General features: G+C 40.0%; 3 protein-coding genes and 1 long non-coding RNA gene across 6 annotated transcripts; 3 read left to right on the top strand and 1 right to left on the bottom strand.

Annotated features, from left to right (window-relative positions):
• The first annotated feature begins 12,491 nt into the window (after positions 1–12,491).
• PYURF (PIGY upstream open reading frame) lies at positions 12,492–15,739 on the top strand. The gene is made up of 2 exons (XM_072810804.1): positions 12,492–12,764; positions 14,723–15,739. Exons 1-2 carry the CDS (start codon positions 12,562–12,564, stop codon positions 14,862–14,864), a joined length of 345 nt encoding a protein of 114 aa, XP_072666905.1. The 5' UTR covers positions 12,492–12,561; the 3' UTR covers positions 14,865–15,739.
• PIGY (phosphatidylinositol glycan anchor biosynthesis class Y) lies at positions 14,958–15,739 on the top strand. The gene has a single exon (XM_072810805.1). The coding sequence runs from the start codon at positions 14,958–14,960 to the stop codon at positions 15,171–15,173; it is 216 nt and encodes a 71-aa protein (XP_072666906.1). The 3' UTR covers positions 15,174–15,739.
• Positions 15,740–23,918: 8,179 nt separating this feature from the next.
• On the bottom strand, positions 23,919–67,258 carry HERC5 (HECT and RLD domain containing E3 ubiquitin protein ligase 5). Of its 3 annotated transcripts, none has more exons than XM_072810668.1 (23): positions 66,979–67,258; positions 64,224–64,344; positions 63,875–63,951; positions 60,842–61,063; positions 59,372–59,463; positions 58,786–58,916; positions 56,232–56,377; positions 55,055–55,131; positions 53,864–53,967; positions 52,025–52,084; positions 49,408–49,501; positions 48,029–48,218; positions 46,369–46,523; positions 40,407–40,529; positions 39,007–39,117; positions 37,361–37,531; positions 33,641–33,784; positions 32,471–32,637; positions 28,570–28,636; positions 27,641–27,711; positions 25,567–25,750; positions 25,377–25,479; positions 23,919–24,334 (listed from the first exon to the last, which is right to left on the bottom strand). In XM_072810668.1, exons 1-23 carry the CDS (start codon positions 67,241–67,243, stop codon positions 24,129–24,131), a joined length of 3,081 nt encoding a protein of 1,026 aa, XP_072666769.1. In that variant the 5' UTR covers positions 67,244–67,258; the 3' UTR covers positions 23,919–24,128. The 3 variants fall into 3 exon arrangements, with proteins under 3 accessions (XP_072666769.1, XP_072666770.1, XP_072666771.1); XM_072810669.1 differs by having other exon boundaries at positions 40,416–40,529; XM_072810670.1 differs by lacking the exon at positions 66,979–67,258.
• Positions 67,251–68,340, top strand: LOC140623923 (uncharacterized). Its single transcript, XR_012023447.1, has 2 exons — positions 67,251–67,903; positions 68,065–68,340. It is a non-coding gene; the product is annotated as an uncharacterized lncRNA (long non-coding RNA).
• The last annotated feature ends 3,749 nt before the right edge of the window (positions 68,341–72,089 follow it).

The raw sequence follows: 72,089 nt of genomic DNA, 5'->3' as shown, positions 1-72,089 counted from the left end.
TCTGACTCTTGATCTCAGCTCAGATCTCAATCTTAGGGGCCTGAGTTCAAGCTTCATGTTGGGCTCCATGCTTGGCATGGAGCCTACTTAAAAAATAAAATAAAATAAAAAAAAAATCTCAAATAAACAACCTAACTTTATACCTCAAGGAACTAGACAAAGTACAAACTAAGCCCAAAGGTAGCAGAAGGAAGAAAATAATAAAGATCAAAGCAGAAATAATGAAACAGAAACACAACGGAAAAGATCAATTAGGGGCAGCTGGGTAGCTCAGTCAGTCAGATGCCAGCTCTTGGTTTTGGCTCATACCATGATCTCAGGGTCGTGGAACAGAGCTGAGCCCCATGTCGGACTCCATGCTCAGCCCAGAGTCTGCATATCCCTTTCTTTCTGCTTCTCCTCACACTGACTCATTCTTTCTCCCAAAGAAATAAAGATCTCTAAAAAAGAAAGAAAAAGAAAGAAAGAAAGAAAGAAAGAAAGAAAGAAAGAAAGAAAGAAAGAATCAATGAAACTAGAATTGGCATAAATAAATAAAATCTTTAAGAAAAAAAAGGCGGGGGGGGGCAGCCCTGGTGGCCCAGTGGTTTAGCACTGCCTTCAGCCCAAGGTGTGATCCTGGAGACACCCCCCCCCCCCCCATTGAGTCCCACGTCGGGCTCCCTGCATGCAGCCTGCTTCTCCCTCTGCCTGTGTCTCTGGCTGTTTCTTTCTCTCTCTCTCTCTCTGTCTCTTATAAATAAGTAAAATCTTTAGAAAAAAAAAAAAAGAAACTAGAGTTGGTTTTTTTGAAAAGATAAACAAAACTGACAAAACTTTAGCTAGATTAACTAATAAAAAAAGAGAGAAGTTCATATAAATAAAATTGTAAATGAAAGAAGAGCCATTACAACTAGTACCACAGAAATACAAAAGTTCATAAGAGACTACTATGAATAATTATATGCCAACAAAGTAGATAAGCTACAAGAAAAAAAATAAATTCATAGAAACACAACCTACCAACATTGAATTATAAAAAAGTTTTTAAAATATGAATAGACTAATAATGAGTAAGATTTAATCAGTAATCAATGTCCCCTCCCCGCCCCTAATAAAAGTCCAGAACCTAATGGTTTCACTGGTGAATTCTATAAGTATTTAGAGAAATTTAATGTCAATCCTTCTCAAACTCTTCCAAAATATTGAAGAGTAAAAAACACTTCAAAATTCATGTAATAGGGATGCCTGGGTGGCTCAGCGGTTGAGTGTCTGCCTTCAGCTCATGGCGTGATCCCTGGATCCAGGATCGGGTCCAGCATTGGGCTCCTTGAGGCAAGCCTGCTTTTCCCTCTGCCTGTGACTCTGCCCCCTCTCTTTGTCTCTCATGAATAAATAAATAAATAAAATCTTTTTTAAAAATTAATGTAATAAGGCCAACATTACCCTGAGATTAAAGCCAGACAAGGACACCACAAAAAAGGAAATTATAAGCCAATATCCCTGATGAATATAGATGCGAAAATCTTCAACAAAATGGTACCAAACTGAATTCAAGAGCACATTAAGAGGATCATACACCATGATCAAGTGGGATTTATCCTTTGGATACAAGAATGATTCAACATACGCAAATCAATAAATGTGAGATATGATGTTAATAGAATGAAGGATAAGAATCATATGATCATTTCAATAGATGTAGGAAAAGCATTTGACAAAGTACAACATCCACTCATGATAAAAACCCTAAACAAAGTAGATTTAGAGGGAGCCTATCTCATGTGAGACACAGAGAGGTAGAGAGAGAAGTAGGCTCCATTCAGCGAGCCCGATGTGGGACTCGATCCGGGGTCTCCGGGGTCTCCGGGGTCTCCGGGGTCTCCCGGGTCTCCAGGGTTACACCAGGGTCACACCCTGGGCTGAAGGCGGCGCTAAACCGCTGAGCCACCCGGGCTGCCGGTTAGAGGGAGCCTATCTCAATATAACAAAGCTATATATGTAAAACCCACAGCTAACGTCTACTCAATGGTGAAAAGCTGAAAGCTTTTCCTCTAAGGTGAGAAACAAGACAAGGATGTCCACTCTCACCACTTCTATTCAATCAACATGGTACTGGAAATCCTAGCCAGAGAAGGAAGGAAGGAAGGAAGGAAGGAAGGAAGGAAGGAAGGAAGGAAGGAAGGAGGGAGGGAGGGAGGGAGGGAGGGAGGGAGGGAGGGAGGGAGGGAGGAAGGAAAGAAAGAAAGAAAGAAAGAAAGAAAGAAAGAAAGAAAGAAAGAAAGAAAGAAAGAAAAAAAGAAAATAAAAGAAAGATCAAAGGCATCCAGATCTGAAAGGAAGAAGTGAAATGGTTTCTGTCAATGACATGAAACCAATGACACAATCTTATACACAGAAAACCCTAAAGACTCCATCAAAAAACTGTTAGCACAGATAAACAAATTTACTAAGGTTGCAGGATACAAAATCAGTATACAAAAATCAGTTGCATTTCTATGCACTAATAACAAACTATTCAAAAAAGAAATTAAGCAGGGTGCCTGGGTGACTCAGTCTGTTAAGCATTTGCCTTTGGCTCAGGTTATGATCTCAGGGTCCTGAGAGCAAGCCCTACATTGTGCTCCCTGCTCAGCAGGGAGTCTGCTGCTACCTCTGCCATTTCCCCTGCTCATGTTCTCTCTCTCTTTCACATGTTCTCAGTCTCTCTCAAATAAACAAACAAACAAACAAATAAAATCTTTAAAAAACAAAAGAAATTAAGAAAACAATCTCATTTATAATAGGACCCCCAAAAATTAAATACTTGAGAATAAATTTAATCAAAAAGATGAAAGATCAGTACACTGAAAGCTATGAGACACTGGTGAAAGAAATCAAAGAAGACAGAAATAAATGGAAAGACATCCCATGTTCACAGATTGAAAGAATTAATATTGTTAAAATGCCCATTACTATCCAAAGAGATCTATAGATTCAATGCAATTCCTATTAAAATTGCAGGACTGTGTTTCACAAATAAAAAATAATAATCCTAAAATGCACATAGAAAAGACCTCAAGTAATCTAAGCCTTCTTGTTCAACAAGAATAAACCTGAAGGGATCACATCTTGATTTCAAGCTATGTTACAAAGCTATAGTAATCAATACAGTATGATACCAGCATAAAAATAGACATATAGATCAATGAAACAGAATAGAGAGCCCAGAATAAATCTACACACTTATGGTCAATTGATCTTCCATAAAGGTTTCAAAACACTCAAAGGGGAAAGGTCATCTCTTCAATAAATGGTGCTGGGAAAACGGGTTATCCACATGCAGAAGAATTAAACTGGACCCTATCTCACAACATACACAAAAACTGACTCAGGATGGATTAAAGATGTGAATGTTTACCTGAAACTGTAAAATCACTAGAAGAAAACAGGGAAAATATATCTTGACATTAGTTTGGGCAATATTTTTTTTGAATATGACCCCAAAGGCATTGGTAACAAAAATGAAAACACACAAAGAAATTGCATCACTAAAAAGCTTGTGCACAGCAAAGAAAACAATCAACAAGTGAAAAAAAAAACCTATGGAATAGAGAAAATACTTGCAAACTATACATCTGATAAGAGGCTGCTGTCCAAAATATAAAAGAAACTCAAACAACTAAAAAGCAAGAAAATAAATAACCCAATCTTAAAATGGGCAAACGACTCAAATAGACAATATTCAAAAGAAGACATACAAATGGTCACAGGTATATGAAATGGTCAACATCACTAATAATCAGTGAAATTGCAAATCAAAACCAGGAGATATCACCTCACATATGTTAGAATGGGTATTATGGCTAGACGATAATAAGCATTGGTGAAGATTTGCAAAAAAAGAGAACCCTTCTGTACACTTAGTGGGAATGCAAATTTGGTGCAACTATTTTGGAAAACAGTATGGAGGTTAGTCAAAAAAATGAAAACTAGAACTACCATATGATCCAGAAATCCCATTTCTAGATATGTATTCAAAGGAAATGAAATCAGTATCTTGAAGAGATATCAGCCCTCCCATGTTCATTGCAGCATAATTCACAATAGCCAAGACATGGAATCAATCTAAGTGTCCATCAATAGGTGAATGAATAAAGAGAATGTGAGATACATACATACACATATATAATGAAATATTATTCAGCCTTTTAAAAATAAGGAAATCCTGTCATTTGTGACATGAATGAACCTGGAAGAGACATTATGCTAAGTGAAATAAGCTAGACAAAGAAAACCAAGTACTGCATGATCTCACTTATATGTGGAATCTAAAACCATCAACTTATGGAAACAGAGTAGAGTGGTAGTTCCCGGGTCTGGAGAGTGGGAGAAATGAAGAGATGTTGGTCAAAAGATACAATGTTTCAATTACGCAAGATGAATAAGTTTTGTAGATCTAATATATAGCCTGGTGACAATAGTCAATAATACTGTATTGTGTATTTGCAATTTGCTAAGAGACTAGATCTTAAATGCTCTCATTGCACACACACACAAAATGGTAACTATGTGAGGAGATGGATACTTTAATTAGCTTGATAGTAGTAATTATTTCTCAATGATATGTATATCAAAACATCACATTATATATTTTAAATATATGCAATTTGTAAAATTTGTAAAAATTTTACCTCAAAGCAGAAAATAATGAACAATTAGGGATTTAAAAGAACTCCATAAAAATAAAATTAAAAAAAATAAAAGAACTCCATGATTCCTTCACAATGATATAGATGCATTTGAGAGAATAGTTTGAAACATCCTATTGATTGTGTTAGATATATAACTCCAGAAAACAAGTAAACATGCATCAAATCACCTGTATGATTTCAGCATAGTTCTCTTTGTAAGAATATGTGGGTGAACAAACAGACTAGAACTCAGGATTCATCAACACCAACATAAGCCTGTTCTTTTGATTATAAAGTATGACTAATAACATGGGACATTATCTTCCTGTCAGGGTTTTGGAAGAGCCAAATGCATAGACATCATAGAAACACAAATTCTGCTGCTATTCAAGTGTAACCCCTCTCCATCCTCCCACCCCCCAGGAGCTGCTGAACGCAAAACTCTCATTTACTTAAGGTTTTAATATTCAGCCTGATGGAATACAGAGCCACATCTTGTTTTTGTAAATAATTTTGAGGCTGAGCCTTCCAAAATATCAGAAAAATTGCCATTTTAAAGTCTTCCAATTTTTAAAAAAAGATTTTTATTTATTTATTTTTTTTGAGACAGAACCAGAGAGCATGTGCAAGTGAGCAGGGGAAGGGGCAGAGGGAGAGAGAGAATCTCCAGCAGACTCCTCACGGAAGGCAGAGTTGGAGGCACAACTCGATCCCAAGATCATGACCTAAGCCGAAATGGAGAGCCAGTCACTCAACCAACTAAGCCACTCAGGTCCCCCTGGTCTTCTAATTTTTATATGCAATCTCTAGGAAGGTCTAATAAGAGAACTAAACAATTTCCCATTAGGTCACTTAGCAAACTTGCTCTGTTTTGTTTAGCCTTAAATATAACTTCATCTCCATAAGATACTTATGTAATTCCCATATGATATTTAATTACATAGAGAAAAACAGTAATTTACAGCAGAGACAATTCAACTTGCAGGCACCACCTTAGTAAAATGTGTAGTATTAGCATCACAAGTAATGCTTCTCATTATGAAGAACTGCAAAGGACACAACATGACTCTTTGGTATTCCTGGCAAAAATGCATAATCTGAATCAAATCGCGAGGAAATATCACACAATCCAAATCAAGGAATGAATTTGCTGAGAAGTAACTGGCCTGTATGCTTCAATATGTCAAGATCATGGGAGACACAAACAAAACAAAACAAAGAGAAAACCTATTTCATGTTAAAAGAGACAAGACACAGGAACTAAGTACACTGATTGTGGATTGGATGCTGGACCAGAAAAATTTTTTCTTTTGCTATAAAAGTACATTAATGAGACAACTGGTAACATCTTAATCTGTAGATTTTATAATAACATTGTATCAATATTAATTTCCTGATTTAGATCATTGTACCAAGGGAATATAAGAAAATACCTTCTATTTTGTTTTGAAGTGATTAAACCTCCTGTCTGCAAGTTACTCTTAAAGAGCCTTTTTAAAAACTAGCTATAGGGGCTCCTGGGGGGCTCAGTCAGTGGGCAACTGCCTTAAGCTCAGGTCATGATCCCAGGGTCCTGGGATTGAGTCCCACATTGAGGGAGACTCAATGTAGGAGAGGGAGTCTCCCTGCTAAGCAGGGAGTCGGCTTCTCCCTCTCCCTCTGCCTCTGCCCCCTGCTTGTGCTCTCTCTCGCTCAAATAAATAAATAAAATCTTTAAAAAGTAAAATAAATAAAAACTAGCTATAGAGTTAACTTAGGGAATGTCAATGAGGGTATATAAGAATTCTTTGTTTTATCTTTGTAACTTTCATGTAAATTTTTTTAAATGTTAACTCAAAAAAATTAAGAAGACAGATCTAATATAGTATTCTTTCTAGTACCTCCATCCTAACTTCTGTTGCTCAAAATTATGACCGGGGTGGAAAAGGGTTTTTGTTAAAATTTCTCTATATTGAAAGTTTGTTGTGCTATTCTTTTAACTGGTATGTTCCTAGGATGTTCTATAACTGCATAATAATCTTTTTTCTGCTGACAATAGGAACAACTAAACATTTGGTCCTGACATATTATATTCATTTCATAGGCTTTTTTTTTTTTTTTTTTTTTAAACCTACTATGTCCCAGTCACTGTGCTGGATGCAGGGATAAAGAAATCAAACATACACGGTATGTGACCTAAAGGAACTTATAGATTAGTAGGAAAGACAGACATATAAATGAATAATTGCAGTGATGTAGTATAGGTGTTTCACATGTGTGCATGTGTGTGTATGTGCATTGTACACGATGAATTGACTAATGCCCAGGGTACAGGGAAAAGGAGGGAGTTAGAAAAATCTTCATAAGAGAAGTATTGTTAAAATTGGGTCTTAAAGATGAGTAAGTGCTTTGGATGGACAAATGGAGAGAAGGATATTTGGGGCAGGTGTCATGACATGAGCAAAGGACATGGAGCTATACAATAGCCTAGAGTATTAGTGAGACAGCAAATAATTCAGAATGGCTGAATACAAGATGGGAAGTGGCCACAGTGAGAAAAGATGCTGGAGAGGCAGAGGTTATTTTTTTGATGGTTTCATAAGCCATTGTGCCAAGAACTTTTGCAATATCCTGTGAAGTGAGGTTGGGAGTTCTTGGCCATTTGTCTGGATCTATGAATATCTAACGTGTTAAACTATCACGTACAAAGCAAGATACATCAAAGTAGGTCACTCCATTCCCACAAGATGGTTTGTGTTAATTATAACAAGGGAATGGAACAGAGAATGGAATGTTCTGCCATTTTTATATCTTATGGTATGACATGAGAAATATTTGCATTCTTTCTACTTTGTAATATCACTGGATTGGAGGAGACTTGACTTTCAGTGTGCCAAATGAGAGAGATCAAGTTGTAAATGAACGTTGTCGTTGTCGATTATCTTCTCCAGGGAGAGAAACAGGGGCTCAGTTAGGATCACAACACTTGACCATGGGTTCACCTCTTTTTTGTTTGCCTCTCATAAGGGGGGGTACATGGGGTCAAAAATCTGTGCTTACATCTTTGAAAGAGTTCAGCAGCAAAGGAAAGAAACCCTGCAATCAGAAGGTTAAAGAATGTGTGGAGGAAATAGATGTTGGTTACTTAAGATTATCTAAAGTAGGGCAGCCCCGGTGGCTCAGAGGTTTAGTGCCGCCTTCGGCCTGGGGCTTAATCCTGGAGACCCGGGATCAAGATCGAGTCCTGCGTGGGCCTCCCTGCATGGAGCCTGCTTCTCCCTCTGCCTGCTTCTCCCTCTGCCTGCGTCTCTGCCTCTCATGAATAAATAAATAAAATTAAAAGAAAAAACTGGAAGATTATCTTAAGTAAAAATAAAAGATCCTCAGGGAAAAAACATTTCTGATTTATATCTGTCTCAGCATCCTGAACTTTGATATAGTCTTGTATAATAAACACATATAAAGAAAATGAAAAGACAAGCCACAGACTACGGAAAATATTTCAAAAGACATATCTGACAAAGGATAGTTATTCAAAATGTTGAAAGAACTCTGAAATCTCAACAGTAAGAAAATGAACAATCTAATTTTTAAAATGTGCAAAAGATTTGAATAGACACCTCACCAAAGGTAATATACAGATAGCAAATAAACATACAAAAAGATGCTCAACTTCATACATCATTAGGGACTTACAAGTTTTCACCTACTACAGTGGGGTAAAAATCCAAAAGGCAGACACCACCAAATGCTGGCAAGGATGTAGAACAACAGGAATTATTCATTGCTGCTAGAACCACAAAATGGTACAGTCACTTTAGAAGACAGTTTGGCAGTTTCTTACAAAACTAAATACACTCTTACCATATGATCTGCAACCACATTCCTTGGTATTTACCCACATAAGTTAAAAATGTATGTCCACATAAAAACCTGCATATGAATGTTTATAGCAGTTTTTTTCATAGTTGCCAAAACTTGGAAACAACCAAGATGTCATTCAATTGGTAAATGGAAAAATAAACTATGGTATATCCAGGAAATAAAATATTATTCAACGGTAAAAAGAAATGAGCTAGCAAATAATGAAAAGACACAGAGAAACCTTAAATGCATATTGCTAAGGAAAAAGAGCCAATCTGAAAAGGCTACGGACTGTATGATTCCAACTATTTGACATTAGTTGCAAAACTATGGCAACAGTAAAAATGTCTGTGGTTTCCAAGGGTTTGGGGAGAGGAAGGGATGCAAGTAAAGCACAGGGGATTTCTAGGGCAGTGAAACTATTCTGTATGACACCATAATGATAGATACATATCATTACACATTTGTCTCATCCCATAGAACACCAACCAGATGGCAGATTGTGGGACTTCTCAGCCTCTGTAACCACACAAGCTGACTCCTCATAGTAAATGCAGTATTTACTGTTTCTGTTTCTCTGGAGAACCCCAGCTAATTCAGACAGTACCTGCCACATACATAGTGGGACTTCTGTAAATAAAGAATAAATGACCAATATTAAGAATTATGTTTTTAAAATATTTGTCATTTTTATAAAAATGGAAACTTCTTGGATGTTTGAAACTTGCATTACTTTACTATTGATATTTTCTGTTTACTAATCAACTGCATTTTCTCCTTTATGAATTTCTTTTATATTTTTTGTCCATTTATCTATTAGACCCTTTATTTCAATGAACTCATTATAACTGTAAGCTATTAATAAAATTTTTGTGGTTTTTTTCCCCCTAAAATAGATGTCCTCAAATGAAGGAAACCACTGGCAAAATAAAAGCAAATCTTTGTAATCACAGAAAGAAAAGTATGAGCAGGAATAAATATTAGCTCAAATACTGGATGATGCCATCTAGTGGAAAATTGATTTTAACTTCTTTCCCTGGATCAGAAATTCCCAAATTCCAATCCCCCTAAATTTGGTATTTATGGGACTTTATTTAGATATATATTTTAGCCCCTAATTTGCCAAGATTTCTAACTCACTTAATGTGTATGATAGCCAAAGAGTTGTATGTCAGTATCATCCACAATGGAACCCATAAAAATGCCATGCCAGCTAAAATTAAGGTGCGCAGTGGTACATTGTGCTTTTCCCTTTTCAACCAGAATTTTCACCAACTTCACAACAGTCATTTTGCAGCAGCTAGCATTTTTAAATGTGCATTCCGTGCCAGTCCCCTGAAGCGAAATACTTCACTTGTATTATTTTATTTAATCCTCTTAACTCTAGTAAGATAGGTACTATTATTATACTATTTTACAGACGACAAGATTGGAGCAGAGAGTTTAAGTAACTTCTCCAAGGTCACACAGCTATACAGTATCTGAGCCCAAAGCCCATTACATCATTATAATGTGCACAGGTCTCTGCACTGGGAAAGATCACAGTCATGCCCATAGAAAATGACTTTACAATTCTATATTGTCATCTACATTCAGCTTTAGTATACCCCATATAGAAATGAGTTATGTTCCTTAATTACTAAGGGCTACTTAAGGACATTTTGTAGCTTAATATTTACATGGTTTAGAATTAATATATCAAACACTCGGATGTTCCTAAGTAATATTGATTGTTGATTTTGGGCTTTAGGAATTTGAAGATGTTTTCAATGCTTTGCTATTCCTCTACATCTCCCTCAAATACTAACATAAATGAAAGTAAACTGACCTGCTTTGAACCTTCTACATGGAGGCAAACTGGCACTAATTTATTTATGACTGGTTAGAAAACTCAGGTGATAGAGATCGGTCAGCCAGGCAAGCCAAACTGAGGCTCATGAACCTGGTCTCAAGCATAGGCACCTGCCTCTACCCCACAAAGGCTAAGACCCTAAATCTGCCCAGCCTGGCCTGGGTCCACTCAGTGCTGGCAGAAATCAAGCTCTGCTCTCCATAGCTCACTGAAACACAGTTGAAGTATATTTTTCTTATAGTCCACTCCTTCTGTAGGACCTAAAGTATCAACTAACTACAACTGAAAAATTAATTCCTGCTACTGCCCTAGTAGGAAACGAGGTGAAAGTAAACATAGGAACTTTATAATAGTCCCTCTTGAGGCTCCATCGCTGAAAATTGTCTGATGCTGACATCTTCTGAGCATTAGTGAACAAAGAGCATCAAATAATGTAGTGGAGTTTTTTTTTAAAGAAAAAGAGTAAACTATAGAAGTTTCTCAATTTATTTTTACATTCCGAGTGGAAGAGAAACCTGCAAATATCTTGTCATCTGTATCTGCGTATCCCTCACTCCCACCCCTGTCTCCCAAGAGCTCAAGGTGTAAAATGGTAAAGTCCAATGAAACAAAAAAGGCTCAAGTCCATATTCAGCAAAACAAAGGGAAAAAAACTGATGACTAACAAAGAATCTTCTAGCACAATGTACTGGAAAGAACAGAGGACGTAAAAATAACAATAGAGAACATTAATTGAGCATTAACTCAATTGTTAATTGTCCGGATCACTCTTCTAAATATTCTTTGCCTGCAAGATCCTATTTGAATGCCCACAAGGAGATTTCATGAGGTAGGTGCCATTATCTTATCATACAATAAAGAAACTGAGTGGGGGGGATCCCTGGGTGGCGCAGCGGTTTAGCGCCTGCCTTTGACCCAGGGCGCGATCCTGGAGACCCGGGATCGCATCCCACGTCGGGCTCCCGGTGCATGGAGCCTGCTTCTCCCTCTGCCTGTGTCTCTGCCCCCCCCCCCCTCTCTCTCTCTCTCTCTCTCTCTCGCTGATGACTATCATAAATAAATTAATTTAAAAAAATTAAAAAAAAAAAAAAGAAAGAAACTGAGTGGGTAAGTCGTTGGCTGGACTTACACAGCTAGTAAAGCACGGACCAGAAACCGAGCTGCCAGGCCCCAGAGCCCAACCCTCCCGCATGGTAAGAAAGAGATCAAGCCTGAGACCACTTCCCTAGAGCACCAGAGGCAAACCTGGCGCGGAAAATCCATTGAGCGGATTTGCCATCCAACTAAGGTACATCCACCCGCTTGGTTGCACAGTTGCTCAGATTCCTTGCTGTCACCAGCTCATTTATAAACTGGCTGCGCTTTATGATGCAGTTGAATTCACAGTAGAAGCTGGACTTCTGGGAGGTTAAGAGGCCTATGCTATTCTTTTCAGGCTCTAAAGTTTCTTTGTGTGTGTGTGTGTGTGTGTGTGTTTTAAGATTTTATGTATTTATTCATGAGAGACACACAGAGAGAGAGAGAGGCCGAGACACGGGCAGAGGGAGAAGCAGGCGCCCCGCGCGGAGCCTGATGCGGGACTCGATCCCAGGACCCGGGGTCAGGCCTGAGCTAGACTCTACCCCCTGACCTTGGGATCACGACCTCAGCCGAAGGCAGACGCTCATCCACTGAGCCACCCAGGGGCCCCTCAAGTTTTCATTTAATAAGAAAAGGGCGGGGAGGGGGGGGAAGGTTACAGGTGCTATGGTAATTTACATAAAACAAATCCATGCTTTTAAGATACCCAATACGTGTTCGAAACCTCATTCTGGAGATGACCACGTAGGTGCAAGCTTAACCCTGTGGGACTCAGATCCGGCCACCGGCTTCCTGGCTCCCCTGCGATGAGCCCTGGTGAAAACCCAAAATGCCCCCAATTCAAGCCCTGGCTTTGTCAGTCATCGGTAAACGCGGCGAACAGCCACTGGAGCCCCGCGGCTACGGGCCCCGCCGTAACTACCGAGCGGTGGGGCGGGAAGAAGCAGTCGCGTCAGGAGCGCCCCCGGAACCCAAGGGCTGCCTCCTGCCCGCCCGCCCGGGGACCGCATTCCCGCAGCACCGGGGGCGGGGCCTGGCGGGCGGCGGGGCCGGCTGCGCGGGGAGCGGCTGAAGCGGCTGAAGCGGCTGAAGCGGCCGGGCGCTGGCAGGGCGGCGGGTGCGGGCTGCCAGGCCATGCTGAGCGGAGCGTGCGGCCGGCTCGCCTCAGCACTGCGGGGGCCGCGCGGGCCGTCGTTCGCGGTCGCCCGCAGGCGCCTTCACGCGTCGGGGTCGCGGCGGCCCTCAGACAAGAGCGAGAGGACGGGAGGCCCGCCCCGCGCCTTCGACCCGGCGCTGCTCGAGTTCCTGGTGTGCCCGCTCTCCAAGAAGCCGCTCAGGTGAGATTCCCGGCGGCCGGCCTCGGTTCGCGCGGCCGCTCACGGCCCTGGGGAGCCCTTCGGCTCGGGCCGGGCTTGCCCGCAGCCATTTTGTGGCCCCGGGCCCGGCGGCTACCAGGCTCCGCCCACTGCGGCGGGAAGGGCGGGGGAGGGGGGAGGCGGGCGCGAGCCGATCCCGGGCCGCTCGGATCGCACCGCCGAGGCGCGGCTGGAAGCCTTGGAAGGTTCCGCGCTGGCCGCGCGGTCGCCTCGCCGGGGGAACTTTTTTTTTTTTTTTTTTTAAATGCCGATTCGGGTGCGCCGGCGCCGACCGACCCAGTCAGCCGGGCTGGGGGCCGGACTAGCGCGAGGCGTTTTCTTAAAAGGACCTAAGTGGTTCTCGCGCGCCGCCAGGTTTAGGAACTGTTGGGAGTCGGGACTGGCCCGTGGGTGTGAGGTTTTTAAGCCAAGATGGTGAAAAATGACTAAAAATTCTTATGGAAATCTACAGCTGATGCGTGACGGCCTTAAACACTTTTAAGCTGCGTGCGCTGCTGCGCCTTTGGCTCTTAGTTCTGGACGGGCTGGGTTTTGCAGAGTCGTAGGGTCTGTCTCCCTGGAGTCCTTAGGGAAAACAGCTCAGGGAGGGGAAAATAGAAGGAGACGGAATCAGAGAGGGAGACCAACTAGGAGACCGACGGAGGGTTGCTGGGGGTGGGGGGATGGGTGACCGGTGTCGGGCATTAAGGAGGGCACTTGATGTCATGGGCACTGGGTGTTAGGTTCCAATGATGAAGCACTAAACTCTATCTCTGAACTAATTATACACTGTATGTTAATCAAATGAGGAAAGACTTTATTTATTCATGAGAGACACACACAGAGAGAGAGGCAGAGACACAGGCAGAGGGAGAAGCAGGCTCCATGCACTGGGAGCCCGACGTGGGACTCGATCCCGGGTCTCCAGGATCACGCCCTGGGCCGAAGGCGGCGCTAAACCGCTGCGCCACCGGGGCTGCCCGAGTTTAAATTTTTTTTTTTTTAAAAGAACTCTACACCCCCAGGCTACTAAAACTGAACATTGACAACACTAGTTTTGCACCAGACTGTTATCAGTGGTTATTTTGGGTGGTGGATTGCTAGTCATTTTTTTTTTTCAATCTTTCTACGTTTCTCTTAACGAGATGTTTTCCCATAATGAAGACACTCAATTTTCTTATACCTTGAAATGACCATTTGATCTACCGTTTAGTTGTGTAACTAGCTGCAGATGCACTGTTTTCAGTTTCCTCGTTTCTGCTCTCTCCTCCTCAAACTTTTATTTTGTATATCTTGATTTTCAGTGGTTTCCTTCCAGTGGTTCAATTAGGTTGCTGTGTTAAGCGTGCATTCTAAAATAGTGGGGAATTTTAATTTTCCTCTAGTGGCTGTTTCAGTAGTAAATTAACTGGGATGGTTTTGGGGTTGACCAGAGTTAGGAAGGAATATTTTGATGAAAAGGGAAGATCTTCTAACTGGATTTTAAAAATACATATTAAGGTGTAGCTCGAGAATAAAATGAAAAAATACAAGAGAAACTGACCAAAATGCAAACAATTAGAGATTCATTTTCTAAGAGAAATGTTTCAGTTGGCTAATACTGTTTTTAGAATTAGAAGCAGTTTTTTATTTTTTTAAAGATCTTATTTATTCATGAGAGACATACAGAGTGCCAGAGACACAGGCAGAGGTTGAGAAGCAGGCTCCATGCAGGGAGCCCGATGTGGGACTGGATCCCCGGACCCCAGAATCATGCCCTGGGCTGAAGACGGCACCAAACTGCTGAGCCACCCAGGCAACCCTAGAAGCAGTTTAATTCTACTTTTTTGGAATTTAACTCTCTGTCAAGAATTGGATAAATGGTGGTGTTTATTGAAGACCACGCACTTCTAAGCATTTTATTTTCCACAATTCATTTTGTTTTTCTTTTCCCCCCTCAGATATGAAGCATCGACAAATGAATTGATTAATGAAGAGTTGGGAATAGCCTATCCAATTATTGATGGGATTCCTAATATGATACCACAGGCAGCTAGGATGACACATCAGAATAAGAAGCAAGAAGAAACGGAGCAGCACTAGATCACAATTAAAAGCAACGCCTACAACTGCATTTTCTTAATACTACTTAATTTTTTAAAAGTCAGAGTGGCAGGTAATAAGCGGGGGAGAAGAATGTTTCTGTCTCTTCCTACGTTGACTGTCCTTATTCCATTGGTCTCTTTAGCAGGACTGTTCTACTCAGCTTCTGTGGAGGAAAACTTTCCACAGGGCTGCACTAGCACAACCAGCCTGTGCTTTTACAGTCTCCTCCTGCCAGTTACCATACCAGTTTATGTGTTCTTCCACCTTTGGACCTGGATGGGTATTAAACTCTTCAGGCATAATTAATACAACCAGAGCCAAGATGATACACATATTAATGATATGTCATGTCTGTCTCTGAAAGCTCAGTGACATGGAAATACTGGAAACCCACTTAATTTGCAGGAAAGGTGCTTTGCCTTGCTTCTCTCAGAGGTTTTGGACTATGGGAGGCTTAAGCTGCAGAAATTTCTTTTGTACTTTTGTTCTGCCCTTATTTTTTGAAAATTCTAACATATGACTGCTGTATCAGAAGAAACATTTCAGGAAAGTTTCCTATTGGAAATTAACAGTCCTGACCATCAGCTGATGACTTTATTACCCCATTCATCTAAAGTTAATAATTAAAAATTTTTATGTTTATTTTAGATTCAAAGTATCTGGTACTGATATGTTAAGGATGACTGAAATAACTCCAAAGGAGTTATGCTGGAGTAGTTGTAGAGAAATACATTTGAGCTAGTGTACTAGAAAACTACAATACAGTGGAAATTTCATGTACTTGCAAACATTGACTTTGTAAAATTACCTTCATTTCTTTGGCATCAAAGGCTTACATTAATAATAAAATGACAGCTTCCATTTAAAAAAAAGTGTGCAGTTTTTTTGTTTGATCACAAGAGTGTGGTTTCAAAAGAGGGCAGATGTAAAAATATTGTAAACTTTTAAATGTAGGCATTGTGTAGATAGGCACTCAAAACCCCACATAGAATACTATCCCAGGAAAATATGTATCTTTGGGGATAGAGGTAGGGTTGGAAGACTTGTAAAGAGCTTTTGTGTCCTAGTGAGCTTAAGGCTATGTTTTGAATCCCATCTCAGTTTATTTTCCTATTTAGCACTGCATTGGTTGAGTATATTCTGTAGTACAAATCATGTTTTTAAAAATCATCCTATGGTACTCAACACCATAAAAACGGGACATGACAGATTTTTCCAAAGAAGACATACAGATAGCCAACACACATGAAAAGATGTTCAACATCACTAAACAAGGAAATGAGAATCAAAACCGCACCGAACTATCATTTTACACCTGTCAGAATGGCTAAAATAGACCAAGAAATAACAATGTTGGTAAGGATATATAGAATAAACAACCCTTGGGACGCCTGGGTCGCTCAGCATCTGCCTTTGGCTCAGGGCATGATCCCGGATTCCCAGGTTTGCGTCCCACATGCATGGAGCCTGCTTCTCCCTATGCCTGTGTCTCTGCCTCTCTCTCTGTCTCTCATGAATAAATAAATACAATCTTTAAAAAAGAAAAAGGAATCCTTGTATGCTGTTGCTGGGAATGTAGATTGGTGTAGCCACTGTGGAACAGTATATAGAGATTCCTCAAAAAATTAGAAATACTGTACAATCCAGTAATTCCAGTACTGGGTATTTACCCAAAGAAAAACCCTAATTTGAAAAAAATATATATGTCCTCCTATGTTTTTTTTTTATGTTTATTTTTTTATTTTTTATTTATTTATTTATTTATTTTTTTGTTTTTTGTTTTTTGTTTTTTTTTTTTTTGTCCTCCTATGTTTATTCAGCATTATTTACACTACCAAGATAAGGAAGCAGTCTTAAGTAGAATGAATGAAGATGCATATAAATGAGGCTGGAGGGAAGAGAGGCTTGGAAGACAAGTTGATCAAAGGAAAGCCATTGGTTTTAGGCTGACCTCTTAACTGAAATGTTAGGTCAAAAAAGAAAAGATCCAGTGAGCTTGGGTGGCTCAGTGGTTGAGCTTCTGCCTTTGGCTCAGGTTGGGATCCCTGGGGTTTAGTCCCACATAGGGCTGGCTCCGAGCCTGCTTCTCCCTCTCCCTGTGTCCCTGCCTCTGTCTCATGAATAAATAAAATCTTAAAAAAAAAAAAAAATCACAAGATTCAACTCGTGTAAGACCGCAAGCTCATTCTCAATGGCAGTAGAAGCCACATAGACGACATTCTTAAAATTGTTCCCTGTGGGTAATCCCACAATCCTAAAACAATGGAAAAACTAATGCCTAAGGTGAATGAGAAACCCAAAAGAGTAAGCCCCACCCTATACAGTTAGCTAGTTAAAAAAGATTTATAGGGGCACCTGCAAGGCTCAGTTGGTTGAGTAGCTAGCTCTTGATTTCAGCTCAGGGCATGATCTCAGAGTCCTGGAATTGAGTGTCTGATTGGGTTCTGCACTCAGTGGGGAGTCTGCTCAAGGATTCTTTCCCTTCTCTGCCCCTTCCCCTGTTCTCACATGCAGGTATACTCCTCAAATCTTTCTCAAATCTTTAAATAATTTATAAAACCCTTAGAGGCAAGGAAGGATCCTCTTCGTCTCCTAGGAGGAGAGACTGCTACTTTGTCTATGAAGTAGCTTCTTCCTTGTAAACTTAATCTTTCTCTCTTTCTCTAAATGGCTTGCTCTTGAATTCTTTCTCACACAAAGCCCAAAACCCCTTGGTGAGGGACCTGAGGCCCTCTTTCCTGGGGCCTCAGCCTGTCCAGCATCACATATACAATGGAATATTACTCATATGTAAAGAATGAGATCTTGCCATTTGTGATAAAATAGGTGGAACTTGAGGGTATTAATGCGAAGTGAAATAAGTCCAAAACAAATGCCATATAATTTCACTTATATGTGGAATCTAAAAACCAAAAAGCAGAAACAGACACACAAATACAGAGAACTGATGGTTGCCCAGAGGGGAGTGTGGGCAAGATAGGTGAAGGGGAGTGGGAGGTGTACAGGCTTCCAGTTATGGAATGGCTAAATCACAGGAATAAAAGATTCAGTATAGGGAATAGAGTCAGTGGTACTGTAATAGCATTGTAAAGTGACAGATGGTAGCTACATTTGTGGTGAACATAGCGTAATGTAGAGTTGTCCCATCACTGTATACACTTGAAACCAATGTAACATTATGTGCCAGCTATACTTCAATAAAAAAATTAAAATCACCATATATATATTTTATACATTTTTATTTATAACCTGGAAGAATATAAAAGTTCCCATTATTTCCTGAAATGGAGTTATTGCTCTTTTTTTTTTTTAAGGGGTTATTTATTTATTTGAGAGAGAGAGGAAGAGCAGGGAGAGGGGCAGAGAAAGAGGGAGAAAGAATCTCCAGCAGACTCCCTGCTAAGTGCTGAGCCTGATGCAGAGCTCAATCTCATGATCCCAAGATCATGACCCAAGCTGAAACCAAGAGATGGAAACCAACTGAGCCACCCAGGTGCCCCTAAAGATTTTATTTTTAAGTAATTCTACACCCAATATGGGGCTTGAACTCACAGCCCTGAGATCAAGAGTCACATACTCCATCAACCGAGCCAGCTGGAGCCCCTTGTTCTTTTTAAATTACCCTAAATCTCATTGTGGTCAGTATAATGAAACAATTTTGCTGATAAAACAAGCACCATACTCTGAAAAGTCAACTTTTGCAAGCCAAGCATTTTATCATTTTTGAGGAAACTGATAAGCATACCTTGGGGGAGTTCAGTATTGACTCCCATCTTTTTATTAATAGAATTTATTTGACAATCACTTGTATAGTGCAAACGGTACACTAGCTCCAGTTCTAAGCATATTACATATAATCTTTTATAACCTAAGAGGCCAAGTGGGCAATATTGGCACCATTTTACAGATGAGGAAAGTGGAGCACGAGAGACTGAAGTGATTTACTAAAGGTAACAGCAATCAATAACTGAACCAAAGTTGAAACTGCCACTGTGGCTTCAGTCTGTCTTCTTAACCATTGTACAGTGTCTCTTTAAGAAAACTTGTCCTTTCTATTTATAAGAAAAATAGAATTCAGAATCAAAATGCTTAGATTCAAATTCTTGCTCAAGCCTGATGCCTTTCTTCTCGTTTCCTAAAGCACCATGTATTTTATCTCTATTTTGGCATTTGAACTTGTAGCATAATTGCCTGTTTTTGGTCTCCTGTCTAGACAGTAAATTGTTCAACATTTTTAATTTAATGCTTAGCACGGAGCTAGCACATCCTTCCTGAAAGACGGGAAGCAGGGCTCTGACAAGCTTTATAACTTTAGGCAAGTTCCTTTTCTCTGAGTTTCATCTGTAGGGTTAGAAATCCCACCCCAGGGGGATCCCTGGGTGGCTCAGCGGTTTAGCGCCGCCTTTGGTTCAGGGCTTGATCCTGGAGCCCCGGGATCGAGTCCCGCATCGGGCTCCCTGCATGGAGCCTGCTTCTCCCTCTGCCTGTGTCTCTGCCTCTGTCTTGTGAATAAATAAAATCTTTAAAAAAAAGAGAGAGAAAAGAAATCGCACCCCTGCTTCTTCCATAAAATTGTGAGGAATATACTAAACTTGACTCATGAAAGCCCTTTGTGAAACAACCCTAACTGGTGAACAAAACAACCATTCAAAGTCTCCAGAAATTGTCCCAAGGGCACACAGCCAAGTGATGAAACATACAAGAAAATCTAAAACTTGTTAAGTGCTGCACATTGAAGTTTGGGGCATTTGAGCTGCCACTGGCATCCTTCTTCCTCCTCTCAGCTCAGAGTGATGGCCACACCAGGAGGTGCCACCAGGACGGGGAACTCTCTTGTCCCCAACTCCTACTGGAGGGCCATGGCATTCCCCAGGAGGTGAAGATTAAAATGTAACTATGTAACTATAAAAGACAGTGTAAATGCATATTTCCTCTTTCTATTTAACGGATTTGCAGAGCAATTTGTAGAAAACTATGTATAAATTGTATTTTGGGGTCTCTATCATATTTGCCATTAGCAGCACAAAGGAAGTAGATGGGGCAGCCCCAGTGGCGCAGCGGTTTAGCGCCGCCTGAAGCCCGGGGTGTGATCCTGGAGTCCCGGGATCGAGTCCCATGCTCTGCCTGTGTCTCTGCCTCTCTCTCACTCTCTCTGAATAAATAAATAAATAAATCTTTAAAACAAAACAAAACAAAACAAAACAAAGGAAGTAGATGGGGGCAGGGCTGAACTGGAGTAAAGAAATGATATCAGATGGTAACTTGAATTCACAGGAACTAATGAAAAGAGCCAGAAAAGGTAAATATGGCTAACATACTAATACTACAAAATACATCCTTGTTCTCCCCTTTCTTCTCGGTTCTATTAAGAGGCAATAAATTATATAAAGTCATAATTATAATCAAGTATTGTTGAGTTTGTAACATTTAGACCTAATTTTCATGACAATAATAGAACAAAAAGGAATAGAGCTACCTAGATGTAATGTTTCTGCATTTCACTAGCACTTTTATAAAGATTTATTTATTTGAGAGAGAGAAAGTGAATGCATGCATGCATGCATGCGTGTGCAAATGGTTGGCGGGGGGGGGGGGGGGACGTTGACGTCATAACCTGAACCAAAATCAAGAGTCAGATGCTTAACTAACAGTCACCCAGGTACCCCTCACTAGCACTCTTAAGAACAGATCTGTGTATATGTAAATTATATTTCAATAAAAAAATATAATAGGAAAAAAACCCCTAAACCGAGAAATAATCTCTCTGCAGAGATTAAATATTTCTCAGGCTCTCATATGCTCCTGGTGAGAATATAAAATGATGCAGCTTCTTTGGCAAACAGCTGGCAGTCCCTCAAAATGTTAGACAGAGCTACCATACAACCCAGCAGTTCCAATCACAGGTATCTACTCAAGGGAAATGAAAACATGTCCACACAAACTTGAGCACAAATATTCATAGTAGCACCATTTATAATAGCCAAAAAATGGAAAACAACACAACTCTCCATCAACTGATGAATGGATATGTAAAATATAAATACAATGAAATATTATTCGCCAATAAATATGGAATGAAGTACTGATACATGTTACAACATGGATGAACTTTGAAAACATGCTAAGTGAAAAATGCTGGTTATTAAAAAATGTGTTGTTTGATCCATTTCCATGAAATGTCCATAATAGACAAATCTATAGAAACGGAACACAGACTAGTGATTGCATATGGCTGGGGACATTGTGGAGTTACAGCTAATGGGTACAAAGTTTGGGGTGACAAAGATGTTCTAAAATTGATTGTGGCAATGGCCGCATACTTCTGCAAATATACTACATCCATTCAGGTGTATGCTTCACATGGCTTAATTATATTCTGTGTGAATTATATATCAATAAAGCTGTTACCAATTTTTTTAAAAAAAATAGTATCTAAATGTCTGGTGTAAGGCTTAGCAGTTCCAAGTCACTTGCTGGAGGTCAAATGCTGGTAGAGGCATGGCCAAAAGTGGGATACAGGTCTTAAACCTGCTAAATTCTGTCCATGTTGTGCTACTTCTAGTAACCCTCTCAGATACAACACTCTTCCTTGAGAATTCTCCAACAGTTGAGTGTTCCTCTCCCAAGTTCCTCACCAGCAGATCATCCTGGTTTCCCGTTAAAGGGACTGACCTTCATAGCTTCCCACAACGTAGCTCATGCCATGTATGGACATTGACCCCACCACCCCCAGCTATAAGCCCATCACAAGAAACACAATCTTATTCTTTCACTAACTGGGGCTCTTCCCCACTCCTCAGTAATTAGCTGACTTCACAATGTCAGGATCTCTTGCCTCCTTAGATCCTCTTAAGATTATCTTCTTTAGTGTTATCTGCATCACTGACAAGGATCACCTTTACTCATCTTGTGAATAAGACCCTTCCCATCGGCTTTATTTTTTTTTAAGATTTTATTTATTTATTCATGAGAGAGGCAGAGACACACGCAGAGGGAGAAGCAGGCTCCACGCAGGGAGCCCCACGAGGGACTCCATCCCGGGTCTCCAGGATCACGCCCTGAGCCAAAGGTGGCGCTAAACTGCTGAGCCACTGGGGCTGCCCTCCCATCAGCTTTCAAGGTGTTTCCCACTCTGAGAGAACTAACAAAAAAAGACTTGCCATGCATGACCTGTCTCCCTCTTTTCTTCCCATCCTACAAAGAGTGGGCTAAGGAAGCCTCTCTGAACTTGACTCCAGATCTTTAAGATGAAAATGATGCCTACTTCCAGACTTGGTGATGGTTTTAAGGGAGGTAAAAAATATGAAATCACTGAGCACCCCAAGAGTCATAGTAAGATTCTCACTACTCTATGTAGCTGTGGGGAGAAAGGCCTGTCTCCTTTTCTAAGTTTTTTTTTCCTTCGTGAAACGCTCCATTTGGAAGTGATTGCTATATTCCGCATTCGCCACTAGGTGGCACTTTTGGCTAGCTCATAAGAGGAAACACCAGCAAAAAAGCACTAGAAGGAGGATTGTACCCAGAAAGAGGATTGCACTTGTGAAATGCTGAGCTAGGAAGTCATATTCACAAACATTTATTAGCGTGGCACCTACTAGGCAGACATAATAGGAAATGAATCCTGAGAAGAGGAAAGAACCCAGAATTGAAAAGAGAGGAGGTGAGGAAGGGCAGGGTGATAGGGGTGGGATGAGAAGATTCCAGGCAGAAGAAAATGCATGAACAAAAACACAAGAGAGACTGTGGACTGTTCAGGAAAGTGAGGCAGTTACAAATGACCAGAATGAAGTACACTACTATGTACACAGGGCACTGGTGGGAGACCAGGCTGGGGCTGTGCAGGGGGCGTGCTAGGAAGGATTTGGTAGGTCTAATAACAATGTTAATGAAATACGACTTTACTACCCAATTTTCGAGTCATTTTGATTTATGCCGCTTTATCACACTATAGCTCTTCAAGGAAAAAAGCACATGGAGAATTACAGAGGTTTGTAGGTTATGGACCTGTCAGTGGCAAGTGCTCACATTTGTACTTATACAGTAGCTGCCAATCACATGTAGATATTCAGCCCTTGAAATAGGGGTAGTGTGACAGAACTGAATTTTAAACTTTATTAAATTTATTTTTAAGATTTTATTTATTTGACAGAGACAGAGAGCACATGTAGTGGAAGGGGCAGAGGGAGCAGACTCCCTACTGAGCAGGGAGCTGGACACAGGACCTGAGCCAAAATCACATGCTTGACCCATTGAGCCACCCAGGCGCCCCTACTTAATTTTAATTAAGTAGCCACATATTGGGCAGCACAGCTCTGGACCGATTTCCCCACCACTGCCAATTAGTTTTCTCTCAAATTCTTCAAAGAGTAAACCTTATCTATAGCGTAAGTCTACCTTGAACACTGCAGATGGTGTGTGTGTGTGGGGGGGCAGGTAGTGCAGCTGCCAGCTTCATAGACTGTTGTTCTAGATACAAGAACTAGAATCGTCAGGGTCTGACTTGACTGTGTGGGGTAAAGAGGAGGAAAGGAAGAGGATTGCAGGCTTCTGCCTGGAAATCCTGATGATACTACTCCAAGCTGTGGAATACAGGAAAAATGATTATTTTCTTCTTAAATATCCTGAGATGAAGGAGCCAAGGCACATGCAAGAAGCGACAGACTAGATAGAAAAATAGCTGCGGTGCTGGAATCTACCAGTTCCTGTAGGTCACAGAGCGAGAGAGACAGAGATGTGGGCATGATCACATGGAAGACAGAACCGAAGCTGTGCAGCTGATGAGAGTGCGTGCTGAGTGACAACAGACTACACTAGCACTGGAGAGGTCAGGGGAGTGTAAGAAACCTACGCAAAGGAAATGGGAAAGAAGCCAAGAAAACACAAGCCGCAGTCCATCAGTTCATGACAGTTTTGAGGAGAAAGCAGCCAATGGTTTCAAATGCAATACAGAAGATTTAAGACAGAAACGTCCCTTGACATTTTCCACAGGAAAGTCATTTGTGACTTCTACTGGAGCAGCGGGAGTAGAAGCAACACCACTTCAGCCACACATTTCTGAGAAACAAAGTTTTGTCTTTAATGCATCGTGCTTTGGGGTCACCCTGTTTTAACAGCATTATCACATCTCACATGCAAAAACACGATTCTAAAAGAGCAGGTGAACACAACGAACAGACAGGACTTTTACACTAATCTTTGCGTTCTTACTTTTATTTTTGAAAAGATTCCCGAAAAGAGGTAAAGGATGTGTGTGAGGCAAGATCAGCCAAAGCCTCTGCTGTTGTTGATGGCTACCTGAAGGGCTTCTTCCACTCTTTCCATCGTAGAATATTTAGGAAGGTAGAGGACACTAATACAGGTCTGTGCTCTTATGGGATCTTTTTCATTCACATTTTCAGGACAGCAGAATGTTATTTTCATGTTCTTTAAGCCTTTAACTTGAATTCTGTCAGTTCCTGTAAGAAACACTAAAAAGAAGAACAGAAATGAGTGGTCTGCTTCCCAGAGACCAAGGTTTATAGAGAAAAAAAATGGGTTTATTTGAAAACGTTTACTGAGGGTCCCCGTGCAGTCCTGCGTTAGACTGCATCCGGGACTGGTATGTTGTCCCTCAAGCAGTTCACAGTCCATGCAAGTATTATATTCTTGTGCAGAAAAAGACAAATAGCAGGAGAAAAATAAAAGGGTGTAAGACAACTGGATAAAGCGCCAGGGAATTAAGTGCTTCCTGAGTGAAAATTCTCTGTGTGATTCAGGACAGGGAGAAAGCATCAGGCTGGGATGACTGGGGAGACTTCTGAGAGCTCAGAAGTAAGCTGGACCATTAAAAAGGGAAAGGTTCAGAGCAGTAACAAGGAAGTAGGCGAAGGGTGAAGGCTGGACCAGGAACTTCAGAGAAAGCCTGAAGGTGGGAGGGTACAAGGTGAACTCAAGAATGTATAGATGATGGAACTGTTTGGCTGAAATGATGATTTCTTGTAAAAGTTAAGATTGGAAAGTCAGGCTAAGCTAAGTATCTTCCAACATACATGTTATCCACAAAAAGAACAAGAAGATAAACATTCCCCAAAAATAAGTACTGAAGTTTTTACAAGAAAATGAGGAAGTCATTAAGCAAAGATGCAGGAAAACAACCAAGGAAGCATGAAACTGAGATCAAAATGTAGAAGGGGAGATAAAATGGGTTGGAGACAATGACATTGTAAAACATGGCTAATCCCATAGTGCCTGAATAACTGAGTCACAAATACAGAAAGCAGACTAAATATCTAACTTGGATGGAGAACTGAAGAAACATTTGAAAGCAACAGGCAGGGTTGAAATCACAGGGAAAAAGACCTATATTAATATTTTTTATGTCCACATAGTCGGGCATGGAGAATATCCAACTGGACTCGGAATGGCTCTTAAACTAGCCTTTGTGGCAAATGGTGGCTATGACAAACAAGGTCTTCTTATCCCATAAAAAAGGATATAAGATTATAGATCTACTCTTGATATTATACTTACCAAGGAACTTTTTCTTTTCCTCCAAAGTCAATTTGTGTAAAGCCTTCCAAAACATCACTATGGTGGGATGTGAATTATCATATCCTTCTTCATAATGTGCATTCTAAAGAAAAAAAAATGCAGGAAGAAAATGTATTCAGGAAATAGGAAAGAATTTCAAATTCAAACTTCTAAGGCCTTTATGATATACCTTTTCAAATGTTTCCCAGTCATAATCTGTATTTCCAATAACCACATCTTTTAGTTCTTCGGGATGGAAAAATTCAATAATATCCTTGTCACACACTTTGTAAAATCCTCTTTGAAATTCCTCATAAACTGCCTTCACAGAGATGTTGAAGATGTAATTGACATATTTAGAAACATAGTCTCTCCTTTAATGAAACAAAAAATGGTTTCAGCTTATTGCAGAAGGAAACTGGTAGGGAGGGCAGGAAAAGTGGGAAGAAGGCCAGACATAAAGAACTAGAACACCTAACAATTCAGTGCCTACCATTTGCATATGACTATTTTTCATATATTATCACTTGATCTTAGCCAAAAGACTGAGAAGCAATTTTTTCATATATTATCTAATTTAATCTTCACATAACTCTCAGGGCAGATTTTTAGGACATTTTAGTAAAGAAACGGACATGGTAAAATTATGTAATTCCTCAAGGTCACCCAATTAAGAGAAATGACACAGATTAGAATCGAGAGTTTGGAAAAATAAAATCTGAGACCTGCTAACAGTGCTCTGGGGAAAAGGCTTGGGAAACGGGAAATTTCCTATTTTATTTTATGGTTTTCCATATTGTCTGTATGTATGACAGTGAGTAATTACTCAGTATTTGCGGCTAAGTAAAAAAACAGAGGGGATTTTTACGTCTAGCTATGATAGAGCAGCTTACAGCAAATACCTCCCAGTGTGAAGAACTAGAAAAAGCCAGAAAATATACAAAAACACATCTAGATCCAGGCTTCTAGATCTAAGTCAAGACTCTAGAGGCCTCTGAAGTAATAAGAGAAAAAGGAAGCCCTCTAAAGTGAGCACAGCATTTTACCTACAGTCTTTCCCTTTGGGCCATTTGCCCTGAATTCAGGGAAGGGACCAGGCAAAAAGTCATTGTTAAAGAGGCAGAGAACCTCATATGTCTAACAGTAATACTATGGCTAAACTGGAGTATTCATAAAATATACTATAGAGCTGAAAATGTTCCATTTCTTGATCTGTGTATTTGTGTATTTTTCTGTATGTTGTACTGCAACAACAAAGTTCTTTTTTAGGGGATCCCTGGGTGGCTCGGCGGTTTGGCGCCTGCCTTCAGTCCAGGGTGTGATCCTGGAGACCCGGGATCAAGTCCCACGTCGGGCTCCCTGCTGCTTCTCCCTCTGCCTGTGTCTTTGTCTCTCTTTCTCTGTCTCTCATGAACAAATAAATAAATCTTTAAAAAAAAAAAGTTATTTTTTAAAAATAAAGACTAAAAGATTGAAGAAAAATAGCTTACATCAGAATGCTCACTTGGTGGTATCTCTCTGCTGCTGTGACCAACTATCAATGGAATGTGTGTCATCCCAAACTATGGTTTTAAAATTGTATCTGGTAAGGTGTTGAAAACTCAAGACAGCACAGTAGCTTGTAATATTAATAAATACGAAGTGCCTGCTACAGACCAGGCACCACTGTAGACTACTTTAGGTACTACATATACAATGATAAACATGACTACTCCCTGCCATCATGCAGCTCGCTATAGTGGAGGAAATACAGGTAAGTAAATAAGCAGATAAATCCTAAAGGTACATAGTATGTGATATGAAAAGAAAAAGTAGGGATGCCTGGTGGCTCAGTGGTTGAGCATCTGCCTTTGGCTCATGTTGGTTGTGTTCCCGGGGTCCTGGGATCGAGTCCTGCATCAGGCTCCCTGTGAGGAACCTACTTCTCTTTCTGCCTATGTGTCTGCCTTTCTCTGTGTCTCTCATGAATAAATAAAATTTTTAAAAAAGGAAAAGAAAAGAAAAAGTAAAACAGGGTAAGGGGATAGAGAGGGAAGTTGGTGATATAAACCCAGACAGGAGGGCAAGGGAAGGCCTCTCTGAGAAAGCTATTTCCTTCCCTACCAAAATATAAACTCCAGGACACACACACATACACACAACATAACATCAACTCTCTGCTTTATTAAAAAATGATTAATTGGTAATAACTACAAGGCATTTTTAGAGCCCAGTGACATAAACAGTACGTAAACAAAACAAATATTTCACTTCTCTATACCTACTTGTTAGTCTGGTCAACAATGATGCCGCTTCCATTAGGAATTAAGTCTACATCATTTTTGTCCCAATGCACCTGTAACCACAAATAAATTCAGTATCTCCAAAATAATCCCAAACAACCTATTATCAACAAAAACACTTTGAAGCATACTTCTCTCAAGATTTTCTAAAAGTACACATTTTAGTCATTAAAACTTGCAAGGAGTGTGCACAAAAATATTACCAACGTATCATGCAGAGTGAAAATTGAATTTTTACAAAACATATTATTTTATCATACTGAAAAAAACTGGCAAATTGCCACATTTCAGTATTCACTTTATACAGTATAGACCTAGTATGGCAGATTTGCGAAAGTGGCCACAAATTCTTCCCAGCCTAGTATTCAAGCCCCTTTGCAGTGTGACTTTGCAATACGCTGAGGACTAGTTCTTCAGCCCTTGAATCTGGGTGTGGCCACGTGAGGTACTCTGGCCAATGGGAACTGCCAGAAGCAAAAGCTTAAAAAGAAGTTTGTACACCGAGGCTTGCCATCTCTTCCCACTCTTTATAATCCTGAGACCATTCTATAAAGACACCTCAACTAGCCTACTGGAGCATAGGGGCTCCTAGAACAGAAAAGGCGTTCCAGCCCACACTTCATAAACCAGTCAAAACCAGGTAAATGAGCAAAGCCAATGTAAACCATCTAGCCCAGCCAGTCGACCCAGTCCAGAAACTCAATTAACTGTTTTTCTTTTAAGCCATAAGTATAGATGTAATTTGTTATGTAGTAAATCTAACTGATATGACCAGTTTATAAAAAATAAGAGAAAAATCTTTTGCACTAATTCATAAGTTTGTCCTTTCACTAAAAAGAGTGTCTAGATAAATATGTTAAGGATTAGTCAGATTAAAACTGATCTGTAATCTCATTTTTATCATTACTCACATTAAAATAGATTAAAAATACTTCTCCAAAGTCATCACCTTCATCATCCAGAAGCGTCTGCAAACTCCTAAAGAACAAGTAATTTTATTTTTTAAAAGTCAATGATCATGATCACTAGATACATCATCTAAAATACATGTCAAGTCAATGATAATTCTGAGGTGAGAGGTCAGGTCATTAGTTAACAATGCCCATGTCTCTGTGTAATGACAGCCAGACCCCGACTACAAGTGTGAAGTTTATGAGTATTTGCAATTCTACAAGCTCTCTTCCCTCCATCCTAAATTCCTTTACCCAGTGATTGTAGGTTTCTATTTAGAAAAAGACCGATAAAGACTGATAAAAAAGACTGATAAAAAATGCCTGGGTGGCTCAACGGTTGAGCATCTGCCTTCAGCTCAGGGTGTGATCCCAGGACCCAGGACTCAGGATCCAGTCTCACACTGGGCTCCCTGCCGGGAGCCTGCTTCTTCCTCTGCCTATGTTTCTGGCCTCTCTCTATGTGGATCTCTCATGAATAAATAAATAAACCTTAAAAAAAAAAAAAAAAAACAGAAAAGGACTGATAATGTATTTACTGATACTGGAACTCATTCAAATTGGTGTTACCTTTATTTAAGTTTTTGAACTGTACTTACAGAACAAATAATCTTTTAAATATCAGGTTATCACTTAGGGAATCTGAGGAATAAGGAGGTCAAAGGACCTTCTCTTTATCTACTGTCCCGATATGATCAAGCTTAAGACTGCTGTGAAATCTGACTACCTTAACTATTTAAGGCATCTGTGAGAATATAGATTCTATCAGCATGGGTAGCCAGTCTTTTTATATCTCTTATCTTCTATTGTCCTATGGTACTTCATACATATTTTTAAAGTCACAGGTTTCATTGTATTTGCTCATTCTCTCATGTATTCATTCAATAAATATTTATTAAGCATCCCATGCAGCAGGCATTATGGGATGTAAAGCTGAGACATTACTGTCAATAAACCCTGAGATTAGTAGGCAAGATATGCTGATGAAAGTCTCACCTAAAGTAGAGAGAGCTATGTGCAGAAACTGTAAGGGCACAAGGAGAGCCGGATTTTTCATTACAGCATTGTGATGAACAGACCATATTGTATTCATTGTAGGTTTTTGGGGGGTGGGTGGTAAGAAGAAGAGTGATGGGAACTCAGTGACAAAACTGGATTCATGATAATACTTGGTTCATGATACTCTTGTCATTATCTGTCCACATATGGCTTATGGGCTTATTTATGGATGTTTTTATGAAGAATACTTATGAACCTACCTCTTAAAACATTGCCAATATTTTATACCTACCTATATGGATACCTCTTCTATCCTAAAGTATGTTACAAATACCAGTCTGAGGGGTGTTACTGCCCTTTTGTTAAGGTATCTCATGAAGAACAGATGAATTCTTTAATCTATTACAGTTAGACTTATCAATCTTTCCTTTAATGTTGGTACTTTTTATGTCTTAAGATTCCCAAGGTGAGAAAGATATTTGTCCATATTTTCAACATTCCTGCATATTGGTCTTTCATCCACATGAAGTTGATTTTTATAGACAGCATAAGCTATCAGCCCTCATTTCTCCCCATATGCATAAACTGACAATACTCCTGTTCCCATTAATCTAATATGCTACCTCTCACAAGTTCCATAGGTGCAGGGGTCAGTGTCTGAACTCTTACTTTTGTTCCATTGAAAACCAGCACCCATACTATACTGTTCTAAACTAACACAGCTTTCTAAAAATTCTTAAGTCTTAAGACCTAAAGGTATGAGAAACACTGATACAGATTTAACGTTCTTCACATTTACTAAATTGATGTGTGTTAAGTCCTCTGATGCAATAAGCATTATTTAGATCATTTTCACTGTTTTAGTAAAAAATAATAAACTTATCTCCTCCTCTCCAAATCTTGTGCTTTTCATATTTTTTCCTTATTAGTATAGTTAGTATAATGATTAACAGTCGGATGCCACACTGGAGCATCACTGTGTTCAATTCATGGTTCTGTCACTATGGGGTCTGGGACAAGTTACCCAAACCGTGTTTGTTTCCTCATCTGTGAAATGCAGATAATAATAATAGAATTGGGGTGCCTGTGTGGTTCATTCTATTAAGTGCCTGACTTGATTTCAGCTCAGGTCATGATATAGGTCATGAGCTTGAGTCCTGCATCGGGCTCTGCACTGAGTGTGCAGCCTACTTGAGAGTCTCTCTTTCCCTTTCCCTCTGCCCTCTGTGCCCCACTTGCTTTCTCAAAAGAAAAAAAATATCATACTACTGTTCTCATTCTTTTAAAAATCTACATAGGGTTCTATTACATAAATATACCAAAAGTATATAACATTTAGCATTCTGCACATTATGAACTATATAATACAATATACATTAGTTTGGAAAATTTTGCAACGTTGTATTCTTCCTGAAACAATGTCTAGAGACAGAACTGCGAGGCCAAAGGGGCAAATACATTTGTGATTCGGTTAAGTATTACCACACTGTTCTCTGAAAAGGAATCACCAATTCTTATGTCCACCACTAATCCATGAAATTACAGCAAAACTTTTCCCAAACCCTTCTGAACACTATATAGCATCAGTATTTGCAACTACTGTCAATTTGAAGCACAAATTAGCTTCTGAGTTTCATCAATGTTCCAGGGTGACTGGGGAAATTAAGCCATTCTGGTACTTCTTTTGTAGGTTGCCTTCTTATATACGGTCTATTTTTCTTATGGATGTGTGGGAACTCCTTATACAGCAGGAATATTACCATTTTTATTACCAATATTTTTTCTGAGGTGGTAGCCTGGCTTTTTAACTCAGAAGTAAGTTTTCACTTTAAAGGTCATGATATAGGACGCCTGGGTGGCTTGTGGTTAAGCCTTTGGCTCAGGTCATGATCCTGGGCCAGGATCATTCCTGGGATTGAGTCCCATATCAGGCTCCCTGCAGAAAGCCTACTTCTCCCTCTGCCTGTGTCTGCCTCTCTCTGTCTCCCATGAGTAAATAAATAAAATCTTTAAAAAATAAAAAAATAAAAAATAAAGATGACGATAAGAAACAAGGTTTAAAATAAATATCACTTGCAGATTTCACATCATAGTATATAACCTGTGCTCTGTCCATGACTGTTTCTACACAAATAAAGGTCAAAGATTAATGCCAGCATTGAGAATTAATCAACTTTTCTTAATTTGAGAAAGTTAATTATCCAACAATTCTTCCCAAAATTATAATTGAATAAATTTACTGTATGTAGAATGTTACTATATACATATAAATTTATACGTATGATACGTATAAATTTAAAGTACATAGGATGTTACTGTTGAACATGAAAATACTATTGAGGTATGTGCTTTAATTATTTACAGGCACACCTTGGAGTTACTGCAGGTTTGGTTCCAGACCACCATAATAAAGCAGTTATCCCAACAGAGCAAGTCAAAACAATGATTTGGTTTCCCAGTGCTTATAAAAGTTATGTTTATACCTATTGTAGTCTATTAAGTATGCAACAGCATTACATCTAAAAAACAATGTGCATACGTACTTTTAATTAACTTAAAAATATTTTATTGATAAAAATGCTCACTATCCTCTTAGCTCTCAAGGAGTTGTAATCACAGATCACAGGTCACCATAACAAATAAAACAGTAATGGAAAAATTTGTGAGAATTACCAAAATGTGACACAGAAGACACAAAGTGAGCAAATGCTGTTGAAAAAACGGTTTGACACAGAGCTGCCACAAACCTTTAATTTATAAAAATGCTATCATGGGTAAAGGACAACAAAGTAATAAAACAAGGTATGCCAGTATTCAAAAACATATTAGGTGGAGTTCTAGAAAAAGAACTATGTTTACTTACTTTCCCAAAACAGGACTAAGTTCTTTTAAGTCTTCCAGTGATGGAGTCTGGTCCAAAAGTTTCTTAAACAGGGCAAGTGGGAAAGGGATGTTGGCAACATTGAAATTGAATAAGGAAAGTCCACACAGAACACCAAAGAAGAAGTATCTCTTCTTCTCAAATTTAGGCTGAAAAGAGAAAAAAAGACTTAATGTGTTAGCATTTTTACAAGTAAAATGGAATATTTATATTAGGTAAACCTTTTCTCTCTTTTACAAAGTCAAATCAAAAATTAAAACTGAGTGGGTGAACCCTGGTGGTTCAGTCGGTTGACCATCCGACTCCTGATTTCAGATTGAGCCCCGCATCTGGCTCCATGTTCAGTGGGCAGTCTGCTTGAGATTCTCTTTCTCCCTCTCCATCTGCCCCTCACCCTGCTTGTGCGCACTCTCCCTCTCTTAATAAAATCTTAAAAAAAAAAAAAAGCTTGTAATAAGAGTATTTAGAGTTTATGTGCAGTCAATTTAGTCAATTTAAATCTCTGCCACAGAGACATAAATAGAATCACATTAGGCTCAGCAATCCTCATAAACTGAAGTTTTCATAATTTCTTTTCATACAGCTTTTTTTTTTTTAAAGATTTTATTTATTTATTCATAAGAGAGAGAGAGAGAGAGAGGCAGAGACACAGGCAGAGGAAGAAGCAGGCTCCATGCAGGGAGCTTGATGTGGGACTCGATCCCAGGACTCCAGGATCATGCCCTAGGCCGAAGGCAGGCGCTCAAGCCGCTGAGCTACCCAGGCTGCCCTATATAGCCTTTTAAATGAAAATTTGTAAAGAAATTTTCAACTTCGCTGGGAAAAATAAAACTCAACAAAAAATGGGTGCCTGGGAAAGGAAGGGTTTTCTTTTTATCCATACATTCTATAAATGATCACAAACATTTACTGCTTAAATATTCCTATGTGGGCAGAAATGGAAACCCAGGGAAAGGGGACTCTGGGTTAAGAAAATAATCACCTTATTAAAGTTGAAGATTCTTTCCATAATTATATGTATCAATAACTCCTCTCCTAAAATAAAACAGTCTATATAACCTAATTTTCAATGGTATGTGACATGCCACCTCCCCCCCTTTTTTTTTTGCCTTTTCTGTCATAATAACCATAACCAAAGAAGAGAGGACTTACTGTGACGGGAAACCACATGTAGGAAGCATCCTCAGGGTATGTGAACATCCCATATTCTGGCCGGGTCATCTCCTCAAACAGACAGTGGAAAAACTCTACCTTGACTCCTCCAGAGTCATGTCCAATTTCTCCACTAAATGATACCTGAGGAAACAGAACAAATAATATATCACTTCCAGGGCTCTGTATTGCTATGTATTAAGGCTCATTTAGTAATACTAAGAGCGAGCATTATTTGTGCAACCAAGTATGTGGCAAGCACTATGGTAAGCATCTTACTCGTATCACCATATAATCTTCACATTAATTCTATGAGGTGATGAAGCTTCAAGAATTTAAATATTATGGGTAGCCCAGGTGGCTCAGCAGTTTAGTGCCACTTTCAGCCCAGGGTATGATCCTGGAGACCTGGGATCGAGTCCCACGTCAGGCTCCCTGCATGGAGCCTGCTTCTCCCTCTGCCTGTGTCTCTCGTCTGTGTGTGTGTCTCTCACGAATAAATAAATAAAATCTTAAAAAAAAAAAAGAATTTAAATATTAACTTCTCCAAGGTCACACAGGGCTAAGGGGGTGCAGCCTAGATTTAATCCTATGGCTATCTTTCAAGTCTCAGAGCCTGATGTCTTTAGCTACTAAGCTGACCTCAATCAGCATCATCATTTAATAAGGTATGCTAAGTAAAATAAAAATAAACATAAAGAAATCAAAAACAGTTGGATTTTGGGATCCCTCAGTGGCGCAGGGGTTTGGCGCCTGCCTTTGGCCCAGGGCGCGATCCTGGAGACCCGGGATCGAATCCCACGTCGGGCTCCCGGTGCATGGAGCCTGCTTCTCCCTCTGCCTGTGTCTCTGCCTCTCTCTCTCTCTCTCTCTATCATAAATAAATAAAAATTTAAAAAAAACAGTTGGATTTTCAAAGACTGAAAAACCAGAGCACACATAAGTTCATCTATTGGCTTGGCTATTTACTCCTTGAGAAGGCACCTGTTGACACCAAACCCTCCCTAGGATAATTCTACCATAACCCATCTCTGCTCCTTCAAATACTCATTCCTACCTTTCCTTTTTAGAATCCCTCATTTTGGTGTACAAATGTGTTAAGGTCTCTCTTATTCTTTTTTTTTTTTTTTTTAATTTTATTTACCTATTCATGAGAAACACAGAGAGAGAGAGAGAGAGACACAGGCAGAGGGAGAAGCAGGCTCCATGCAGGGAGCCCGATGTAGGACTGGATCCCGGGACTGCGGGATCACGCCCTGGGCAGAAGACAGACGCTCAACCGCTGAGTTACCCAGGCATCCCAGTTTCTCTTATTCTTAAAGGAAGAAAAATATCTCAACACCACTGTCTCCAATATAGACAATATCGGCTTCTATTCTAGATTGCCAAATTCTGGAGAATCAGGTGTACCAACTTCCAAACCTATTTCTCTACCTAAGTGTTCTCTTCAAGGAGACCAAGAACCTATTCTCATGTCTCCTCTCGATTTCATGAACCCATTTTACACCTCTGATCATTCTTCTTTCTTCATTCTTTTCTCCCTTGCTTTCTCTTATAAAGGATTAATCAGGGTTTTATCTCTTTTTCCTGCTCCTTTAATACTAGAATTTCCTGCAGTTTTGTGCTGGTACTTCCATCCTTTCTGCTTTTTCCCTGGATGCTTGACTTCTCTTTAAACTCTACTTATCATCTGCAGGCATTTAACCTTTGTATCCACTCTATCTTCTCTCCGGATTGACACACACTCCTGTCCAAAGGCCTGCTCAACATTCCCATCAGGATGTTCTGCGGGCACTTCCCCAAAAGCTTTTACTGGTTTAATTAGATGAATGGCTCTTCTATTTTCTAGACAAGCAAGTTTCAAACTTCAGTGAATTATTCAAAACCTTTATATACCAGGTGTTGGGGCACCTGGGTGGCTTAGTAGATTAAGCGTCTGACTCTTGGTTTGGGCTCAGGTCATGATCTCAGGGTCGTGGGATCAAGCCTGTCAGGCTCCGCATTCGGTTCAGATTCTTTGTCCCTCTCCCTTACCCTTGCCCCTTCTCTCCAAAGAAATAAACACAATCTAAAAAAAAAAAAAAGACCAGGTGTCAAATCCTTACTCTGTTCCTTCTTATGGGCAAGTTCCTTCATCTCACAAAACCTCCATTTTCCTCTTCCTCACGAGATTATAAAAAAAATAGAGTAACACATGCAAAACGCCTCACAGTCTGGAAAGTGGCAGCTGCTCATCAAACGTTATCCAAAATTTTTTTTAATTTTTTTTTAAATTTTTATTTATTTATGATAGTCACACACAGAGAGAGAGAGGCAGAGACATAGGCAGAGGGAGAAGCAGGCTCCATGCACCAGGAGCCCGATGTGGGATTCGATCCCGGGTCTCCAGGATCACGCCCTGGGCCAAAGGCAGGTGCTAAACCGCTGCGCCACCCAGGGATCCCCGTTATCCAAAATTTTTAAATGGATGTATGAAACATGAAAGTAGAACTAAAATAACTCATGGACTGGCTGGCCAGCACAAGTAAGATTCACATAATGAGTTTGTTAGATTTTTTTAAAATTACCTATGTGTAAAAATATGTGGAAATGCTACCTTTAACTGCAACCCCCAGTGCAACAGGCTTTTTTAAAAAATATATTTATTCATTCATTTTAAAGACAGAGAGAGAGAGAAAATGAGTGGAAGGACAGAGGGAGAGAGAAACTCAAGCAGACTCCACACTGAGCAAGGAGCCCGAAGTGGGGCTCAATCCCACCCTGAGATCAGGACCCAAGCCTAAACCAAAAGTTGGGCCCTTAATGACCAAGCCACTCAGGTGCCCCACAACATACTTATAAAATAGTGTCTTAAACTTCAGTCAATCATTCTTTAATCTGAGTAGGCTAAGTGATAAACTAGTCTCCTACCAAAAAACACTTAATAAATATCATCAGGCCCATCATTGTTGTGATTAAGTGGGAAGTCTGGAGCCTAAGAGCTGGACCCAAATCTTGGCTCTGATACTTCTCAGTTGTATTGCTCTTGGATAAGTCACCTAATTGTTCTACACCTCAGTTTCCCAATCAGCAAAATGAAGGAAAAACAACCCTCCACACAGTGCCACTGAAAGGGTTACACAAGTACTCATGAAGCATTCACAATGTTCTTGGGCCAAGGAAAACTTTCACTAGATTTATAAGATATTATTATTAATCTGTGTCAAATTTCTACTAATAAGACAAGTCACATAGTAACTAAACCAGAGATCATTTATGTTTCAGAACATGGGGATTTCGACAGTAATACCCTCAAAAAACTATATAGTCAATAAAGAGGAAGTTTTCTTTTTCACAAACCAATCTGGGTGCCTGGATGAAAGCAGAAACAAACTGTCAAATCTCCTCTAGGTCAACCTCATCTCACTGGCACCCTTCACAGCGGGTGACTAGCCAGGCTACATCAGGCCTCAGGAGGGACTGGACTTCTTAGGGCTAGTTCTGGACTTTCTACCTACCCAGGCTGGGGGAGGACAAACTTTTCACCCGCTGCTCCTTAGCCCGAGATTGCCAAGTACCTGCAGTTATTCCCTGAAATTCACAGGTAAGCGGGGAATTAGGGGGAACTCCAAAACAGGCTCTGTGGCCAAGGGAGAGAATTTCTTCTCTGGAAGACCCACTGTTACATCCTTTTATGTCTTCCTTCTCTCAGCAGCAAAAATATGAAGAATTATACTTTACCATTAACTCCCTCCTCAGATCTTCATTCTCAAATTGATTTAGGTGATTTAAAACATCCTCAATCAAGTGACTCCTTCTGACTGTTAGATTAAAAGTGGGCAGCAAAGCTAATTGGGACCCTCCTTGTTCCATAATTCCAGCCAACCGCATGCAAGCTCTAAATTTCTTCTCCTAGGAAAACAGAAATGTTTCATTCATTTCACCATTTGTTCTAAGTGGGAATTTATGAAGTAGAATAAACTGGTTCAATTTATTATGAGTGCTTCTTGTCATGAACATTTAAGAAAAGAGCCTTATTTACATAAGCCATGGGAGAGAAGCTATTCATTCAGCATCCACCTGAGTGAGCCGAAGAAACACCTAAGAAATGAAAAGCTAAAAAGAAAAAAGCGTTGTGGAGACAACCAGCATAAGCAGGAAAGTGACCAACTGTGGGCCCCACTCATCCACTTTATCCTGCAAACACAATTATTAATACTTCAGTTACCAAAGCTAATTACCATCATTAGGCTAACAGAGGAATAGCAAACACTGAAACAGTGTACTGAACATAACCTCATTTGGAAGAGAAGTTCAGAAACAAAGCATGCTGCAGGAAAATTCAGGTATGAGACACCTCTCTAAAGATATTGTATTCTAGGAGGAAAATCCAACAAGAGACTTTAGGGCACAGATAATCTAAGAAGTTATATGAGACAGAGAGACAGACAGACACACACACACACACACACACACACACAGATTATCTATCTGACCAAATGGCAATCTGAGACCATTAAAAGCCTAAGACTCTTGTCAAAACAATGAAAAAGCAAATACTAGATCTATAAAATTATTTCTGGAGGTGTGTTTAAAACTAGAAGAGAAGAGCTAAAGATAAATAAAATTCTTGTATCTCATTTTCCTTTGTTAAGTATTTCATTAATGGTCATATTCATAAGTCAATTTCCCATTTTGTTTTATAACAGTTAACTGCATTATATGAAAGCAACTACTGTTATGACATATAATTGAATATTATTCATACATAGACATAACTGGATGCATACAAAAAAGCAACAGTAAGAGCTAACACTCTTGGGCACTTACATTCCTGGAGGCATTTTCAATTGTCCAGTTTTAAGTTCAAAATCATTTTTTGGATATGTTGATAAACAAACCCAATGCACCTCATGATAGTTCACTGAAAAGATTATACTTGCAACAAATCTTTATTGTGGCATCATTAGAGGACCAGCCATTTATGTATGTCCGTATTTCAAGAATCCTGTCACCTCTATTCCCACTGTTACGTTTTTTAATTAGACTGGGCTTCTTAAATATTGGTTTGCTAATTCCAATCAAGCCCAAGACTGCTATGCCTGAGTACCATACAGAGACCTGTATACAGGGCCCAATCTCAAGGTAAAAACTCTACAAACTAGGTCAGCTGTCCATGCACTAGCCTTTGCTACTGAGGCCCTAAAATGTCTGAAGGCCAAGCCAGTCCAATTATGACAGTCTTTCTTTCCAACCTCATTAGAGTCTAAGCTATGTGAATTTTATAACCATTGGTTTCAAGGTTATCAACCCCTCAAATATTGTACACTTCAGAAGGCTTTTATCATCTGATTTGTTAATGAAAACAAAGAAATAGGCATACCTACCTGTATTTTTAAAAGTGAATCTGCATACAGTAGTTTGATTTTTGACAGAATATTAAAGATAAATGGAAAATGACTGAATATGACAGGATACTGAGTGCCAACTGAAGTGTCCTAAAAATACAAACAACAAGAATTTTGACAAATGAAAGACCAGAGAAATCTTACACCTTAACTCATAGCCTAAAATCCCTGATTAAGTTTAAAGTCTCAGTTCTCCTAGTCAAAGCAATCCAAATTGCTGGTTAGTAGTACTGGTCAATGAAATATATGTAAATCTAGTAAAAATACATAAATAAAAATAAAAAATACATAAATAAAAATAAAGCTAGTATTTCCAGTGCTCCCTTAATTTAGCAATTAATTATAATTAATTTTAATTCTAGATGCTTTTCCCAAAGAGTCTTTTCTGCAGCAATGGGCACTTCGGAAATGTAAATTAGTTCAATGCATTTAGTGATAAGGGAAATGATATAATGTAGACTAGCTGATGAGCTAATACATGGTTTCTGCCTGTCAGGGGTTGATGTGCTAGGAGCAGAATTATAACCTTCAGAGAGAAGGAAAAACAAATCTCAGGTCAACAGCTGAACTGGTAGCAAGAGCCCTTTAGCTTTATTTTTAAAATCTATTTTTATAAATTTTTAAAAGATTTTATTGATTAGAGAGAGACAGGGTACAAGTGGGGGGAGGGGCAGAGTTGGAGAAGCAGGTTCCCCACTGAGCAGGGAGCCTGATACAGGGCTCTGTCCCCAGGACCCTGAGATCATGACCTGAGCCAGGCAGATGTTTAACCAACTAAGCCACCCGGTGGTTTATTTTAAGAAATAAAGGTGTTCTTATGCCCAGAGCAACCCCCAAAGTCGCAGTTTCAGCCAGCTTCTGGTGGGTCATGCTGCCCTGGATGCCCACCTGAGACAGCCCTACTTACATATGTGTTATCTTAGTACTACCAATCCGCTCATTATAGACTGTAAACAGATTTCTACCCTTTTGTTTTGTACATTTCCATATTCTCCTGGTCCTCTCCAGAAGCTGCTTGCCTGGTTGATCCACGTGATCTAAGGTAGCAACCGCTTTTCTATTAGGGCTTTGGCTACAAAACTGAATTGGTTTTGAGGGGTCTATCTTGCTTTGCCTGTAAGCCCTGTTATTTCTACTGAGCAATTTTGCAGGGTGCAAGGATATTTGAAAACTTATACACAAAGTTATACCTATATTAACTCACTGATACTCAACTTCTCCCTTTGAACATACCATACTGGGGGTGCCTGGCTGGCTCAGTTGGTGGAGCATGAAATTCTTGATCTCAGTGTTGTGAGTTTGAGCCACACGCTGGGTGCAGAGGTTACTTAAAAAAAAATAAAATCTTTACAAAATAGATAAATAAATAATAAACATACCATACTTACGGAGTTAACTTTCCAAGAGGATCTTCTATATGCATCCCCATAAAAATCAAGCCAGTGCGTAAGCTCGTTTACTTTGAAAATATTTTCAGGCAGTTGACACTTAGCTTGGTTTACCTTAAATAAAATATGGCCCGTAAGAAAGTTTTATACATAAAGACAATTTTGCTTTATGGCTATTAATTGGATTATCAGCATAAATAGCAAATTAAACACTCTTTCAATGACCAGAATAAAGTTCTATCCAATTCCTCCACTGACAAAGCCCCAAATTTTCAGGAACATAAAGAATACCTGTGACTTAATAGCAGAAATTGATGATATGATGATAAACTCCTACTTACTTTTAATTCATAGAAAAGCTTTTTTTTTTTAAGATTTTATTTATGAGAGAGAGAGAGAGAGAGAGAGAGAGAGAGGCACAGACACAGGCAGAGAGAGAAGCAGGCTCCATTCCATCATGCAGGTAGCCTGATGTGGGACTCGATCCTGGGTCTCCAGAACTACACCCTGGGCTGAAAGGCAGCGCTGAGCCACCCAGGCTGCCCCAAAGAGAAGCTTTTAAAGAATTTTAGGTCCAAAGAAAAATACAGTGCAATATGAATCCAAAGTATGCTGGGGTCCAATATTTCATGTCATATTCTTCAGAGTTTAACAATATACTATTTATAGATGTTCCCCTCTGGTAAGGCATGTGTGGAACATTCCCCTCCTAAACTGTGGGGATATTTTCTAGCATTACCCCTCATGACCGGAGTTATCATTACATGCACATGGACACCCTGGAACAGTGCTAATCGTCAGTCAGTGAAGACACTGATACTGACACCAGATGCTTTGGATAGTAGTGACTATCAGTATTTGATCTGGATGGACACAGTCCTGGCCTAAAGGACTCATTCTGAAGGGTTCTTCTAAAAGCCCCTCTTGGCCTCCATTCACCTGGAATATTCTTACTGACGCTGGCCCAAACCCCAAATGATCCAAGCCTTCCAGTATCACCACCCAGAGCACTGTGACACTTTCAACCCTATGATATGGTCCTCTCAACCCTGTTGATTTTAACCTTGCATAACCCCAGTTACGGAAAAAGTGGGTGTTTTATCCTTGTGGCTTCCTGTGGTCTCCCTTCCGAGGTTGGGGGTGGGGTAGGCTTGACAAATAATCTAATGTCACTCTTAGAGTCAAAGGATAAAGCAGGATCCCTTGAGGATTTTTGTCACTGTTTCAATATTTCTCAGGATTCTCTCTTTGTAAGCGGAAAAGCTCATTAGAATATACTTTCCTTGTTGCTCTTTAGTAAATTTCTCAATTTTTCAAACCCAAAGTATTTTTTAAAAAGAGTTCATTTATTTATTCATGAGATAGATAGATAGAGAGAGAGAGAGAGAGAGAGAGAGGCAGAGACACAGGCAGAGGGAGAAGCAGGCTCCATGCAGGGAACCCGACGTGGGACTCGATCCCGGGTCTCAAGGCTTGAGTTAAACCGCTGAGCCACCCAGGCTGCCCAAAACCCAAAGTTTTAAAAATCTTTTTCTTTTGTACAAAACCTTTAAGAATAGCCAAAGATGGGCTCTGCTTTTCAGCAGTAGGGCAGAATTATATTTTTTTAAGTAGTATGGCAGATTAGGTATCCTAATTCACTGAAAACAATCAGAAATACAGGATAAAGCATAAACAAATATTTTTAATGCAACACCAATATTGTAAGTAGATATGAAATAATCAGGTCAAAAATGAGATGAAAGCGGCACTTGCCTTGAGAGTATTTGCCAAACCTGGTGAACCTAATTTCACTTTGCAATGGTTGGGGCTTTGGGGAAAGAAGACAGACTCTGTCCAAATTATGAGGCCAAAAATAGAATGTCACCTCAGAAATCTGGGACCCAAAAGGGCTAAACCATCAGGGATGCCTGGGTGGCTCAGTGGCTGACCATCTGCCTTCAGCTCAGGGTGTGATCCCAGGGTCCTGGGATCGAGTCCCGAATCAGGCTCCCTGCGTGGAGACTGCTTCTCTCTCTGCCTATGTCTCTACCTCTCTCTCTCTTATGTCTCTTATGAATAAATAAATAAAATCTTAAAAAAAAAAAGTGCTAAACCATCAGAGTGAGGGTAAACTAGAAATGAATAGGCTCTACATCACTTTAACCCCAAGCCCAGGAAGCAAGCTATAGCTATTTAAAATGGGGCTAGGCTGAAAAAAAAAAAAAGTCACCTAACAGAATTTGCAATCACAAGAGCACTTTGCTGAAAGTTTGCACACCACATTCATACCACACCTAGAGATCTAAAGAGCTTCAAGCCCAGAATTTAAAGTAGTACTAAACTGACGTAGTGTCTCCAGGAACCTGGTAGAAGCAAATCCTCCCTGGAGAAACACAGCTCTCGAAGAATCCCAAAAGATAACGTTCCAAAGAAAATGTCACACACACAAACACACACACACACACACACACACACACACACACACACACAAAGTCACAGAACACAATAACAAAGGCACTGTGAAGAAGATTCAGCAGAAGTAATAGAGGCAAAACTGACCTAGAAAGATTTTGGATACCAGAGGCCTAATGCATATAGATTCAAATAAGCAAAAGGGAAGCTTGAAAATAAAAGATGATGAGATCATAAATAGTGACCAAGGAAAAGAAATGTCAAAGAAACAATGGGAACCTCTACAAGTAGAAAACATAATACCGGAAATAAAAACACAAAGGGCAGTTTTATTAGCAGACAAAAATCACTAAAAGGAGCATATTTCATGGACAGAAAGATATGGCTGAAAAAGTCATCCAAAATGGGATACAATCATACAGAGATGGAAAACATGACAGAAACGTTAAGAGACACAGAAGATAGGAATGAGAAAGTCGAATATATGAGTAACTGGAATTTCAGCAGGAAAAGAGAGAATCAATATTTATGTGGATTTAAAATGTTTAACAATTTAGGAAAAACCCTACAGGAAATATTCTATTCAATAGTAATATTCAAGTTTTTCCTTTAAAATTACAAACAAGGGCAGCCCGGGTGGTGCAGCGGTTTAGCGCCGCCTTCAGTCCAAGGCGTGATCCCGTAGACCCGGGATCGAGTCCCATGTCAGGCTCCCTGCATGGAGCCTGCTTCTCCCTCTGCCTGTGTCTCTGCCTCTCTCTCATTCTCTCTCTCTCTCAGCCTGTGTGTGTCTCTCATGAATAAATAAATAAATAAAATCTTTAAAAAATAAAAAATGAAAAATAAAATAAAATTACAAACAAGTGGGGGATCCCTGGGTGGCTCAGTGGTTTAGCGCCACCCTTCAGCCCAGGGTGTGATCCTGGAGACCCGGGATCTAGTCCCACGTAAGGCTCCCTGCATGGAGCCTGCTTCTTCCTGCTGCCTGTGTCTCAGCCTGTCCCTCTCTCTCTCTCCCATGAATAAATAATTCATCTATTTCTATTCATCTCCCATGAATAAATAAATAAAATCTTTAAAAAATAAAAAAATAAAATTACAAACAAGTGGCACCTGGCTGGCTCAGTCTGAGGAGCAAGTGATTCTTCCATCTTGGGGCTATGAGTTCAAATCCCACACCGGGTGTAGAAATTACTTCATAATAAAATAAAATCTTTAAAAATTAATAAATATATAACTAATAATTATATTATTATACAAAGATATCAATTCTCTCCAAAGTTAAATACAGATTCAGTGCAACTCCAATCAAATTTCCACTAAGATTCTTTTGTTTGCATTGCCTATCAGTAGCGAAAGGACAAAATTTCAGTAGTGGTACTAGGCAATTGTTTTCATATGAAAAACAATAAAAAGTAAATTTAAAATAAAGTTCCAATTGGATTAAACACCAAATTATGAAAGGCAAAGCTCAAATCAATGCTCCCATTAGACCCGGGTAAGAGTAACCTCTGCCCTAGGTCCATGATTTATTTATAGGTGTTTGCCCTGGCCTTCCTCTAGCCAATCCCCTTCTCAAAAAAGTAGAAGTAAGGGGCCTACAGGACCAGAGGGACCTAACCACGTGCAGAGACCTCTACCCCTCTGTGTTCTCTAGAGAGTGGACTGTATTATAGGTGAGCATATCCGTAGGCTCTGGTGCTCCAGAGGTGCCCAAGATATGGCCACTGTGGAGGCAGGTATGGAATGCAGACATACGGACATGTCCACATATGGGTAGTAGAACAGTACAGGATACCCCAAATATGGGACAAAAACAAGGTAGGAAAAGAAGGCAGAGGACTCGGGGAGGCCTCTGAGCCTCCACCTTCCAATGTAAAACTCTGTAAAGAGTCCAAGATTTTCTAAATTCAAATCTGGCCTCCCCTGTCATGAGGAAGATTTCTTTGGCAAGGTGGGTGGATAGGGTATATTTTGTTTTAGAGTATATTTATTCCATAGTTATTAGCCAGATTTCTAATTTATTTTTTTAGAGATATTATTTATTCATGAGAGACACAGAGAGGCAGAGATATAGGCAGAGGGAGAAATAGGCTCCCTGTAGGGAGCCCAATGCAGAACTGGATCTCAGGACCCTGGGATCACGTCCTGAGCCAAAGGCAGACGCTCAACCACTGAGCCATCCAGGTGTCCCAGATTTCTAACCTTTTAAATATTAGACATAGGTATATTGGCCTGTTTGTACTCTTCTTCTGGCCCCAGCTATCATCTCTGCTACAAGACAATCTAGGGCAGCTTTCAGGGCAAACAAAGTCTTATTGGAACACAGCTTTACCCATTCAACTGATTCCTGATGTAGGGTGATAATTTAAAAACTTGAAGAAAAAACAAAGCTTAAAACAAAACCCATAGAGTAAGAATTATAAAGGAGCAGACTAACAAATTTATCTGTATTAAAACTAAGACTGTGGGTTCATCAAAGGACAAAACAAAACAAAACATCTCAAAGTGAAAAGACAAGCTACAAACTGGGGTATGATATTTGCAACACATAAAACTGACAAAGGACTAGTCTATAATCAGTTAAAAAAAAAAGGAAAAAGTCAAAGGATACATTTAAACTGAACAAAAACCAGACATTTTACAGAAGAGGAAACAAGTACTGCAATTATAAATATGATAACATGCATTAGAACAAGGGAAACAGAATTAAAATCATAATTTGGTGTCATTTAATACTGAAAACATTTTCCAAATTTTAAAGTCACACTTGGAGTTGTAGGTATTCTCTTCCTCTTCTAGAGAGGATTTAAATTAATCCAACCACTGTGGAAGACAGTTTATCATTACCTATAATAAAGAACACAACACGGACATCCTATAATCTATCAATGCCAGAACTAAGTGTGGAAACTAAAAGCCCACTCTTGACACATGAATGCCAAGAGAGATATACATGAAAACATTTACAGTGGTATGTTTTCTGAAAGAAGAATGCCTCCTCCCCAAAAGAAATACAAACAGCACATATACCCCCCACGGATACTGGAATGAATGACTCTGGTGAGATTCACACTATGGACTACAAAATGAATGAAATACAGCCATAAATATTAATCTGGATGAATCTATAAAACATTACATAATAAGCATGTATTCCATTCATACACATTTCAAAAACAGCAAAATTCAACAATATGGTATCTAGAAATATATATAACCCTAAAACAACAGAGAATGATTAACACAAAATCCAAGATCATGGCTATCTCCAGGTGAGGGGGCGTAAGATACACAGGCATTTCTAAAGTACTGAAAATGTTTTCCTTTTTAACATGGGCAATAGTTACACTAATGCCTGTTTCATTACTTTTATTCAAACTGCACACAGATAAGTACATACACTCCTTGATATGCGTGACTTAAGTCAAAGAAAACAAAATTTAAAAAACAGCAATATTGACATGTTTCTGGAGTCTGCTTAAGATTCTGGCCAGTTGAAACCAGGGGACTTTTTACCGCAAAAGTAAAATCTATGTGTGTCTGGAAGAATTCTTACCCTATGCAGCTTTTTCAGTATTTCTAAGAGAGCCTTAACATGATAGTTGTTCTCAGAGCTTTCAGTCCAGTAATGCAGCTGAGCAGTGACGGCTCTTTTAAACATCTGGACCAGCCTGATGAACGCAGCTTCCTGCAGAGAGGCCCAGTACTCCTCTGAGGGATATAAAGGTAAATAATTGTTAGCATGTCATTTCTCTTGGATTCTTAAAGGTAAACATACTATCATATGTATCAGAGTTACAAAAACATTTGTAATAAACTTTTTAGTAAATATAACTCCAATGAAAGTTAAGAATGTAATGCCCTCAAAAAAAATCCCTTGACAAAAAAAAAAAAAAAAAAAAAAAAAAAAAAAAATCCCTTGACAATAACAAAATCATGAACTTGATCTAATTAATTTGTGGGGAAAAAACTCGACAAGATGAGTCACTTTCCCCCTCCCCCCCAGATAAAATAGCATGCTATTTTAAAAACCAGATTTAAGAATTAATCACAATTGCACAACTCTCTTTCCTCACTCCCAGCATGAGTTTTTAACTCTTAAAAAACATCTGTCAGGGTGCCTGGCTGGCTCAGTCAGTAAAACATGCGACTCTTAGTCTTAGGGTTTTAAGTTTTAGCTCCATATTGGGCATGGAGCCTACCTAAAAAACAAAAAACAAAAAAAAAACACACAAAAAAACAAACAAACCGAAAACAACCCCCTCCCCCAAGGGTGTCTGGCTGGCTTGACGCATGATTCTTAATCTGAGGGTCATGAGTTCAAGCCCCATGTTGGTCCTAGAGCTTACTAAAAAAAAAAAAAAAAAAAACATTAGCAACTCTCAGCATTGTAAAAAAGCAAATGATGGTTTAAACTAGCTTTCATCACTCATCTAGATTTAATAAAACATAAGAAAGAATGGACTTTCTAGGGCTGAATATGCTGTTTGTCTCAAAAACCTCATTAAAATCTAATCAAGCCCCTAGACCTAACTTCCAGTGTACTAGAAATACAGGAAAGGTGAAAATAATCAGAAAAATCGAGATGTGGGGCATTCTATAGGACAACTGACCTAGACTCTTAAAAAAAAAAAAAAAGCCTGTAAAATACTTTTAAGACAAGTGCAGGAATCTGAATATAGCCTAGATATTAGATATTATAGAATTATGGGCTAATTTTATTAGGTGATAATGATGTGGTAATGTAGGATCTCATATTCTTAAGAGATGCATGCTGAAATATTACAGGTGAAATGTCATGATGTCTCCAATTTACTTTCAAGCACTTCAGCAAAAATAAAATGTAATTTGCATATAAAGAGAAAAGCACACATGACAACAGCTTAACTGTTGTTGACTCTAAGGTAGAGGGTATTCGGATATTCGTCGTATTCTTCTTCCAACTTCTATATATGAAATTTTTCATAATGAAAAGTTGGGGACAAAGGACCTCATTACCAAATCACACATGTACCATTACAAGAACTCTAAAAAGGTAGTAAAGCAATCTATTTTGGAGGACTATAATAATTACTACAGACTTGGAGTAGCACCTTTACAATATGCTAAGAAGATGAACTTATTTACAATTATCTAAGTTTTGCTATAACTTTACCAGACATGTTTCTACTGAGAGGATGGTTAAAGTATTTTCAAATGTAAGTTATCAATCTTACCCAGAACTCCTAAAGATTGGTCACTCATTGCACAAATAGCCTCTGCAAAAGGAACCACCAGGCTCTCCCAGTTATTATAATCATGCATCATGGGGCATTCAGGGAGAAGGAAGAAAATCTCTAAAGCTTCTTGGTGTGGAGAATGAAATGGAAGATTTTTGAGCAGATTATCCTTGAGACTTGTTGTTATCTGTGGTCAAAAAGGATCAGGGAAAAGACACTCAAAACACAGCAAGAACTGGATGTAACTTGTAATAAAATAACATCTAGAACCTGGAGTTTCATTCCACCGAGAAACTGGAATAACCATTCAGTCCTAAAACCCATGTTTACATCCAATCTCACAAAGCCCCCCAACTACCCAATGTATAGACATGTGACAAGTGTTATCCCATTTAATTGCTATGAAGCGTGAAGGAAGTCAAGGAGAAATCATGTAAGAATTATACAGAATGAACAAGGAATTCAGAACTAACAGGCAGCCCTTCCAATAATAAGTACTACATCCTACCCCCTCATTCCACTATCACACCTCATTAACCCCATACACAAAAACGCAATAACCCCAACAACAAAAACCAACATGGTTTCCTACCATTTCCTCATAGGACCACCTGCCTTATCACAAACTTTCTCCTCTACCAACGAAAGCTTTTAATCCTTCCAATCTCCTTACCATTTCCTCAATTCAGAACATAAATGTTTGGGGAAAATACACACGAAAAAGAATACAGGCAGCCCCTGGTAAGGGGGATGTTCATATCAAAAAGTGTTCTCATTTCTACACTTATGTTTAAAATAATTGTAGGGCAGCCCCAGTGGTGCAACAGTTTAGCACCACCTTCGCTCAGAGCATGATCCTGGAGACCTGGGATTGAGTCCCACGTTGGGCTCCCTGCATGGAGCCTGCTTCTCCCTCTGCCTGTGTCTGTGCCCCTCTCTCTCTCTCTCTCTCTCTCTCTCTCTGTGCCTCTCATGAATAAATAAAATCTTTTTTAAAAAAATAAATAAAAATAATTGTAAATAACATGTTGTCCGTATTCTCTGTACCAATCTCAACAAATCCTTTAATCATCTTCCTTATGGCCATAAATTGACAAAATTCCCTCTAAGAGAGTGTGTGCATCTATGTATAGGGGTGTGTGTGTGTATGTACAGATGAATGACTTAGACTATTTGTCATCTGTGTGACTACTAGAGCAACCATTTTGCCCCATGGGGCCAATTCCTGAATGCTAGCTGAATTTCACCTGATTTGGATATGCTACAGGGTCTCAGAGACTCTCTGGAAACAAAGTATTTCTTCGGAAATTTTGAATTCTTACAAAAAATGTTTTAGTGTGTTTTCTTTTTCTAAACAAGAATCTAAAGAATACCACCATGTTAGCAATCCAGTCCTTCTGGGTTAACTCTTTAAAGTCGTTTCTTGCTTTATTTAAGTCCAAGTGAATAAGCATCGTTTCTGCAGCTATTCTATAGAAGGAAGATAAATTTAAAAATAGATGAGTAAGTAAATAGATGAAGACACTTCAAAATCAAATATTTGATCAGATTATTTATCTGAATGAAGAGTTTCTTCTAAACTTTATTTCATTTCAGGAGTGCCCGGGTGGCTCAGATGGTCAAGCATCTGCCTTTGGGTCAAGTCATGATCCCAGGTCCTGGGACTGAGCCCCACGCTGGGATCCCTGCTCAGGAGGGAGTCTGTTTCTCCCTCTGCCTCTGCCTCTCCCCCATGCTCATGCTCGCTCACTCGCTCGCTCCCTCTCTCTGTCTCAAGTAAATAAATAAAATCTTTACAAAGATAAAAATATAAACCTTATTTCATTTAAATAAAATTATTTTTTCCCTCAACTTTACAATTAAAGATAATCTGACTAAATACAAATACAAGTGAAAATGTAGTTGACCACTTATGATTATTTCTAAAGGCTTTAAAATATATCAAGACCACATTAACAATATACCTACTATCCAAGTTTAACTCAGATATTATATTAAATATTTATTTTTTTAAAAAGCCACAAAAAAAATTAGAGGTTTTTCACATTTCTGAAAAAAATGACCATTTCCCCCAGTTACATGAACTGAAAGTCAGGATCAAAAAAAGGGGCTTCAGGGACACCTGGGTAGCGCAGTTGGTTAAGCATCTGAATCTTGGTTTCAACTCAGATCATGATCTCATGTGTCCCGGGATTGAGCCCCACATTAGGCTTCATGCTAGGCATGGAACCTGCTTAAGATATCTCTCCCACTCCCTCTGCCCCTCCCATTCGTGCTCTCTCTTTCAATTAAGTAAATAAGTAAATTGGGCTTATTGGGCATGATCCTGGAGACCCTGGATTGAGTCCCACATCAGGCTCCCTGCATGGAGCCTGCTTCTCCCTCTGCCTGTGTCTGCCTCTCTCTCTCTGTCTCTCATGAATAAATAAATAAAATCTTTAAAATAAAATAAAAAGGGGGGCAGCCTTCAGAGCAGTAAATTCTTAGTGTTGCAACAAAAATTACTAATGAAATGTTTAAATATCTTAACTTGTGAATTATATTTATTCTTAACATATTTATGTTCACTATCTTAGAAACACATTCTTTGCAAAATAATACAAATATTTAGTGTCTCAAAATAGAAAACATTTTTTAGATATATATTATATAAATATTCAGGAAAAGAGATGCAAAGCTGTTCTTTCATAATATTTAAAAATTCAAAGAAACTTTAACATCTTGCATTAGGAAATGGTTAAATTAAGGTATGTCCTTCCCATGGAATAATCATGTAGCCATTATAATGACGTTAAAGAAAAATATTGAATAATATGAAATGAATAAAATAGAAAATGGACATATATATTAAGGATAAAGTAATACATATAATCCCATTTCTAGTAAAAAAATAAATTTTCACAGAAAAAAGATATATACACAAATGCTATTCCTCTTAAATGGTGCAATATGGGTGATTTTCGGTGTTTTCATCATAGGTCTTTATTTTTGACATTTTCTACAGTGCACATATATTTGTTTTTGTTAAAAAAAGCTAAGTTTTAGGGATGCCTAGGTGGCTCGGTCAGTTAGGTGTCCAACTCTTGATTTCTACTCAGGCCATAATATCAGGGTCATGATCTCAAGCCTCATGTTGGACACTTAGTGGGAAGTCTGCTTGAAATTCTCTCTCTCCCTCTGCCTTCCCACTCCACATGCACGTGCGTGCACTCTCATATAAAAAGAAATAAACATTTTTTAAAAACTTAGTTTTTAAAGAAACAAACACAGAGCTAGTTATTTTACCCTTAAGCCACTTTCTTTCTTTCTTTCTTTCTTTTTTTTAAGATGAGATGGCATTCCTTCTTTTTTTTTAAGATTTTTAAAATTTATTTATTCATAGAGACAGAGACAGAGAGAGAGAGAAGCAGAGACACAGGCAGAGGGAGAAGCAGGCATCATACAGAGAGCCTGATGTGGGACTTGATCCAGGGTCTCCAGGATCACGCCCTGGGCTGCAGGCGGCGCTAAACCGCTGTGCCACCGGTAAGCCACTTTCTTTATAGTCTTTCATTTTTTAAATTAAAATACATGGGACCCCTGGGTGGCTCAGTGGTTTAGCCACTGTCTTCAGCCCAGGGCCTGATCCAGGAGACCGGGGATTGAATCCCACAACAGGCTTCCTGCATGGAGCCTGCTTCTCCCTCTGCCTGTGTCTCTGCCTCTCTCTCATGAATAAATAAATAAAATCTTTTAAAAAATAAATAAATACAATTGATACATAATATTGTATTAGTCTCAGGTGTGTACATAACAAATTAACACATATATATGCAAAATAATTACATCAGTCTAATTAACATCCATATAGTCACAAACTTATTTTCTTATAATGAGTACTTATAAGATCTACTCCCTTAGCAACTTTCAAATATATAATCCAGTATTAACTATAGTCACCATGCTATACACACTAACAGAATCTTGAACTTTATAAATACATATATGTGTTACCTTTCCTTTAAGAAACTTCCAATCAGACAAGCAGGAGATGAAAATATTTCTCTGATTTCCCTGTATTACAAATAAGATGGTGGTTAAATCATAGTGTATGCCTCATTATAGCATGACATGATAAATAAAACATCTCATAACTGTCCTTCAAACTTCTCAGTCTCTGATTTGTTTGCATATTGCCTTGGACAGCTAAATGTCTATTCTATTCCATTTTCTCAATCTCAAAGTTTCAGTGGCAAATGTGAGTAATAAAAAGTATGTACTCAGAGAAGCCCCAGGGAAAGAGGAAAAGGAATGACCCAGGGTATTTCCTTGAATAAATAAGACATTCCCATCCCACCCAGCTTTCCAAGCCCTATTTATTTCTGTTCCACTTAAGAAAAAAAAATTACCAGAAATTAAATGGGAGGATGGGGGTGAGGAGGGTATGCTCAGTTCCACTTGGAAGTAATAGCACAAGTAGGTTTTTTAAATGATCAAAGTACAGTTGATATAGAATGTCATATCAGTTTCAGGTGTAGCACCCAGTGATTTGACATTTCCACATATTTTTTTTTAAGGATTTTGTTTATTTATTCAGAGAGAGACAGAGACAGAGACAGAGACACAGGCAGAGGGAGACACAGGCAGGCTCCATGCAGGAAGCCCGACGCGGAACTCGATCCCAGGTCTCCAGGATCACACCCCAGGCTGCAGGCAGCGCTAAACCGCTGTGCTACGGGGGCTGCCCGACAATTCCACATATTATGCAACACTCAGCATGGTGATTATAATCACCAGCACAGTTCTTGATCACCTATGCAGATTATGATGTAGCTATTTTATACAACCAATTTTCAGAATTAGGAAATCATACCTAAAAATATCTCTAAAAAGAAATATTTATAAAAGTAAATATAATCTTTATAGATGGTATGAGTTGTATCATTTTGAGCAAGACTGGCCACTCTGTTCAGCTGTGAATAGGAAGTCTACAAAACAAGTGGTTTGGTCAAAGGTCAAAGAGGGATGGGAAACTATATAGGTTGTATCTGCTACTCAGAACAGTCAGTCACAGAGTGTTTGGGTGGCTCAGTGGTTGAGTGTCTGCCTTCGGCTCAGGTAGTGATCCTGGGGTCCTGGGATAAGTCCCCACATCAGGCTCCTGCAGGGAGCCTGCTTCTCCCTCTGCCTATGTCTCTGCCTCTCTGTGTCTCTCATGAATAAATAAAATCTTAAAAAAAAAAAAAAAAGAACAATTACAATATATGCAAACATATCAAGGATCCAGAGAAGTCCTCCAATAAAGAAAGCTGCCCTCATGGAGTTTATATGTTAGTTGTGATGTTAAATTTTAATGTGTCAATTGGCTAGGCCATGGTACCTAAATATCTGGTCAAACACCAAGCCAGATGTTGCCATGAAGATATTTTTTAGAGGAGATTATCATTCATGTCAACAGACTCTGAGTAATGTGGATCATCCCCCTTAATGAGGGTGTGCCTCATTCAATCATCAAAGGCCTTAAGAGAAAAAGGCTCCCAGGCATCGAGAATTCTGCCTTCAGACTGCCTGAGGACTCAAGCTGCAGTATTAACCTTCTCTGGGTCTCCAGCCTGCTGACCTACATTACATATTTTGCACTTATGAGTTTCTACAACTGTGTGCGCCAATTCCTCAAAAAGAAACCTCTGTCTCTACACACACACATGCACCTTCTCCGTTGTTTCCCTGAAGATCTCTGGCTGATGGGCCATGGGGGACCACAAAACCTCATGTCTCTGTACTGTGCAGAACCAGCCAGGGCAAAATGCTACTTTACAGAACTGTATGAGCAGAGAGACACATGGGTTGTACCTTTTTGTATTTTGCCACTGCTTAGTCCCCACGTCAGCGATCCACCTCTTTATGGTCCCCTCATTCAGTGTAGGAATTCTCCTCCTCAGATTAACATAGGGATTCTGTGCATAAACAAGCAAGTAAAACACAGGAATTGATACCCAACAGAAATAAGTATCCAACTTTGAGGCACATTCTAAGGATACAGGGCATACTAATTTTTAAATATGGATAATATAGCTATGGGAAATCAAAGATTTTACCAAGAAGTAATCAATCATTGGCCTGGTTATCAACTTCTTGCCCAAGGGGCTTAAAAATTAAAACCAAGGTAAATTTCTCTGAATGCTCCAACACTCAGCACTTTAAATAGGTATTAGGAGAGTCAAACAAGTATCACACAGCCTCAAGGGGAAGATCCTACAAGGGCTGTAAGAGTGAGAGGAACTCAGTTTGCCTCAGCAGAGTAGGATGAGAAGGTTATGAACTTATTATTCACAGGCCTATGAACCTGTCTTTCTTAGTTCTGGCCAGCAAAATCATTTTAGAATGTCAACCTGATGGCCTGCTAGGATCCTGACTGAATGCCACTGGCAAGGCAAAGGAAAGATCTAAGGATATCTGATTTGACATTTACCAGAGACAAATCTGCTGATTTCTGTGAGTCAATACTTATTCAGTTTAGACAATCAATAATGTTTAGCTATTCCCTGAAGGTCACCTTAGGAACTAGGTAATTTTGAAATTCACCACACTTGGGATCCTGAAACCCTTCATTTTGTCTAAAATACCAAGTTACGGGGACACGTGGGTGGCTCAGTGGTTGAGCATCTGCCTTCAGCTCAGGTGGTGATCCCAGGGTCCTAGGATAGAGTCCCTCATCAGGTTCCCTGCAGGGAGCCTGCTTCTTCCTCTCCCTATGTCTCTGCCTCTCTGTGCATCTCTCATGAATAAATAAATAAAATCTTTAAAATAAAATAAAAGGGGATCCCTGGGTGGCTCAGCGGTTTAGTGCCTGCCTTTGGCCCAGGGCACGATCCTGGAGTCCCGGGATCGAGTCCCGCGTTGGGGTCCCGGCACAGAACCCGCTTCTCCCTCCTCCTGTGTCTCTGCCTCTCTCTCTCTCTCTCTATCATAAATAAATAAGTCTTTAAAAAATAAAATAAAAATAAAATAAAAGTAACCAAACATCTAGAGATCAATTTTTACCTTTTTGCCCATCCAGAGCAAAATGCTTTGATTCCCTCCAGCAATCATTATTAACTCCTTTTCTGAAGTACGGCTTTCTGAAAGGAAGACAGAGAAAGTAAGAATGCAGAAGAGACACTGGCACAAACATGCACACTCGGTTTAAATCTTTCTTCTTAAACTTAGTCCTTTCATCTTTCTGATACACAGATGTAACACATTTCACACCCATAAAGAAGAAACAGACATTTCCTTCAGGGTAATATCTAGTTGGCAAACAGAGGTGACCTGCAATGTGACATCAGTTTGACATATATAATTAATGCAAATGTTTATATAAAATAGTCAAACTAGTATTTGATTAGTTAACTGATCCCTGCTTTAATTCAGGTCTCAGTACTAAAAGCTGTCTTCTAGAACTCAGGATTTAACCAATACCTATTGACTGTAAAAAACGTAAATAGCACTTCAAAAGACTAAGTGGTTCTAAGAAATCAAATATATGAACTGCTCAAAGAAATAATCCTACTGTTCATTTTCCTAGAACTTAACTTAAAAGAATTCTGGTACCATAGATCACCACTAAGGTTTCAGAAGCAAGTAACCGAAGTGCTCTGAAGCAGTTCTATACCAGTGTTTCAGAGTGCTGTGACTCAGGCCACAGTTCAAATCCAGCCAAACCACTGACTGGCTGTTAAGAAGTGGCTAACCCTTCACCCTCCAAGTCTCTGAAAGCACAGATCTCGCAGAACTGTTTAAGGACCAGTGAGATAACACATGTCAGCACAGTTACAGTTCCTGGCATATGTCAGCGGCTCAACATTCTCAGGGCTTTATGTGATTGTGAGTCAGTTGCCAGGTAAAAAAAAAAAAAACCCCAATCACCACGGAATTAATAGGTCTCCTGCAGCATATGCCTCTGGATCCATATAATCTATTTTATGTTCTATCATTTTAGGTCCACATTAATTTTAATCTAAAGGGGTAAGAGAAAACTAATGGTTATTTTAACTTGATTGGTTATACTGAATATTTTAAGTTCTTTACATATAAAAAAAAGAAACAAAACAATGAAACCAATGTTTAGAGAAATTCCCTTCAGAGCCATATATTTTTTTCCTTGTCATATTACACACTTCAAAAAATTAGTTTCTTGACAATGGTATTTTGCCAAATCCCATGTTCCTATAAAATTTACCAAATTTGAGTTCTTCATTTGATGGCAATTTCATGGGAAGTGGTATCAGCTGATTATGTGTTCCACCGTTTCCCAGTTGTCCTTCTTTTCCAGAACCAAAAGAAAAGACCTTCCCCAAATCAGAAACATAGGCAAGTGTGTGCCACCTATTAAAAGAAAGCACCTATGGTCAATTCTCAATTATCTACAACTTAGAGAGTATGCAGCAACACATAAACTGCTGAAATTAGGTTTATCCAGTGAGTGAAATGAGTTAACCAACTCCCAATGGATGAAATTAGCCATCTGTAAATTAAGATAGCATTAATATTTGGGTAAGATGATTTTGGAATCCATACATCCACTCAAGGCCACGATTATTTTCCCTTGGTGAACAGCGTTCCCTCGTTCAGGAACAAGCAGTTCCTCTTGCTTGCAACTCCTTTTTCAAGCTTCAGCTTGAGAACCCCCCTCTCCCCATCCTAGAAGATGGAATGAGGTGATCCCTCTATTTCCCAAAGACCTTTACCACAATGATTCCCTGATTTACTCCAGTCTCTCCCACTCTAGATTGTGTTAAGTAAAGAATCTGGCCTTTGTCCTCATTTCCTGGAAGATAACCTCTAAGCCCTTAGAATTTCCCAGGTGACAGAAGTGTTTGTTATTCATGGCAAGATCCTGAGGTTACACCTAAAAAGTTTATCCAAGTGGCTCAGGAAGAAGGTTTGGAAGCCAAACCTACTGGGAAGGAGAGGCTGGAAGCTGAGTTCACCACCATGGACAATGATTCAGTCAATCATGATTAAGCAATGAAACCCCAATAACAGCTCTGATCTTGGGTGAGCTTCTCTAGATGGCAATACTCTACATATTGTTCTGTATTGGGCTGGGAGGAATACCATTCTGTCCATGATTCCAAGGGGACTGGACAGAGGGAGCTCCTCATTTGGACTCTTTCTAGACTCTGTCCTATACATTGCTTCCTTTGACTGGTTCTAATTTGTATCCACTTCTTACAATAAATGTGAGTATGACTTTAACAGTTTTTAGTGAGTGCTGAAAGATTTTCCAGTGAATTTTCCTATGTTAATAGGGGAACTGCCCTGGTTTGTATTAAGAGATCTCTAACATGAGATTCCTCTTCTAACACATGCTACTTAAAAGAAATGTATGTTATGAAAAATTCCAAGTGGCGATAGTGTTCCCTTGAATGCAGAGAATCATACCATCCCAATCATCTGGTCTACTTTAATAATATCCATCTATGTAATTTTATTCCAGGATCATAAAAGAACAGGTCTATAGACTGAAAGTACATATATGAGTGTTTTACACAAAAAATTTCAGCAAATAAACACATGAACCCACTATTCAGGTAGAGCCTGAATTTGCTTGTGTTTAAGGAAAAAAAATGCCCAAAAGAGTTAAGTGTATCTGATTGAAAAGATTTCTTAACCTCACCACAACCGGAAATCCCACCGGTGAGAAGCAGACTGAATGATGTTCAAGGAATAATTAAGTAAGCCAAGGAATTTTAGTAAGTTTTTCTACTTTTAGTAAAAAGAAAACAAAAACAAAAAAAGAAACTATGAAAATCAAACTTATCAAAATATTCTTTTTTTTTTTTTTTTTTAATCAAAATATTCTACTTAAACCACCACTGACTTTATCTTACCTTCTGTGATTACTCCCTCTAAGGGGTTGTGAGAAAGTGATTACATCAATGAATAATCCTTTGTGATTCACATCTGTTTATTTTTCCCCAAATAAATGACATATTTTTCTGTGTCTCTCATGAACAAATAATAAAAATCTTTAATAAAAAAAGAGACAGAGAGAGACAGAGAGAGGCAGAGACACAGGCAGAGGGAGAAACAAGCTCCACGCAGGGAGCCCAACGTGGGACTCGATCCCGGGTCTCCAGGATCATACCCTGGACTGCAGACGGCGCTAAACCGCTGTGCCACTGGGGCTGCCCAATAAATTTATGTTTGGACAGTTACAAAGATATTTCACTAAAGGGGCAACACAGAAAGTGCATACATTTTTTAATTCTTTTTTTTTTTTAATTTTCTTATTAAAAAAATATAATCAATGTAGGGCATGCCTGGCTGCTTCAGTCCGAGGAGCACTCAACTCTTGATCTAGGGAGTTGTGAGTTCTAGCCCTATGTTGGGTATAGAGATTATTTAAATACATATTTTCTAAAAAACCAATGAAAACAAATATATATTCTAAAATAAAGATTACCTAACAATGTAAATTAAGCATCTTGACCCCTGTGAAAATGTATACTTTTAAATCAATCAAAAAACTATGAGGGCAGCCCCAGTCGCTCAGTGGTTTAGCGCCGCCTTCCCTCGGAGGGCCTGATCCTGAAGTTCCAGGATCGAGTCCCATGTTGGGCTCCCTGAATGGAGCCTGCTTCGTCCTCTGCCTGTGTCTCTGCCTCTGTCTGTCATGAATAAATAAAAATCTTAAAAAAGCAAACAAAACTGATGGAAGTTTTATTAAATTATCTATCTAAATTTATTGTATTCACTTCATTAATTTTCATGGACACTTTACAACTTACCTTCCACATGCTACCTGGGTCACTCTATTCCCAGCAAGCTCAGTCACCAAACGGGGTCTTAACTCATTCTGTGTTGAATTGTGACCGAGCTGCCCATATTTTCCAGCACCAAAAGTAAATACCAGCCCATCCTGAAGAAAGAAAACTTATCAGATTCTAAAGAAATACAACAGTAAGTAATATTACTGAAAAATTAATAAAAAGACTGAATAATTAATAAAATTAATATCAGGGGAGCCTGATAGGTGGCTCAGTCAGTTAAGCATCTGCCTCTTGATTTCAGTTCAGGCTATGATCTCAGGTGCATGAGATCAAGCCCCACAATGGGCTCTGTGCTCAGCAGGAAGTCAGTTTTTCCACCCCTCTCTTGGCCCCTCCCCCCCACTCATGTGCACACACTCTCTAAAATAAATAAATCTTTAAAAAAAAAAAGCAAACTCCTAAAATTATCAGGAGGACAATCCTGCATGTAGGAAGTGACCTCTTTTCCCAGGGAATCACTAAGTGTGCACACCTAGGTGTTCCTGTGCTTTCCCCACTAAAAGTTCTTCCAGAATTATCATTGGAGAGAACAGGCAACACGCACCTTTGTGAGCAGGGCAGTGTGAGAGCCACCACAAGCGAGGAATTCTACTTTCTGATTGTCCAGTGCTTCAATAAGAGAAGGAAAATCTTCACCTACACAAGGAAAAGAATAGAAGTAATAAAAAAAAAAAAAACATCGACTTGCACATTGGAGTTCTATGCTACTAGTAAAATACCTGGACTCCCAGCTGGCAACCACAGTTCCCAAAACCCGACAGGAAAGGCCGCTGGATTGGTATATTTATTTTGGCCTAAAACTGGGGGTGAGGCAGTGGTCAAAGGGCCACACACAGGAGAACTCATATGCCAAAGTGTCAAGCCAGTTCCTAGAACCCACTCTTCTTTTAGCCTAACTTCATTAACTTTAATTGCAGCATTATCTGGTATTTCCAATTCCCATCTAAAATCACCCTTTTAATAAACATACCCTTTTTTTCTTTTATATTCTCTATTCCCGGGTCACCTGGGTGGCTCAGTGATTGAACATCTGCCTTCAGCTCCGGGTGTGATCCCAGGGTCCTAGGATCAAGTCCCACATCAGGCTCCCCTTGGAGCCTGCTTCTCTCTCTGCCTAAGTCTCTGCCTCTGTGTCTTTCATGAATACGTAAATAAAATCTTAAAAAAAAAAAACTCTACTACCATGTCCCTACCCCACACTACCTCTTTTTTCTTTCAACGATTGCTTTGTCCTAGTACTTAGGGATTCAGCAAATACAGTTTAACTGCTTTTTATTCCCTTCGCCCATGGACTTATGGTTTCTCCTGAGTAACTAGCACTGGACCATGTCGGGGAAAGGTGCAGTATGACCAGTGACCCAGGGGGTAACATGTGCATTACCACAGTTGATAAAGCAGCAATGTGCCACACCTGAAAACTCCAAGAGGGTATTTTGGATCATAAAAAAATTTGCCATCTGCTTTGTGGAAGTAGTTCGATATGGGAATTACAGATTTTTTTCCCTATCTGTGTATACAGATATAATTAATACCTTATAGACTAAGTTTAGAATATGTGAGTTTCTAAAGAAATCATTAGTCTCCTTCTGTCCTAACATGGATATACTTCTGTTAACAGACATTTAAGTGCAAAGGCACTTTAGAGGTTATTTCAACCAAAAGCATCACTTTACAGAAAAAGAAAATAATGCCTAGAGAAAAATTAAGTGACTCAGCAAGGCCTTCTCATTAGTTAACTTGCAAAGTAGGAAGCAGAGCCTAGATATTCCCAACAGTCCAATGTCCTTTCCCTGAGCCCACACAACCCTGACATACATTTAATCACAACCACCTCCACACAATGCATGTCTTCTAGATTGATTCTGCCCTGAAGACAAAGATAACCAGGAAGAACAGCATAAATGACAGTGAAGATCTAAACCATTTTTGACAGGGAGGCCCTCCCTCGAGTTAAATTCATCTCTTATCTAACAAATATATTTGACAATAAGAGCTTGAAAATATGTTTCCATACCGTTAGTGTGGCCCAGGCCTAGTTGTCCCAAATCATTTCTTCCCCATGAGTAAATGTTTCCAGACATGGATAAGGCCATGCTGTGGGCTTTTCCCGCGGAAATCTGAACCAATGGGACTCCTGAGAGGTGCTCCACAAGCTGTGGCGTGGGGATTGAGGTGAATAGTCTTCCAACTCCAAGCTGGCCATGTAAATTCTGTCCCCACGCAAAAAGCTCACCACCTTGACATAAACAAAATGCTGCCTTATTAAGTTTCAAGTGCAGGAAACATTAACTTAGGACATTATGTATGTTATCCATACTATACAGTCTCTTACATTCAACTTCTCAGATACTGTATGTCTGAGACAATGAAACTAGAACATCTTCTCTTTAGCAATAACAGTTATACTTCTTTACTTCCTGCCTCAAAGGGTAGTGTCCTTGCTTCCCCAAATCTCATCTTCCTAGATTGTGACTTACCAGTAATAAACCCTGAACATCCCCACTTGTCCCATATCACTAGATTGTGGGCTTCTTAAATGGTCATGTCCACCGCCCACTCCCACCCCGAAATATACCTGTTGAAATCCTAACCCTAAATGTGAAGGTATTAGGAGGTGGACCTTTGGGAGATGATGAGGATTACCTGAGATCATCAGTATGGAGCCCTCAAAAATGGGATCAGTGCCCTTAAAAGAGACATTCCAGAGAGTTCTCTTGCCCTCTCCACCACTTACATGGTGGACCTTCAAAAGACATTCAATCTGCTGACACCCTGAATCGGACCTTCAAATTCCTGCTGTTTCAGTCAGCCAATCTACGGTATTTTTGTTACAGCAGCCCGAACGGACAAAGACAGGTAGAATGGAGCTACCTGAACATATTATAATCAAAACCAAGAAATATTTATTTAAAAAACAAATCATGATGGGCCCAAGAAAACCAGAAACTTTCTACATCTGGGAAAATAAAGCCTAAAATTAATGTTTGCCTTCTGCCCACCTGCTCTGTTCATTAGCCTGAAGATTCTAAATAATTTATACATTTGAAATCATAGCACAGTATCTTGACTCCACATCTTCTTCCTTAATTGAATACATGGAGCCTATTTTTCAAGACAACTTAAGTGTTATCTGATGGAGATGACAATATCTAACAGGGTCTGAAAAAAATATATCAGAGTATTAATGTTTACTGAGTACCTCTTTGCAAAAGACTGTGCAGGATCTGGTGGGAGGCAGCACCTCTCCTTCAAATGTAATTATCAGGTGCCTACCAGCCACCAGGCATATAATGAATGATGAAATGGTTAGTTCTCTTTCTTGCTTCCCTTTCATTCTTCCTAGATTATGATTACCAGAAATAAACTCTGAATATCTTTTTTGCCCCACGTCATTAGACTCTAGGCTTCTTGAAGACCTGGTGTATCCATTTATCTTTATAACTTGAATAGGGTAGGGGATCCCTGGGTGGCTCATCGGTTTAGGGCCTGCTTTTGGCCGAGGGCATGATTCTGGAAACCCGGGATCGAGTCCCATGTTGGGCTCCCTGCATGGAGCCTGCTTCTCCCTCTGCCTGTGTCTCTGCCCCTCTCTCTCTGTGTCTCTCTCATGAATAAATAAATAAAATCTTTTAAATAAGTAAATAAATAACTTGAAAAGGGTAGATATTCGAAATATGTGTTGGTGAATGGATAAATTCAAACAACCAGGTCAATTTTTTATTTTTTTATTTTTTATTTTTGTTTTTTTTTGTTGTTGTTTTTTTAATTTTTTAAATATAAGTTCATACTCTCAACTTCAACTGGGCCTTCAGCAAAGGTCAAATTCTAGATTAGTTACTTCTATTTCACCCCAGTTTCCCTTCAGTTTGTTTCTATCTGCCTTATATATTTAAAAAAAAAAAAATTGGGGGGGGCACCTGTGTGGCTCAGTGGTTAAGCATCTGCCTTTGACAAAGGTCATGATCCCGGGTCCTGGGATTGAGTCCTGCATCAGGCTCCACACAGGGAGCCTGCTTCTCCCTCTGCCTGTGTCTCTGCCTCTGTGTGTGTGTGTCTCATGAATGATCTTAAAAAAAAAAAAAAGAAATAGGAAATAATAAGGGCTGGAGAGAATCCCTGAATTTAAATGATAACGAGGAACACATAGAGGCCTGCAAACTGGCCACAAGATTAGATCCAAGGGAGTCTAAGCTCCTGTCATGGGCGCTGAAAGAGAACTAGAAAAAGGGAAGCAGGTTCTAGAAAAGGCATCCATGCTTGGTCCTCTTTCCAGAATGATTCTAATTATTCAGAATATTTTCATTGTTTCTTATTTGAAAAATAAAAACATGGAACTGTTGAAATAAATCTCTCAAGTCAAGATGGAACCAGTGCTGTATCAGCAAACTGACTTACAAACTCCTTTAACTGCTCCACTTGACCAGAAACACTATATATCCAGTAAACTAATCCCCAAACACCAAGCCAACTCTGAGCCATATAGTTGTTGCCTGCTATTTCTAAATAAAATTAGATATGCAACCCCCAATCAACCATGCCCTATTTCTGCACTGTGGCTTCCAATGCTTTAGAAAACTTGCCCTTGCTCAAAATCCTTCTAGAAGAGTGCTCCACTGCTTGTGATGCACTGTACTCCTAATCCATCGATTGTCTGTCCTTGAACAAAGGGTATCAAATTCTTTACTAAATTGTTTGTTTTGTCATTTGACAGAATGCAATGTAGAAACGATGAATATGGAAACCTAAAGATTTTATAGATCCAAAAATTCTTTTATTTTGTAACAAGTGCCTTGGGGTGCCTGGCTGGCTCAGTTGGTAGAGCATGTGACTCTTGATTGACTCTATCTCAGGGTCATGAATTCAAGCCCCATACTGAGCCTAGAGCTACTTAAAAAAAAAAAAAAAAAAAAAACAAGTGCCCTGAACTATAGCAAATTCAAAATCATAACTTTGTCTATTATAAAGTGAAGCACATACATTCTACTAGCTCTACATATACACATATACATGTTTATTCCTTCTAAAAAACAATATTCCAGAAAAGTACCTTTTGAGAGTGCAAGAGAATGATAATCTCCACATGTGATCTGAATTATACTTTTTTCTTGTAAAATGCATTGAAACCTGATGAAAGAAAATAAAATTTATGTCAATCACTATAATGAAAGTCACAACATCAATGTTAAATTTATTAATTGTATTTAATTGGAATTGATATAGTTCACTGATGAAATTCACTGGTCATTTCAGAATTGTTTACTTTAGAGCCACTATATAAAGCAGAGGACAAAATTCATATAAATTACCATTTTCCTATAAAAATTATGATTGCCTCTTGAGTAAAATTTAAATAATCTTTAATATAATTTTTTGTAAAAGAAAAAAAAGTTCCCTACCTTGCATGTTCTATGCTATAGTTGTACTCGAATGGTTTTCCATCTGAGGATAGAATCAGCATGTGCTCTGCTCCTTGGTCCACGGAATGTATCTTCATTTTTTTCCCTAATTTAATGCACTCTGCAGAGCAAATCCAACCAGGAATTATCACCACTCTGGTTATTACCCATTATCATTAATCATTTCGTTATAATACACTTAAAACACCCCCCAAAAAATTTCAACGAGACAACCTTGGACTTAACACGAACCTCTCTTTAAAGAAAAATTCAAGAATGAAAGCAGACAAACTAACAATGCTACTGTTTGACAACGGATTTTTTTTTTTCTTTTTTCTTAAGATTGTATTTATTTTTGAGGAGAGAATGAGTGGTAGGGAGGAGGAGAGGGAGGGAAGGAAAGAGGAAAAGGGAGGGAGGAAAAAAGAGAGAAAGAGAGAGAGAAAAGCAGACTGCCTCCTGAGCAGGGAGCCCACCGAGGGGCTGGATCCCAGGATCCGGAGACCATGACCTGAGCTAAAGGCAGATGCATCCAAACACCCCGGCCATGGATTTTTTTCAATTTGGGAAAGCATTGATTCATACTTTGTTTTAAACTGAATATAGGGCAGCCCGGGTGGCTCAGCAGTTTAGCGCTGCCTTCGGCCCAGGGCCTGATCCTGGAGACCCGGGATGGAGTCCCGCGTCAGGCTCCCTGCATGGAGCCTGCTTCTCCCTCTGCCTGTGTCTCTGCCTCTCTCTCTATGTATCTCATAAATAAATAAATAGCATCTTTAAAAAATAAAAATAAACTGAATATAGTTTTGGGGTGCCTGAGCGGCTCAGTCGGTTAAGCATCTCTCTTGGGTTTCAGGTCAGCTCATGATCTCAGGATTGTAAAATGGAGGAGCTTGGAGCCTGCTTAAGATTCTTTCTCGCCCTCTGCCCCTCCCCCCTCTAAAAAATAAAATCAAATAAATTCAATATAGTTTTAAAATAACCAATTATTGTTTTGAATTCCTGTTTAATAAATTGAGACAGAAATTGAATTTGAAGCGACAGAAATGAAAAATTCTATAAGAAAATAACAATATCTGGAGGACATAACTCATTTTAGAAAAAAATATATTGCGTATTTTGAGACCTACTCTTTCCAAATACAAAACAAATAATAATAAAACCTCTTAATTGCTCCATGTAGAAGCCAAGTTCTATATTTTTGAAAGGAAGAATTGTGTTTGAGGACTATTTTTAAGGAAGAATGGTGTCAAAAGAATTTTCATGGTCATTATTGCATATTTAGCCCTTTCTAAAAATTAAGAGATTTAAAAATTGTCCAGTTACCGTTTACTCTTATTTGTTCACAAAAATTAGATAGGAGATCTTGTTTTACTTTTTGGTTCTAACCAAATAGAAGTTATTCGTGTAAAAATCTCAAAGCACAAACCACTTCACATTAGAAATGCTATGAGAACCAAAATAGTTTGGTAATAAAGAAGAAATGGTCCAACAGACTAATGTTTTTTAGAGATCAGCATTTCAAATCACTGGGGGGGGGGGGGAGTTACTCAGGGGCGGGAGAGAGGGGAAAAAAAAAAGTTACTCCAAGAAAGTACTGGGTCATCAGACTAGCCATTAGGAGAAACAAGTACATCCAGATTCCTCCACCTCCTTAAAATCATTTTCAAATGCATCCAAAATTTTAATTTTAATAATAAAAGCTTAAGAGATGCCTGCGTGGCTCAGTTGGATAAGCCCCAGACTCTGGATTTCAGCTCAGGTCTTGATCTCACAGTCTAGAGTTTGAGCCTCCCATTGGGCACCACGCTGGGCATGGAGACTACTTAAAAAAATAAATAAAAGCTTAACATTGCTATAAAGATGAGTACATTCAAAAGAAAAAAAAAAAAAAACACTTGAGCGTGGAGAGCTTTGTAACACAAAATCCGTAAGCCTTCTGCATAGAAAAGCTTGATGAAGGAGGCTACAAATAACATCAACTAAAGTTCAGTTCGGAAAAATATCACTCCGTCTATGCCGGACAAAGGGCTACTATTCTTACTCAATATTCAAATTCAAATAAATAAGAGATTGACTCAATTTTTTAAAAGGCCAGTCTAAGGTGCGACCAGGCAGTTCACCAAAAAGGAATGCAAATGACCGATAGAAAAAAAAAAAAAACAAAAAAAAACAAAAAGAAAAGATGCTGGACTTCCCTCGAGTGAAAAAGCAAAAAACGACCAGTGAAATACCATTTTCTTCGCTCAACAGATGGGCAAAATTTTCAAGATTGAGAGTGTGGCCGTTTGCTTTCTTCCACCTGCAAAATCGGAGCCACCGTTCCTAACCTCACCACCTCGGACAAGTGCCGCTGAGCGCATCCTTTAAATCGTTTGCGTATCCAAGATCCCGCGGTTGAGCACAGGAGAACCATCCCCTCCAAAGGCTCACGGAATCGCAGAACGAGTAACTGAAAAGCAAGCGCAGACGCCACGGCTCCAGGCCCTCCAGGCCCTCCAGGCCCTCCAGGCCGACGGGCCACGGCTGCCGCGAGCGGCGCGCTCCGTCCGCACCGGCTACCTGCGGGGCGCCCCCCCCCCCACGCTGGCCTCGCCGAGGAACCGAGACCTCGGCCGCCCACACGCGTGACGCGCAAAAAGCCACCCGGCCCGCGGCGTCGAGTCCCGTCCGGAGCCGCCGCCCGCACCGCCCGCCGCCCACCCCCGCAGCCGCAGCCCGAGCCGGGGCGCCGAGCCGCACCGCCCGCCCCACTCACTCGGCTTCCTGACGTCGCTCCCCGCCGGCAGCTGGTGCACCTCGACGCCGGCCCCGCCGCGCTCCAACACCACCAGGCGCCCGCGCGAGCAGCACATCTGACGCGTCGCCTCGGCCCTCGGGGGCAGCGCCCTGCGGAGGCCCGCGGCGCTGGGGAAGAGCCAGAGCTGGGTGCCCGGCGGCTCCGCGGGGCGTCGGGGCGCGGGGCGCGGCCCGGGCGCCGGGCGCGCGCCGCCCCGAGCTCTCCTGGGGGGCCTGCGCTCCATCGCCGCCTTCCCGGGCTCCACCGTCGCGCGTCCGCTCTCCGCACCTCGGAGGAGGCCGAGCTCCCGAGGAAGCCCCGAGGAAACCGTCCCCGCGGCCGCGGCGCGCAGCCGGAGCGGGCGGACAGCGCGGCGGCGTCGAGGAACCGCAGCCTCCCCGCCCCCGCGCTCGGACGCCGGGCTCGCAACGCGCTGTGTGGGGGCGGAGCCCGCAGCTCCCGTCGGAAACGAAACCGCTGTCGGCTGTCCGGGGGCGCGGAGTAAACAGCGAGGAAAGGGAAACTGAGCGGCTCACGAATGGGCTTGGAAGGCGGCCGAGCCGGCGGGGTGCTGGCAGGTGGCGAGGCGGGCGGGCGGGGCTGAGGAGGTGCCCCCGGGCGGGCCGCGGCCGCCAGAACCGGACCTAGTGGCCTTCGAAGAAACCGCGCAGCTCCGCCGCGAGCAGCGGCGGCCCAGGCGGGCGTCCAGAATCGCCGGGAGTTCCTGCCGTAGGGGCCGCGACTCGGCCGGGCGCTCGGTTTCGGCTCCGCCACACGATCGTGAGGAGCAGAGCGAGCGCCGCGCGGCCGGCCCCTCGGCGCCCCGCGACGCGCCCCCCGCCCCGTCCGGACGGCGTGGCTTGCCGGTTCCGCAGCTCCTCAGTCCTGTGCAGCCTTCACGCCGGTGGGTTTGTTGTTGTTGTTGTTTCCCCTACACTTAGCATAGGGCTTTTTGGGGAGCTTTAACCTGTGGTGTTTCATTGGTCACCGGCCAGTCAGTAGCTGTTGGTGAGTGTTACCACCACACGCGGATACACGACGACCGGCGCTTTATCCACTCGCCAGGTCACCGGCATTGCAGTTCTCTCCAGGCTGGAGCTACAGTGAATGAAGCTGCTTCGGACCGTGAGCACGTCTTGGAGTGGATCAGTGTGTTCCTTTCTTATAAGTAAATACCTAAAACTGGGGGACGGCCGGGTGGCTCAGGGCGTGACCCCGGGGTCCCGGGCTGGAGTCCCCCATCGGCCTCCCCACAGGGAGCCTGCTCCTCCCTCTGCCTGTGTCTCTGCCTCTCTCTCTCCGGATGTCTCATGAATAAATAAATAAAATCTTTAAAATAAATATAGTGGGATTGCTCTATGGTATGGTAAATACATACGAATATAAGAAACTATCAAATCTTTGTGAGGTGCTGTGTGCCCTTTTTGCATTCCCTCCACCGCTTTATGGCCGTGCCAGTCCCTCTCTCTCTCTCTCTCTCTCTTTTTTTTTTTTTTAGGATTTTATTTATTTATTCATGAGAGACACACAGAGAGAGAGAGAGGCAGAGACACAGGCACGGGGAGAAGCAGGCTCCTCGCAGGGAGCCCGATGTGGGACTCGATCCCTGATCCTGGGATCACGCCCAGAGCAGAAGACACTCAACTGCTGAGCCACCCAGGTGTCCCCCTGCCCATCCCTCCATATCCTTGAGGACATTTGAATCGTCGTCTTTCTAATTATAGCAGTTGTGAAGCGGGAGAGCTAGGTTCTTGTCTCATGGAGTGGAAGAAGGAACCCCGCCCCCCCCAAACACATACACACACACACACGCGCACACACACGCACAGGAGAGTAAAGCAATAGAGTTTTATTAAGTGAGGATACAGAAAAAAACTCTTAGGACCTAAAGGCCAGGACAGGGTTGCCAACCTGGGCTTCCACTGACAGAATCTTTAATTTAGAACCGACCAGGGAGCTTGTGGCCTTATCACTCTTGTGATATTTTGGCTTGAGTAAGGACTGGTGGTGATAACATCTCTAAGGGCTTCTTTTTTAGGTCTGGTTATTCTTGTTGGTCACAGGTGACTGTCATACAAAAGATACCACCATCACCACAACCACCAGCCCCCCCCAACACACATACATCTAGGGCAAAGTGGTCAGTTTGTTCCCTTCTCTCTGGTTTCCTTACACCTCGGCATTTTGGGAATTTTTTTTTTTTTAAGATTTTATTTATTCAGGAGAGACACACGCACACACACACAGAGGCAGAGACACGGGCAGAGGGAGAAGCAGGCTCCATGCAGGGAGCCTGACGCGGGACTCCATCCCGGGTCTCCAGGATTACACCCTGGGTTGCAGGCGGTGGCTCAACCGCTGCGCCACCGGGGCTGCCCATTTTAGGGATTTTTTGAGTCTGATCTTGTAGCCCCCTTCCTATGTCTCCCACCTGTCCCTTACTCAGTTGCAGTGGCCTGTCTATGTGTATATCTTACTGTGGTTTTAATTTCCATTTCCCTAATGTTTAATGATGTTGAAGCATCTTTTCATGTGTTTATTAGTGCTAATCTGTCTCTTCTTTGGTGAAATGTCTATTCACATCTTTTGCTGTTTATTGATTTGCTTATTATCTCAAAGTTCTTTCTATATATTACAGTTCCTCATGTTATATATCAAGTTCTTTATTAGATATGTTTTGAAATGTTTTCTATCCATCTGTGGCTTGCCTTTTAATTTTATTAAGTGTCTTTGAAGAGCTGAAGTTTTTTATTTTTAATGCAATTTATCCATTTTTTTCTTTTATATAGTTAAATGCCTTTCCTTTCCTTTCCTTTTCTTCTTTTTTTGTCTTAGGAAATCTTTGCTTAACCCAAGGTTGTAAGGATTTTCTTATATATTATCTTCTAGAAGTTTTATTGTTTTAGGTCTTTGTTACACTTCAAATGAATTTTTCTTTATGGTGTGAGGTAGGATAGGGGTTAATTTTTGACCTTACAGATTTCCAGGTGTTCTAGCTAGCCTCCCCACCCCCCCTTGAATTACTATATGGTCCTTGTCAAAACTCTGCTAGCTATGTGTAATTGGATTTATTTCTGGAATTTTTACTGTGTCTCTTGGATCTATATGTCTATTTTTTTAGATTATATTTATTTATTCATGAGAGACACATACAGAGAGGCAGAGACATAGGGAGAGGGAAAAGCAGGCTCCCTATGGGGAGCCTAATGTGGGATTCCATCCTGGGATCCCAGGATCACGACCTAAGCGAAAGACAGACGCTCAACCACTAAGCCACCCAGGTGTCCCTATGTGTCTATTTTTACTTCAAGACCACACTGCCTTCATTACTGTAGATTACAATTAAGTCTCAAAATCAGTTCATTCAAATGCTCCACCATTGTCTTTCTTCAGTGTTGTTCTGGCTATTCTATCTGATTGTTTGTTTTGGCTATTTTAGGTCCTCCATATTTCCATATATATTTTAGGATGTTTATATCTACAAAACAGACTGCAGGGATTTTGAGATTGCACTAAATCAAATCATTTGGGAAGAATTGACCTACTGTTTATTTATTCCTTCGTCCATGAGTATCTCTCTCCTCATTTTCTTTTTTAAAGGTTTATTTATTGGGACACCTGGGTGGGTCAGTGGTTGAGCATCTGCCTTTGGCTCAGATCGTGATCCAGGGGTCCTGGGATTGAGTCCTGCATCGGGCTCCCCACAGGGAGCCTGCTTCTCCCTCTGCCAATGTCTCTGTGTCTCTCATGAATAAATAAATAAATTCTTAAAAAAAAAAAAAGGTTTATTTAAGAGAGAGAGAACATGTGCACCCATTCATGCTGGAGGGAGGGTCAGAGACAGTCTCAAACAGACTCCCAGATGAAGCCGGAAAGGAGGGGCTGCTCCGTCCTATGAGGCAGAGGTCAAGACCAGAGGCTAACCAAGAATTGGAGGCCTAATCGACTCAGCCACGTAGGTGCAACTTCCCCATTAATTTAAAGCTTCCCTAATGTCTTTCAGCAATTTTTTCTAGTTTTCACTGTATAGTTTAACATATCTTGTTAAATTTATTCTTAAATATTTTTTGGTTTTACAAATACTTTAAAAATTTTTAATTATAGGATTGTTAGTATGTGTATAAGTAGTTAATTTTTTTTAATTTTATTTATTTATGATAGGCACACAGTGAGTGAGTGAGAGAGAGAGAGAGAGGCAGAGACACAGGCAGAGGGAGAAGCAGGTTCCATGCACCGGGAGCCCGACGTGGGATTCGATCCCGGGTCTCCAGGATCATGCCCTGGGCCAAAGGCAGACGCTAAACCACTGCGCCACCCAGGGATCCCTAAGTAGTTAATTTTTATATATTGACCTTGAATCCTGAGACCTTTCTATACTTACTTAATACTTCTAGTAGGTTTTGTTTTGTTTTAGATTCCTTAGGATCTTCTGGAGGTAACCATATAGTCTATAAATAAGATAGTTTTACTCCTTCCTTTCCAATCATTATGCCTTTTCTTTTCTTTTTTGCCCCCTCTTATATAAACTAGTACCTCTAGTACAATGTTGAATAGAAGTGATGAGAGGCATCCTTACCTTGTTACTAGATTTACTAGGAAAGCATTTAGTCTCTTAACATTAAGTGTGAGATTAGCTCTTTGTTGGTTCTATCAGGTTGTAGAAGTTTCCTTCTGCTCCTAGTTTGCTAAAATTATCATGCATGAGTGACTATTGCATTTAGTCAAATTTTTTTTTCTGCTTCTATTGAGGTAATTATATGATTTTTCTTTGTCTTATTACAGTGAGATATGATAGATTTTTAGGTGCATTTCTGGACTAAACCCCACTTGGCCACAAGGTATTATCCTTTTTATATTTTTTGGATATGTTTGATGTGTTAAAGTCTTGGAAAGGTGTTTTGTGTTTCTGTTCATGAGACATATTTGTAGTTTTCTTTTCCTATAATGTCTTTGTCTGGTTTTGACATTAGTACAGTGCCGGTGTTGTACTTAATCAGGAAGTGTTCCCTCTCTATTTTCTTTTTTAAAAATTTTTATTTATTTATTTAAGACTTTATTTATTTATTTGACAGAAAGAGAAAGCTCAAGCA

The sequence above is a fragment of the Canis lupus genome, chromosome 33 (assembly GCF_048164855.1).
Source record: "Canis lupus baileyi chromosome 33, mCanLup2.hap1, whole genome shotgun sequence".
Lineage (NCBI taxonomy): Eukaryota > Metazoa > Chordata > Mammalia > Carnivora > Canidae > Canis > Canis lupus.
This window is presented reverse-complemented; position numbering and strand designations above follow the sequence as displayed.

What these genes read in the sequence shown, in the direction of transcription:
- PYURF (XM_072810804.1), top strand. Translation starts at nt 12,562, where the DNA reads ATGCTGAGCGGAGCGTGCGGCCGGCTCGCCTCAGCACTGCGGGGGCCG. An exon ending in CTCTCCAAGAAGCCGCTCAG is followed by an intron (nt 12,765 to 14,722) that starts GTGAGATTCCCG and finishes TTCCCCCCTCAG; the next exon opens with ATATGAAGCATCGACAAATG.
- PIGY (XM_072810805.1), top strand. Translation starts at nt 14,958, where the DNA reads ATGTTTCTGTCTCTTCCTACGTTGACTGTCCTTATTCCATTGGTCTCT.
- HERC5 (XM_072810668.1), bottom strand. Translation starts at nt 67,243, where the DNA reads ATGGAGCGCAGGCCCCCCAGGAGAGCTCGGGGCGGCGCGCGCCCGGCG. An exon ending in ATTCACTTTTAAAAATACAG is followed by an intron (nt 37,532 to 39,006) that starts GTAGGTATGCCT and finishes CTGTTTTCCTAG; the next exon opens with GAGAAGAAATTTAGAGCTTG. An exon ending in ACTGGGAAACATTTGAAAAG is followed by an intron (nt 25,480 to 25,566) that starts GTATATCATAAA and finishes TTTTTTCTTTAG; the next exon opens with AATGCACATTATGAAGAAGG.